Raw genomic sequence first — 69622 nt, 5'->3', positions numbered from 1 at the left:
GCCACCCAGGCGCCCCCTGATTTTTCTTTTAAAGAGAGAGGAGGCCGTGGGCTCACAGCTTGGGGCCCAGAAGCAGGAGAATTTAGTCACTGGGTTTTGTTTTCACTGTGGATCTCCGAATTGTTCTCCTTACAGCCGCCAGAGGGCGCCTGTGAGTCCTGTCCCGCCCTCCTCAGCCCACAGCCCTCCAGGGCTCCCACCTTCCTGGGGGAAGGGGGGAGGGGAAGGCCCAAGTCCACTCTGAGGCCCAGAAGCCCTTGTGTGACCTGCCCCCATTCCCTCTCTCCCCTCCCCTCCTCCCTCTCTCCCCCTCCATCTCTCCGCTCTAGCCACACACGTGCCTCCTCACCAGCCCCCCGACATGTTAGCAGGGTCCTGCCCCAGGACCTTTGCACTGGCTGTTCCTGCTGCTGGCAAGCTCTTCCTCCCTCTTTCACTTCCTTTGTGTTTTTTGCTCAAACGTCTCTGCAGTGAAACTCTCGCTTTTATCCTAATTAAAAATCGCAAACCCTGCCCTATACTCAGGATTTAGAGCCACGTTCTGTTCTATGCTCCAGATGAGAGCGTGGGGTTCCGAGTCTGGGACTCCCCGAACAGTGCTCCTAGGACGGGGGTCTAGAATGCCCCCGCCTGCCCACGACCTTGTCCTCAGCCTGGCCTGTCCCCAGCTCGCTCTGTCCCCTCCCTCCAGGAGCTCAGAAATTCACCCGGCACACAGATGCCAGACGGGAAAATTAATTGGGCCTCGCTAGGGCTGCTCTCCCCGCTCCCCGTCAATAACAGCCGTAAAGCGGGATTTATGCGGCGGTGCTGGCTCCGGATGGAAACTGGGAGGAGGGGCACCGTTCTAGAAAAGTCAGTCCCTTGCCATGAGAACAGGCAGCAGCTGGGACTCCAGGAGCAGAGCCATCTTCCTGTTGCCTTTCTAGAGGTCGGAACTTTCCCCGGGTTGGGTGGGTGGGCGGGCAGAAAGGAAGATGCCCCCGGGGTGGCCCAGTCCTTGGTCAGGAATCACTTATCTAATTATATTCCACATCGCTAAGCACCTACGGCGTGCCAGGCCGCGTCCAAAGTGGTTTTGGAACGTTAGCTGTTTCAATGGGGAGGCACGGATTTGTTTTCTATTTTAACCAACAGGGAAACTGCGGCCCAGAGAGGTTAGGCAACTTGCTTCAGGTTGCACAGCTCACACGCATCCCTGGCTTAGGGGTCCGTGGGGACTCGGATGTGACAGGGACGATGGAGGCAGTCGAAGAAGGTATGACTGGCCAGCGAGGGGACGCCAAGAGCATTCCATCTCCTAGGCGCCACATGGCCACAGACTGATTTAATTGAGGGCTGCTGGACACACCTGAAGCTGGTGAATGGCGCCCGCCTGAAGCCCTTGCGTATGCTGATCCCTCAACCTCCCTTGTCTTTCCTCCCCCCTCTCGTCTGGGCAGGAGCTGTTCCAGGCATCTTTGGGGAAGTGAGGTACGGTCTGGCCTCAAATCTTGGCTCTGCTGTGTGGCCGTGGGGATGTGTCTTCCCCTCTCTGGGCTCAGCTTCCTCATCTGAAAAACGGGGCTCACGGTAACCGTGGAGCTGTGCGGGCAGACAGGGGCGCATCTGGCTCTGACCGAGCGCTCAGCGAGCAGCCACCATTTTTACTATCGTTCTCACTGTTTTTCTGTCGCCCTCCAACCGCAGAGAGAGACGAGGCAGCTGCGTCTCCCCTTCCCCAGAGCCCCTCTTGCAATCCCCGGGCCAGATTCAGCGGCCTCCTTTTCCTGCAGGCACCGCGGGGACGGTTTTGATGGACATGTTTTTTGCACAGAAAAAAAGCTCGAGCAATTGTATTTTGCCAAAAGTGTCAGCCGGAGAGAAAATACTTCCCGCATCTCTGGCGAGTGTTGATGTGCGAGAGCTAGCACGTTGGTGGGGGACCGGCGGGGGGCTCCACACGACGGGGGCCAGCTGGCCCCACCCGGCCCAGCAGACTTTTCGGCCTCCAGCCTCCTCCCTCCCTTCACCAGGGCCCAGGCCCGGCTCCTCACCCCCCTCCTTGCCAGTCTCTACCTGGCCTCTCCCCTTGGACAGTCCCACATTCTCACCCCGACACCCTCCCCTTTCTCTCTCCCCTCGATGCGTGTGGAATGAGCAAATGTCATTGGAGCTGTGGTTTGCAGAATGAGGAGTTTGCCTGGAGAAGGGGGTGAGCGGCAAGAGAAATCCAGGCAGCGAGTACAGCTTGTGCAAATGCCCTGGGGCAGGACCGTGCCTGGCGTGATGGAGAAACCGCGAGGCCCATGTGGCTGGAGCAGAGTGAGGCAGCAGGGGAGAGGGGAGGAGACGGGGCAGGTCATGCAGGGCCTTTGGGGCCGCAGGGAAGATTTCAGGTTTTACTCCAGGGGCACTAGGGAGCCCTGGGAGGATTTGGAGCAGGGGAGGAGCACATGGAAGGAGCACCCTCACGTATATGGAGACAAGGGGAGATGTCAGTGGCATTCAGTGACACTCACAATAGACCAAACTCCGTCTCTACCCACCTTCTACAGACCTGTTCACCTTTGCTTCAGCATTGAAGTGCAAATATGTGGAAACCACCAGAAAGAAGCTCACCACCAGGGGTGGGCGGCCCCTGCCGCCCGTATGTGAGGGAACACGACGCAGGCAGGATACATGGTAAAGGTTGGGGTCGGCTTTGTGAGCCCTTGTGGACTGACCTCTGGGATACGTGGGCGGGGCAAGAGGAAGCTGCAGAACAATGACGGGGGAGGAGAAAGTTCTGGAAGCATTTGCACCAGACTACCAACGGGGTTCGCCCAAGGCAAGGGCGTTTTTGCCCAGGGTTTTATTTTGTTTTGTTTTACTGTTACTTTGTTTTAATCCAAGTGAAATTCACAAACGTAAGGCGAAATTCACCAGTCCAGTGGAGTACCTCCCAACGCAGCCCTGCTTCTCTCTAGTTCCAAAACACATCCGTCACCCCAAAAGAAGACTCAGCACCCCAAAATATTACTTCTTTGCGTGTTTTTATTTTTTATTTTTTAAGTAGGCTCCACGCCAGTGTGGAACCCAATACGGGGTTTGAACTCACAACCCTGAGACCGAGACTTGGATGCTTAACCAACTGAGCCAGCCAGGTGCCCCACTTTTTTACACTTTTTATTTTTATTTTTAAAAGTTTGTTTGTTTGTTTAGAGAGAGCACACATGAGCAAAATGGGGGCAGAGAGAGAATCCTAAGCAGAGTGCTGTCAGCACAGAGCCCGATGCGGGGCTCGAACCCACGAACCACGAGATCGTGACCTGAGCCGAAACCAAGAGTTGGACAGTCAACCCACTGAACCACCCAGGCGCCCCCCTTTTCACACTTTCAAATAAGTTTTTATTGTGTGAAATACACATACCATGAAATGTACCGTTAATGGCATTGAGCACACTCACACGTTGGGCAACCGCCACCTCTATCTAGTTCTAGAAGGCTCCATCACCCCAGGGTAAACCCTGGCCCCATCAGCAGTCACCTCCCATCCTTCCCCCAGCCCCCGCCCCCCACGAGCCTCCTTCCTGACCGAGGATGAGCCTGTTCCCGACGTTTCACACACGTGGACTCACACAGGTGTGGCCTGTCATGTCTGGTTCCCTCCCTGAGCGTCGTGTGTTCAGGGTCCGGCCGCGGGGCGGTGGGGGTGGGCGCCTCGCTCCTGCTCGCGGCTAAAGAATATTCCAGTGTGTGATGGGCCATGTTTTCTGCGTGTGCTCGTCAGTAGATGGACGTTCCGGTTGTTTCCATCTGTCAGCTGTTATAAATAACGCTGCCGTGAGCACCGGCGTGCGAGGTGGGGTGTATCCCCAGGAGCGGGATTGCTGGGTCATAGGGTAGTTTTATGGGTAACTTATCAAGGAGCCACCAAACTATTATTAACACTTTTACACCAGAGGAAGGTTCCCGAGTCAGCAGGTGGTGGTGATGACTGTCAGCCAGATGAGTGGCCTCCCTGGGGGACCGAGGCCCCTGCCTCAATTAAAGGGGTGGTACCTCTTGGCATCAGCCTGTTGCCACAAGAAAACGTAAGCCCGGCGTGCCCAGATTTCATCTTTTTTTTTTTTTTGAGAGAGAGAGAGAGAGACAGAGCATGAGTGGGGGAGGGGCAGAGAGAGAGGGAGACACAGAATCTGAAGCAGGCTCCAGGCTCCGAGCCGTCAGCACAGAGCCCGACGCAGGGCTCGAACTCATGAACCTCGAGATCACGGCCTGAGCCGAAGTCGGACGCTTAACCGACTGAGCCACCCAGGGGCCCCCGATGGCGCTCCTTCCAAATGGAGGCCACTGAAACCACCCGTACGAGCTCCCTGTGGCTGCTGTAACATGACCACAGATTTAGGGGCTTAAACAATACACATCTATTATCTTACGCTCCTGGAGGCCAGAAGTCCACGAGGGATTCCGTGGGCTAAAATCCCAGGCGTGGGCAGGGCTGGTTCCTCCCGGGAGATCCAGGGAGGGGGCCCGTCCCCCCGCTTTAGGCGCCGCATCCCTGGCCGGTGGCCCCTGCTCCAGCCTCAGGGCCAGCCGCACTGGGTCTGCCCGTGTCTCTGCCGGAGGTGATCACATGGGGCCCAATGGCTGATCGAAACTTCCTCATGTCGACATCCTTCCTCTAGTCACACTCGCAAATTTCCTTTCTCCTGGGGGCTGCCGTAACAAAGAACCACAAATGGATGGCTTAAAACAAGGAAGATTTATTCTCTGGAGCTGGCGGCCCCAGGTGTTCCTGGGCTTGTGGCGGCCACCGGCCATCTCTGCCTCCAGCTTCTCTCCTGGTCTCTGTGTCCTCTCCTCTTGTTGCCTGGACACCCACCGGTCATTGGATTTAAGGCTCACCCTGGATCCAGATGATTCCATGCCGAGATCCGCAACCGGTTACGTCTGCAGACGCTATTTGCGAATAAGGTGATATTCTGGGCTTCTGGGTGGGTCTGAACTTTGGGGGCAAACTGTTTACCCCACTGCACCACGTAAGGTGCCGTACTCACGGGTTCGAAGGGTTAGGGTGGAGACATCCTTTCGGGGATATTATCCTGTCTACCACATCATCCGTCATATTGTGTCCCCCCCCCTTGCTCAAAGCCCTCCCGTGGCTCCCCGTTGCCTTCCACTAAAACCAAAACTCCTCCCTGGGGCCCACAGGGCTCTGCGTGGTCCCGCTCTTGTCCCCACAGTCCAAGCTTGTTCCTGCCTCAGTGCCTTTGCTCTGGCCGTGACGTCTGCCTGGTGTGCCCTTTCTCACCCTAGATCTTTCCTGGGTGGCTTGCTTCTCACTCACCTCGAGTTCAAAGCGCACCTCTCTAGAGATTTCTTCCCAGACCACCTGTGCTAAATTTGCCCCCTCCCGCCCCATAGCGGCCACCAGAGGGTGCCCGTGAGCACTCGAGTCAGGTCCCCCCTCCTCTGCCAGCAGCCCTCCAGGGCTCCCACCTTCCTGGGGGGAAAGCCCGAGTTTTCCCTGCGGTCCCTGAGGCCCTACACGACCCGCTCCTGTCCCCTTCCTGTCCTCCCCTCCCCACTCTCTCCCCTTTACTCACGCTGCTTCAGCCACACTGGTCTCCTAGCTGTTTCTGGAGAACACCAGACCCACTCCTGCCCCAGGACCTTTGCATGGGCGGATCTTCTGCCTGCAATGCCCTTCCTCCAGCTACCTGGCTACTTTTCCGACCTCCCTGGGCTGTCTGCTCCGATGTCACCCCTTCAGTGAGGCCCGGTCCCCATCCCATCCCCCTCTCCCTGCTCCCTTTCCCCGTAGCACCAACACACCACACGATTATTTGTAGTGTTTATTGTTTGTTGTGCATCCTCCCCACTGGGCATGAGCCCCAGGAAGGCTCTTCTGCAGCCCCCCCGGCCCAGCAACCAGGGGGACTCCGACGAATACCCGTATGATCCAGGACGACTTACTTTCTGTCCTCGGAGCCTCAGTTTCCATAGCTGGCTAGCGAGGTCCCGATCTGCCCATCCTTGGGGTCGGTGAGAGTCCCCAGCTGTCCCCTGACAAACAGTACCTGCCCGACTCTCGCTCCCTCGGTCCATCGCTCAGACCCGGGAGCGGGAGGTGACGGCACTGCAGGTGCCACTGGCTCAGGCTGTACCATCGGGGCCAAGACCCTGTCACATTTGGTAAATTGCAGGCAGGCAGCTCCTGCGGCTGCAGGGCTGGGGACGGGCGAGGACTCGACCAGGCCTATGCGGAGCCCCACTTGAGACTGAGGGCTGGGCTCGGGGGTGGAGGCCTGGGAGCCCTCCCTGCCCCCTCCCTGGGCCTCAGTCTCCCCATCAGCAAAAAGAAGAGGCCTTGAGATTGCTGAGGCATCTTTGAGTTCCTTTGTCCACGTCCCGCACGGAGTCCCCGCGAGCCTCCATATATAAAGTGCAAGGGTGAAAAAAGAAGAGGTGAAGTCTGGACATGGGGAGGGGTGTAAGAGCTGGGGCCGTCTCCTTTGCTGTTCCATTTCCACCCCCGGGACAGGGCCCGGAGCTCAACAAACAGTAATCGTGCCTCCCTCGTGAGAGCCGCATCCATCGAACCTCAGATGTGTATATTTTGTGGCAGGCTGAGGACTTTATAGGGATTTTAGATCTAATTTGGGCCTCACAGCAGCCCTGCGACGTAGGGAACTGTCATCCCCCCATTTTGCAGATGGGGAAACCAAGCCTCAGAGAGGGGAAGGCACTGACTCAAGGTTACACAGCCGAGGAGGAGTCGAGGGGTCTCTCTGATCCTGTCCGCACTCGGTGCCCCAGTGATCGCCTGCCACGCGAAGAAATGCACGTTGACTGGCTCTTCGGGAAGGGGGAGGGGACTCCTGGCCATTTCCCCTAATGACCCAGGGCCCTCCGGTTTTCCCCAAGAGCAAGGTCATGGCCAAGAGGCCCTGCCACCTCTTCCAGTCTATGAGCACAGCTGGCGCCTTGCACAGAGCCAGCCAGGGGAACTGATCCCTTCCTTGAACCCTAGGAAGGCTCCCACCCCCTGGAGACCCCTCTGGGGGGAGGAAGGGAGGAAAGACACAGGAGAGAAGAGGGGAGGGGAGGGGAGTCTCCCCACGTGTCTACCTGCGGCCCCCTTTAAAGAAAAGCAAAAGAAAAACAGAAGAGAAAAAAACCAAGAGCCAGCCCGCTGGCTGCGTGTAAGCGTGTGCGTGTGTGCGCGCACACGCAGATCTATGAAATATTTAGGTGGTGCCCAGTGTGTTTGTGGCTGTAATTAATCTTGCGTCTCGTTGGCAGAGAGCAGCGCGTTAAGAAATTACTTTCGGCGGCGGCCCCGGGCGGGGGAAGCGCAGGCTGGCGAGGCCCAGGCTCCTTCTCCGGGCGGAGGGCGTGCAGAGGGGGAGGACTGCGGGCAAGCTCGTGACCCTGGACGAGCTTCCCCTGGGATGCCCCGCCCCCCACTCCCAGGCCCCTTCACTGTTAGGGCCACGGAGTCTCCAACCCGGCCGGAACCCCCTGCACCCTGGGTGCTGAGCGAAGTGAATGTTTCGTAGTTGTCTCACTTTGTTTTTACAGCTTTGGGGGGGAGGCGGGGCTGGCAGGCAAAAACCTGCAAATATTGGACGGGCGCAGTTGGACGTATTCTCTCGCACGTGAGCACTCGCGGGCGCGCGCATGCGCGCGTGTGCACGGCTCCCTGCCGCGCGTAAAACCAGCGGGGCGGTGATCGCGCGCGTCCTTCACGCCTTCACCCCAAAGGTCCTCCATCCCTGCGTCCCCCCCAATATCCTCCGTGCCCCCACCCCTTCCTAGGCAACCACCGATCTGCTTGAAGTCCTTATAAATTAGTTTGCATTTTCTAGCTGTTCTATAGAATGCACCTTTTGAGCGCGGCTCCTGTGGCCCAGCTTCATGGCTTTGAGGTTCCTCTGGGTTGTTGTGTGTCTCCGGGCTCTGTTTCTTTTTCTGGCTGAGGAATGTTCCATGGTTGGCATGAATCGCTGCTTCCTCATTCACTCACCTGTCGGTGGACGTTTGGGTGGCTTCCGGGTTGGGCTGTTGGGGATACTGCCGCGCTTGGGGCGCCTGGGTGGAGGGTGGGGGGGCTCAGTGGGTTGAGCGCCGGGCTTCCGCTCGGGTCATGATCTCACGGTTCGTAGGTTCGAGCCCTGCATCAATCAGGCTTTGCACCCACAGCCTGCTTTGGATTCTCTGTCTCCCTCACTCTCTGCCTCTCACCCGCTGAGGCTCGCTTTCTCGCTCGGCGTCTCTCTCTCTCTCTCGCACTCTCAAAAATTAAAAAAAAAAAAAACATTAAAAAAAAAAAAAGAAACCCCTACTTTAAAACAACAAAAAACTGGGAATACTACCGCCCTGAACAGGAGGGTACATGTCTTTGTGTGGATGGGGGCTCCCGTCTCTCCTGGGTAAACCCCAGCAGTGGGATTCCTGGGTCGTATGGTTGGGGCGTGGTCCACTTTTCAAGATTAGGGTTATGCGTTTGAAATTTGATGGCCGTGCATGTGAAAGTCTAGGCGTAGGTCTGGTTCCATCCGTGAGGCGACTCCGTGACAAGAAGGGGGGCCTCAGGACGGTGGCAGAGCTGGGACTCAAACCCCCACGCCAAGCTGTGAATGGAAGCTCGTGGGCGTACCCAGTATCTCCCTTTCTCTCAACTTGGCCACGAGCAAGTCTCATTCCGCACGGTGTTGTCCCCCGAGGCCCTGGTTTCTGGTAGGTGCTCAGTACATGTACACAGAAGCCCGGACGGCGAGAGCCAGAAGTCTGGCTGCAAATCAGATTCACTCCCCCTCTGCCTGAAACCCTCAGTGGCTCCCTAGTGCCTTTGGGAGAAAACGGAAACCCCTTTAATGCAACCAAAGCTGGGTCTGAATTCTGGCCCTGCTCCTTCTGTTCCAGCCACACTGGCCTCCTCCTTATTCACGCTGTCTCCAAACATGGGCCTGCCTCAGGGCCTTCGCACCTGCTGTGCCCGCTGCTTGGACCGCTGACCTCCCTGACTTCCCCATCCAAGTCAGCCCCACCCAGGCCTCTCTGTGGCGTTATTTCCTCTCCCTAGGCCTCTTTGCTCCTTGACATTCTGTTATATATTTATTTACTGTCTGTCAGGCACTGTTCCAGGCACGCATTTAACCTCTGGCAGCTCCTTTCAACTCCCCCCCCCCCCCCCCCACAACTCCCTGCGTTAGTTAGGAACTGTCGTTATCTCCGCTTCCGGACAAGGACACTAAGACACAGAGGGATCCGGGCCGCACAGCCAGGGGGTCTGTGCTCACGGTCTGCCGCCCCGTGGGACCCGTCTGACGGCTGTGGTCCCAGCACAGGGTCCCGCTCAGTGTGGTGGGCACACGGCCCCCTTGGTACAGGTGTGGCAGCAGAAAGCCCCCGGGGTTGGGGGCGGCGACCTCCCCAGGGGCGGGGCTGGATTTGAATCCACATCCTGGGCCGCGTTGCCTCCCGTCCCCAGAGCCGCAGCCAGGGCCCCCGAACTGGAAGCTCGGAGCCTCCGAGTGGCCTCGGCGGGTGCTGGCTCAGACGGCGAACAGATGCTCGCTATTTTAAACCCACTGTTTAACTCATTAAGACAGCTGTTTCCCATCCCCAAAGTCGGCGGAATTAGAATTAAATTCATTCCAGAATTAAATACACACATACACACGCACACACCCCACCACCATTTGGAGGCAAAACTTGTTAGCATTTAGGCAAGCTGTGCCTTCGAGCCTGGGGACGAGGCTTTGCTTCTGCCTGACGAGTTACATCACGGCCCAGTGGTTGCCAGCTGGGCCTGTGGCCAGCGGGCCCCGCGGGCCCAGATTCCTGTGTCTACCCCGGCCTCTGCCATTGGAGTCCGGCTGCCCCCTGGGTTTTCCCCTGACCTTCAGGCCCAGCAGGGCCCAGACGGAACTCCGTGTCCGTCTCTGAAGTGGCTTCCTCTCCCGGGTCCCCGTCCTGGGGACGGCCATCCTGTTTCCACCTGGGGCTCACAGCAGGGGCCAGACTCACCTCCCCTTCCTCCTCTTACCTTCAGATGGTCACGCGGCTCCCCCCACCCCCCCCCCCCCCCACGCCGCGATGCTGCTCTGACAAGCTTTGCCCCACCCCTGCCTGCTACTGCACTGGTCTGAGCCTCTGTTACATCCACCCCGATTGCTTCCTCCCTAGGCTCCCGGTTTCCGTTTTTAACCCCAACCGGCTGCTTTTCCTCAGCAGCCAGCAGGGTTTTCCTCGACCCTCTATCGGGTTGTGTCCCTCCCTCGCTTAAAATGCTTCAGCGCAGGACTGCCCAGTAGAATGTTTCGTTGAGGATGGAATGTTCTAGACCTGTGCAGCCCAATACCGTCACCGCCCCTGTGTGCTCCCTGTGGAGCACTTGGATCGTGGCACGTGTGAACGAGGAACTGAGTTCAATGTTGCTTCACTGAAATGGACTGAAATAGCCACGCATAGCTAGCGGCTGCTGTATCGGTCAGTGCGAGGGTAAAGGCCCTGTGGCTGATGCCGTCGATGGCCTTCCCGGGTCCCCTGGTCCCCCACCACCTCCCCATGCTGCTGGCTGGCATCCCAGCTCTGACCCTCCGCCTGAACCTGCTTTGCCCACGCCCGTGCAGGCTAGAAGTGTTGCAGAATCCTGTCACTCCGTCTCGTAGCCTCCGGCCGGTGGCTGGAACATAAATACCCCAGCTCCCTCCTCCCTCTGCGCTGTCTCCCAGAAGTCCCGGATGGGACTGACCCCCTCTGCCTACCACGGTCACCTGCTCATGAGTGCCGCCTTCCCCCCACCCCCATTTCTGGCTCCTTCCCCTCCCTCTCTCGCTATCCCACGGCCTTCCTGGGCTCCCTGGAATCACTTACCCCGTCAACTGCTTGTACCCGAATCCTTGTCTCAGGGGAACCCAGATCCACAGGCTTTGTGTTGCGCTTATAGTAAAAGACAAAATGCCCATTTCTATCCGCAAGACCCTCTGGGATCAAGGCAGTTACCCACACCAGCCACACTGTTCTTCACGTTTCTTCAGACACACTGACCCCTCCTGCCACAGGACCTTTGCCCGTGTGCTGTTTCTGCTCCTTGGAGCTCTGGTCTTCCCCACCCCGTCTGCTTCTGCCAACTCCTCCTCACCCTTCAGGTCTTGGCTTACATGACAACCCACTCGGAGAGGACTTCCCTGACCACCTTCTATGCCAGCCACCATCTCCTTCTGAGACTTTCTCCTCCTCTCCTCCGCCCGCCTCTTCCTCCTCCCTTCTTCCTTAAAAAAATTTTTTTTAATGTTTATTTATTTTTGGGAGTGAGAGAGACAGAGCATGAGCGGGGGAGGGGAAGGGAGAGAGGGAGACACAGGACCCGAAGCAGGCTCCAGGCTCTGAGCCGTCAGCCCAGAGCCCGACGCGGGGCTCGAACTCACAAACCGCGAGATGACCTGAGCCGAAGTCAGATGCTCAACCGACTGAGCCCCGCAGGCGCCCCTCCTTCCTTCTTCTTCTTTTCCTTAAGGCTGTTTGGGTTTTTTGAATGTTTTGCTTTGAAATAATCATGGACTCACAGAAGAACGGGGTCACCACACGCTGCAGACAGTACAGGTTCCTGGACACCCTCCACCCAGCTCTCCCGAGGGATGACATTTTACATCCACCCGGTAGGATGGGCAAAACCCGGAAATTAACGCGGGTACAACGTTGCTAACAAACTTACCTCATCCGGGGTTTCACCGGCCCAGGACCCCGGCCAGAGCCGCTCACTGTATTTTGTTGTCACATGTCCGCGGTCTCCCATCTTCCACGACCTTGACCTTTGGAAGAGTTTGGGGGACCGCCCCTCCGTTCGGGTCTGTCTGATATCGGCTCAGGACGAGCCTGGGCTGGGCAGTGTGGCCCGGGGCCCACGGAGGGGACGCTGCGTCCTCCTCAGGGCGGGAGGCCAGGAGTCGCCCGAAGCCGACGCGTCTCATCCCCCGGTGATGTTAACCTTGATCCCGTGGTTACCGCGGTGTCTGCCAGGATCCCCCCAGTGGAAAGTTACCATTTTCCTTTTCAAATTAGCGAAGTCTCTTGGGAGAGCTACCCCGCTGGTCCCCACACTTGGGCCCACGAGTTCCGCCCGGCTCGTCGGGGTTGACCTTGACTCCTCAGACACTTGGGCTTGTCTCTTTGTTGTCTGACTCCCGTCACGGGACTGATCGCCACGTGAGATATGCCCGTTCCCTTGTGGGTCGCTTTCCTCCTCCACTGGACAGAGCCCCTGGACGGTGGGGACTGGGTTGGTGCCAGTCACTTCCGTGTCCCCAGCGCCCAGCCCAGGGTCTCGCACACAGTGGGTGCCCAGCACATATCTGATGAACAAATGCACCAAACGAGATGACGCCAGCCAGCACATCCCAGGTCGGCTTGCGGGAGTGTGATTTGGTGGCACCCCAAGAATGTTCTAGAAGCAAAGGTCGTTCCTCTCTCCGGGCTCCCATTCGAATGCGCCTGCCTTGGGGAGACCTTCCTCGAACCGCCCCACCTCATGCTGCCCCCGCTTTCGTTTCCTTCGCTGCGTTTCACACCCTGAAATTGCTTCACCTGACGGCTGGTTTATTCATGGAGTTAATTCGCTGTCTGGCTGACTTCCCTCTTCTCGGCTGGAACAGAATCTCCGTAAGGTCGGGGGTTTTGTCTCCGTCACGGCTGTATATCCGGCACCCAGCGCGTCGAAAGGAGCCAGGGACGCAGCGGCACAAAGGGAGACCCACACAGAGACAGAGACACAGGCAGAGACAGAGGGCAGAGTCGGGCAGCGGAGGTACCGACACAGAGACGAAGGAGGAGGCAGAGGGGTGAGACAAAAAGAGCCGCCCCCTGGCTGGCGCAGAAACGGAAAGATGGAGAGGGAGGGAGGGGGACAGGAAAGGGAGGGCATCTGATAAAGGAAGCACCTTGGCAAGCACGTTGGCGGGGTCCAGGAGGTGATGCGGGATGCGCACCCCAGAGCCCTGGCATCTGAGAAGGGGGAGAGACGGGGTGTTTGGTCCTGGGTCCCCGGCCGCGTTCCAGGCCACCTGCCCGTGAGCCAAGAGGGTTCCAGAAGCCAGAGGAGCCTCCAGAAGGAGGGCCACGCGGCCGAGCCTTTGATCTTGGACTTCGGGTCTCCAGAACTTCGAAAACATTAATCCCCGATGTCCTCGGCCGCCCAGATCGCGGTACTTTGTCACGGCAGGCCCGAGGGAGCCGAGATGCCCCGTCGTCACCCACCGCGGTCTTTGGCGAACCGCTTTCTCCGTCTCCCCCCCATCCTCGTCCGTCCGCTCCTTTATGTTACCAAAACGTTCCCTAAATATCGGCTCTCCTGTCATCTTTCTCTCCAAACTCCGTGAGAGTCACAGAATGCGCAAATATCTTGCCACGGAGAGATGGGGTTTGCAAAATACAAAGACTCAGAAAACCAGATGAGGTTTTAAAATCCCAGCGGGGGCAAGGACCCGTCCCTTAGGGAAATCAGTTGCTCGAATGACGTGAAAGGCGGGGGCACCAAGGGACTTCGGGGAGGAATCCCAGGGGGAAGGGCTTCGGCAGGGGTAACGTCACTCAGCCCCAAGCACCTGCTGTCCTCTTCCTCACTCAGGGCTACTGTCCCCTCTGAGTCCCTTCCCTGAGTGTCCGTCCCCTCCGTGGCTTCCCAGCCTCCCTGTCCCTCTCCAGCCAGCAGCCAGAGGCCTCTTAACACAAATTGCTTTTTATTTCAGGAGCAATCAGTGAATTCGTTCCCATCGCACAAGAGCCAAGCAGTGCAGAAATCTAGAGAGTGGAAATGGAAAAGGCAGTGTGGTCCTGCCCTCCCTCTCAGCCTTTCTGTGGCTCCCATCGTCCTCCGTGGCCTTGCCCACCCTCTCCTGTCCTTGGGTCAGACCCTCTTTCCAGACACGCAGCTCCCCTTCCCTCCCCCCGCCCCCCCCGGTCCCTCCCTCCCTCTCCTTCCCTCCCTCCCTCTCCCCCACTCTCTCCCTCCTCTCAAGACCTTCTTACTCTCTTTGCATTCCCAGCATGCTGTTCCCTGCCCTCTGACACCAAGTTCATCCTTACTCACCCTCCATTCTCCACGTGGTGACACCTCGCCTTGTCGGGGACAAGGATTCCAGGGGCTATTCCTGCCCTAGGGCCACTGTAACCTGTGCCACCCCCTGGGGCGGGGCTGGGGGAGGGTCCTCCAACAGCAGAAACCCGTCCTCAACCCACGTCGGTGTCAGCAGAGCGGGCTCCTTCCCAGGGCTCACAGGGAGACTCTGTCCCCTGTCCTCCCCCCCCCGCCACCCGGCTTCTGCCGTGGCCACCACGTCACTCCGGTGTCTGCTTCTGTTGCCACATGGCCTTCTGCCCGTGTGTCCCTGTCTCCTCCATTGCCGGCTGAGGGCCGTCCTGGGAGGCACGGGGCCGCCGAGAAATCCCACAGAGCAAGTACTCAGGCTGGCAGAGTGCCACGAGGGGACAGAATGCCCTTCCGGGCACCACAAGCAGCATTTGCAAGGCCCCAGAGGTCAAGGAATCACGATGCATTCGGAGCGTTGAAAAGCATCGGGCTTAAGAGATTGGCAGGGTCCTGACCACCGTGAGTGGCCGGGGGGCGGCGGGGGGGGGGGGGTGGGGGGACTTGTGGGCCACACAGAGGAGCCTGGGCTTTGCCTGGAGGGCACTGGGGGGCCACGGGGAGACCAGAGGCTGGGAGTTTAGACAGATCCCTGACTAGAAGGATTTCAAAGCAGAGGCAGGTCAGGTCCGGGAGAGGGAGGACGTGAGACCCAGAGCCGAGCGCTGATCGTGCTTTGTTTCCTTCACCGCTCACACCGTCCGTCTTACAGGATGGGTTCCTCATCATTGTGCTGTTTCCAGACCTGGAACCGGGGGCCCAGAGAGGTCGAGTGATCTCCCTGGTGCCATACAGCTTGTGAACGGCAGAACCAGCAATCCAGACCTGAGCAGGCTAGCCTAGCCCAGGAGGAGGCAGACTCGGGGTGGGGGGTTTGGGGGAGAAGGGGTGGGGAGGCCGGGAGGCTGTCACCCAGGGCTCTGGCGGAGGATGGGGACACAGCTGGGGACCAGGCTGGGGAAGAGGCACCGAGGTGGGAGAATAAAGCTGGTGCAGGATTGAAGGCGTACCAGGCAGTGGGTGAGGGACCTCCCCTTTCCTGCCAGCCCCCCCCCCCTGCCCCTGGCACCCTTCTCCCCCACCTCCTCAATCAAATCTAGTTAAACTCTAAGGACCTATGAACTCAGACCTAAGTCCTGAGAAAGAGCCAGCCCCGGAGAAAGGGCCCTCTAGGCAGAGAGCACAGCCTGTGCAAAGGCCCTGGGGCAGGACCAGGCCTGGCGTGTTGTGGCGACAGTGAGGGGGCGCCTGTGGCTGGAGCAGAGGGAATAGGGGGGAGAGAGGGAGGAAGTTGGGAATTTGGGTTTTAAGAACCGACCTCGTGGGGGGAGGGTGTCGTGAACAAGTCTGGGTCCTTCTGGGTATCTGAAAAGGGGGCACCTTCCTGGGTGGGTCTCTGGGAGGCTGGGGAGATGATGCTGTAGAGGACGAGTGTGAGTGCCGGGTCCGGGCCATCGGGGGCCACTCTGTGGCACCCCTGAGCCTTATGGACTCCAGGAACTGAGCATGCTCTGAACCTCCCACAGGTTTCCTCAGAGGCTGCTCGGGCCACTGGCTCTGAGACCCAGGAGTTCTGTCCCGGCCACAGCCCTAGGCAACCTGGGGACAGGATGTAACAGGACGATGTCACAGAGGCCAGCGGCACCTGGAACCCTGGGGCCCCCTGGCCTGGGTGCCATCCTCCAGCAAGGCCTCCCGGGCGGGTCGACCGCTCCTGAGACCGGCCTTCACAGACACGCCCGATGCACGCTGGGTGCCACCAGGAGCAATTTCTGCCTGGGGCTGCCCGGGGCCTGGCTGCCCCGCTCACCCACCTCTGAGCACCCCCTCCGAGCTCGCCTCCCTTCCACCCGGGCCACGGGCGCCCTGGGAGGCCCTGGAGATGCCCGCAGGCCTCCCGTCTGCGGTCCCCGGCGGGACCTAGCTGCGCACAGCGGCCGGAGGAGGCGGAGGGGGGGCGGCCATGGGGTGGCGGTCGCCCTGATCCTGCTGGCCCTGCTGGCGCCCTCGGGGGCGGTGGTGCGGGCCGTGCGGGACGGCAACGCCAGCAGCCTGGACTTCGCGGACCCGCCGGCCCTGTTCGGGGTGCCCCTGGCCCCCGAGGGCGTGCGGGGCTACCTGACGGAGGCCGAGCCGGCTGACGCGTGCCGCCCCATCGAGGGCCCGCGGCCGGGCAACGGCTCGCTGGGCGCCATCGTGCTGATCCGCCCATACGACTGCACGTTCGACCTCAAGGCGCTGCACGCGCAGCGGGCCGGCTTCGAGGCGGCCGTCGTGCGCGACGACGCGCGCTCCGACGAGCTGGAGCGCACGGCGCCCGGGTTCGAGGAGCCGCGACGCCAGATCGCCATCCCCTCGGTGTTCGTGGGCGAGGCCGCCTCGCGGGACCTGCGGCTCATCGTGCGCTGCGACAGGTCGGCCCACGTCCTCCGGCTGCCCGACTACCCGCCGTGCCCCAACCCGGACCGCCACCCCGTGCCGGCCGCGTCCTGGGGGCTGGGCCGCGCCCTGGCCCTGCTCACGTCCGCCGTCTTCGTCCTGCGACGGCTGTGGGCCTGGCTGGGGGCCCGGGGGCCCCGGGGGCCGGCGGCCCAGACGCAGGCCCGCGGGAAGGCCCGGGTCCGCACCTTCACGCGGAGGAACGACCTGTGTGCCATCTGCCTGGACGAGTACGAGGAGGGCGACCGGCTCAAGATCCTGCCCTGCTCCCACACCTATCACTGCAAGTGCATCGACCCCTGGTTCGCCCAGGCCGCCCGCCGCTCCTGCCCCGTGTGCCAGCAGTCGCTGGCCGGCACGGAGGACGGCTCCGACTCCACCGTCGAGAGCTTGGGCGACGAGGACCCCTCGCTGCCCGGCCACCGGCCCCCGCTCTGGGCCGTCCAGGCCCGGCTGCGCTCGCGGAGGCTGCGGCTGCTGGCCCGAGCCAGCTCGCACGGCCGCGCCGAGGCCACTGTGTCCCCGGAGAGGCCCCCAGAGCCGCCGTGAGGCCCCGCGGCCCCTGGCCGACCCAGATCGGGGCAGGGAGGGTGGAAATGCGGAGTGCTTCTAGTCTAGAGAGAATAAAGTGGGTCTGAAAGCAGATTCTCGCCCTGGCTGCTGTGAGACCACCGGCTTCCGGCCCCTCCTGCTGCCCATGTGGCGGATCCCGACCGAGCCTGAGGCTGGATCCTGGGGGCGGGGTGGGGGGAGTCGCCGTGCGGTCACCGACGGTGGCCCTGGGACGCCCCGCACCTCCGGTCCAATCCCGGGCACGTGGGCTGCTGACCCCCGGTTGGCTTCTTCGTTCCGCATTTCAACGTTGTGTGTGTGTGTGTGTGTGTGTGTGTGTGTGTGTGTTTCAAAATGTTTTACTTCGCACTGATTTTAGGTTTCCGGAAGAGTGGCAGAGATACTCCAGAGGGCTCCCACGTACCCCTCACACCTCTCACGTGGCCCGAGGAAGCACCGTGGGCACGTTGTGGTGAACTCACGTCCAGCTTTTATCCGAATTTCCCCACCATTTGCAAAATTTCATGGTGGAGAATGTCAAACGCACCCAAATAGAGAGGACGGAATAATGAACCCCCCCCCCCCGCAAAGTCCTGCCACAAACCCATTACTCAGATTCAGCCAGTGTCTATCTAGGGCCACTCTCAACTCCTGCGCCCTTCCACTCACCCCCTCCCTTGTCATTTTGATGCTGGGATCGAGCCCTGTGTCCAGCTCTGGGCTTAAGGTTCTCTCTCTCTCTCCCTCCCTCTGCCCCTGTCTCCTGCTCGCGCACACTCTCCCTCTAAACTACTACTACTAATAATAATAAACCCCACGGACTTCAGTATCGTGTTCAAAATAATGATTCCCTAACAGCCTCAGACATCCATCCAGGAGACACACGGAAATGCGGACCCCGTGATGTGTGTTTCTTTGGGCTGTCTGGCTCAGGATCTACGTAAAATCTAGAGTCGTCGGTGGTCTCCTAGGTCGTTTTTTTTGTTTTTTTTTTTTTTTTAATTTTATTTTTAAGCGGTCTCTACCCCCCACGTGGGGCTCGAACTCACAATCCCGAGATCGAGTCCCCGGCTCCACCAACAGAGCCCCGGTGCTGTCCTAAGTCTTAACGGACGGCTCCTCCCATTCTCACCCCCCCCCCTTACTTTTGCTTTGTGATGTATTCGTTGAAGCCCTATGGGTCAAGCCTGTCCCTGGGGTGCCATTTAGCAGGTTTCTCTGTCCCTTGTCTCCCGGGACTTTGCAGCTGGATTCAGAGATCAGCTCAGATGTGGTTTAATTTTCTGGCAAGCAGATAAGGGGCTCCCACACCCCTTGAGAAGGGCTGGGCCATATTAAGGGGCCTTCGGGGCAATGAGTGCGGGACAGTTGTATGGCCCCGTGCCAAGCACGATCAGGAAGGTCAGGGAGGGACCATTCGATCTGACGCTGCTGACACGAATGGTGGGGAGGAGGTGCGTGTGCAGGAAGAGTAGTCCAGGCAGAGTGCACGGCCCATGCAAAGGCCCTGGGGCAGGGCCAGACCTGGCGTGTTGGAGGAGCTGTAGCAAGGAGGCCCGTGTGGCTGGAGCAGGGGGAGCGAGGGGGAGCGAGGGAGGAGGGGAGGGAGGGAGGGGGCGGCTTGTGCAGGATCTTGTAGATTTGGGGAGGGAATTCAGTTTTGACTCTGAGGCGCTGAGTAAGACCGCTGGACGGGTTTTAAGTAGCTCCGAGAAAATCCTGGGCGCCACTGCTAGGTCCCCATCTTCCAGACGAGGCAGCCGTGGCCCGGAGAGGCCGAGTGGCTTGCTTGGGGTCACGCGGTGTAGGAGTGATGGTGGGGTCTGGACCCGGCGGTCTGGCCCCCACAGGCGAACGTGTGTGAGCGGAGTCAGAGGTTTCCCGCGCGACGGGCCCTTAAGTGTTTTCCGCTCGTGCCTTGCTGTCCGCCCTGCACGACGAAGCTGGGGGCCTCCGAGGCGGTTTGAGGGAAAGGGTCTCCCTTCCTGGATCGAGGAGGGCAAAAAACAGGGTGTTGGCCGTGGCGTGTGCGTGCGTGCGCAGAGGTGGGCTGAGGCCCTTGCACGGGGTCTCTGGGGAGCCACAGCTCTGTGACAAGGACCTCACACCCGCCCTGCTCCCGGCCCTAAGGCTACACATGCAGAGGCTACACTACTGGCCTCCACTGTGAACTCTCTCTGAGCCTCAGTCTCCCCATCCGTAAAGTGGGGACAGCGGTAGCAACGGCCCCGCGGGGCTCCCCGGGTGTGGACGACGCTAAGCACGGTACCCGGCCCTGCGCGTTCCATCTGTGTGTGGCAGTCGGCCAGGCGACCTGCCCGCAGCCCAGCCGTAATACTGGGTGAGCAGCCATGTGCTGGGGAAACTCGGGCGCTGTGTGAGCCCAAAGGGAGGTGCTCGGCCCAACCCGGAGAACGCAGGAGGCTTCCTGGCGGTGGCGTCTTCTAGACTGAGAGCAGGAAGCAGGACTCGGCGCCGTGCAAAGGGCAAGTGACCCCGGCAGCCAGAACAGCGGGGGCAAAGGCCTGGTCTGGCATCTAGCAGGTGCCTAATAAGTGGACATGGAGCCCCTGCCCCACATCGGAACCTGCCTCCTCTGAGAAGCGGCCTCGGCTTCGTCCGAGCCTCTTCACTTCCCCCGACAGCCAGGCCTGGGCCCTTCTCCAGCCGCCTTCAGGGGGGCCGAGAACTGCCAAGGACCGCCAGCTTAGCGAGGCCAGCCTGCGCCAGCCCCATCGGCCCCGCCTTGGCTGCTGCTCTAAGTAGGCACCAGGAGAGGCCTCCTCCTGCTCGCGCGGACAGTGTTCCATCTGTGTTGTCCGGGGCGACGGGGGGTGGAGTGTGGCCAAATGGGGAAACTGAGGCTCAGAGAGGCTTAAGCGACTTGCCGCGGGGCACACGGCTCAGAAGGGACAAAGCTGGGTTTGGTTTTGAACCGCGGAAGCCCGTCTTTGGAGGCCGCGTGCGTCGCCTCTCTTCCATCCTCGCGGAGAGCGGGTGAAATGAAGGAGTGAACGGTGGCAGGAGGGGCAGACTGACTGACCCATTTCTCCCAGGCCGGGTTTCTCAGGGCATCCTGCACCCCGGGCCTCTGGCCCAGGGTCTCCTCCCGACCTCCGTTGGCGGGTGCCCATCCGCTCCAGTGGGAGCTGAGGACCGCGTGTTCTTTCACCTCCACTACTCCACTCCCTCTGCTCCTCGTGATGCAACCGGCAAGAAGCAGATTCCAAGGAACTTATTGCCCCCCTCCCCGCGGCTCCCGGAGGCAACTGCGAAATGGTGGAGGCCGCGAGGAGGCGGAGTGCCAAGACCTCACCCCAGCGGCATCTGGAAGAGGGGTGAGAAGCCTGTGATTCATCACCTGGCCCTCCTTCCTTCCTCTTCCTCTGTCCCCGCCTCTTCTCCACGCCCTGTCCTCTTCCCTGCCCACCCCTCCCAGCCTCCCAGCCGGGCCCAGGAGGGGAGGACGTTTTTAGGAACAGATGGCTGCCTTCCTCGCCCAGCATTCTGTCAGTTAATTAACGCCGCCTGTAATTAAACTTCCCACAAATTAGCTGTCAGCTACGCTAAAGGGAACCGTCCCTCTCAAATGCCACCTTGACTTGCTGAATTGTGAGCCTTGTCGACAAAATAATTAAAGGCAGAGGGAGGCAACCAAAATTTGGAGCCTTTCCCCCCCCCTAATATCTCTATCTGTGTCCACGGCTAAATGCTCCCATCTAGGACTTGGGAACACAACCAGGCTGTGTTCTGAGCTTCTGTGAATTCATGCCTTCCGTTGCGGAAGGAATTTTTACGGAGCCCTTGCTGTGTGCCAGGCACTGGGCTAGTAGCTGGGGACCCAACGGTCACAGAGATAAACCCAAGTCACTGCTGTCTCGAAGCTGATGTCCTTGACATACATTTTTTTTTTTAATTTTTTTTTTCAACATTTATTTATTTTTGGGACAGAGAGAGACAGAGCATGAACGGGGGAGGGGCAGAGAGAGAGGGAGACACAGAATCGGAAACAGGCTCCAGGCTCTGAGCCATCAGCCCAGAGCCTGACGCGGGGCTCGAACTCACAGACCGCGAGATCGTGACCTGGCTGAAGTCGGACGCTTAACCGACTGCGCCACCCAGGCGCCCCGACATACATTTTTTAAAGCAAAGGAAATAAATGGAGATATGAGAGCAGGGGGAAGAATACGCAGGGAGTGGGAAGGACCAGTGCAAAGGCCCTGAGGCAGGACTAGTCACGATGGAGGCTGGACCAGGTGGGGACTGAGGCACGGGGAGGGGGGGGGGCGGATAAGAAGGCAGATTTAGGATAAATTTTGCAGGCAGAGGCAACAGGATTGGCTGTCGTGTGGAGGAGGGGGAGGGTAAGAGAAAAGGAAAAAAAAGGGGGATTCAGATCTCCAGCCCAGGAAGCAGAAGAATTGAATAGATGATCCACAGAGTTGCCATATTTCCAGAGCGAAGGCTTTTCCCCAAAGAAAAGTCTTCAGCCTCAGGCCAAACGTCAAGGCCAGGGGAGAGTGGTTGGATAGGGTGAGGCCCCCAGCCCCAGCCTCCCCTGGCGGGGGGTCTCCCTGGCATCCTGGATGGGGGTGAACACTGCCCACACCTCTTGGAACATAATGAGGTCCAAACAGCTTAGAGCTGAGCCCCGAGGAGACCCCACAGGAGACCAGTGATGTGCCTGCTGGACGCCCACGGGCTGCAGAATCCCGCGCCCCATCTCTCTGGGCTCAGAGGAGGGTTTGGGGGGCCTTGCCTGGTGGCCAGAAAAACAGTCACGGGCCTCGGGCCTCGGTGTTCTTGCCTTTCCCGGGATAGTTTGCATCCCCAAAGGACAGCTTTCAGGCCCTTAAATACAGGCAATAGCTGGGATACCCTGTCCTACATCCCTCACCAGTCCCCCCCACCCCCTGCCTCTTTTTTTTTTTTTTTTTTTCAACGTTTATTTATTTTTGGGACAGAGAGAGACAGAGCATGAACGGGGGAGGGGCAGAGAGAGAGGGAGACACAGAATCGGAAACAGGCTCCAGGCTCTGAGCCATCAGCCCAGAGCCCGACGCGGGGCTCGAACTCACGGACCGCGAGATCGTGACCTGGCTGAAGTCGGACGCTTAACCGACTGCGCCACCCAGGCGCCCCACCCTGCCTCTTTTTTCATGTTTATTTTGAGAGAGAGAGAGAGACAGAGTGAGCAGGGGAGGGGCAGAGAGAGAGAAGCCCAAGCAGGCTCCGTGCTGTCTGCCGGATGTGAGATCACGACCTGAGCCGAATTCTAATTAGGATACTTAACCACCCAGGTGCCCCCCCCCTTCACTACCCCTTTCTTAACCTTCAGGTCTTTGCTCGGGTAACACCTCCTCCAGGAAGCCTCCCCGATACCTCGGCCCGACTCCCCAGAGCCCTCACCAGGTCGTGTTGCCTCCACTGCGGACCTAGTTACCCATGTTGTAACTGCCTGCTATGGTGTCTGCCTTCTTCCCCCACTGGCCTGTGAACCCAGCGGGGGCGGGGTCTGCTTTGGTCCCTGCGGTGTCCCCACTGTCTGGGACGGTCGGCATGCAAGTAGGCGCAATATAGGTTATTTAATAGTAACTAATCATAGAGCTTATCGGAAACCCTTGGGACCAGATATGTTTTGGAATTCAGAATGTCCTAGATTTTAGGACAGTGACACCAGACACGTAAGACATCTTGTGTGAGACCCTAAGACCCCCGGTTGGGCCTGGGCGGTCCACTCACCGTCCCCGTGAAACACGTGGCAACATAATGGGAATTTTCACAATAAATGAGATAAGGAAAGCTGATTAATAGCTAAGGCTATTAACTTTTTAAAAAATGTTTATTTATTTGAGAGAGAGAGAGAGAGAGAGAGAGAGAGAGACAGAGCGTGAGCAGGGGAGGAGCAGAGAGAGAGGGAGACACAGAATCGGAAGCAGGCTCCAGGCTCCGAGCCGTCAGCACAGAGCCCGACGCGGGGCTCGAACTCACAAACCGCGAGATCATGACCTGAGCCGAAGTCGGACGCTTCACCGACCGAGCCACCCAGGCGCCCCAAGACTATTAACTCTTGATGTTCAATGAGTTTTAAAGCCATGCTGATGAAAAACCTCTATTGTTAGAGCTTTTTATTATTGTATTTTATTTTATCTTCTATTTTATTTTATTCCATTATTTTTTCAAGTGGGCCCCATGCCCAGCACGGAGCTCAGGGCAGGGCTTGAACTCGCGGCTGTGAGATCAAGACGCGATCTGAGATGGAGTCCGACGCTCAACCAACTGAGCCGCCCAGGCAGTCCTGTTTCTGGAGCTTTTTCGATGTTGGGATGGTGGGTGAGGGATTGTGGGCCTGTGGCCAATGTCTATGGAGTGCTGTCACGGGCCCGGGAGCCAGGAGGAGATGCCTGCGGAGGCCCAGAGCACGGGGAGCACAGGGCTTGGTTCCCATCCCAGCCCTGCCCGCTTTGGGACTTTGGCCGAGGGCCGGAGACATGGCCTTTGAGTACCTCAGTCTTCCCGTCTGTGAAATGGGGATGGTAAAGCATAACTTCGTTGATGTTTAATGTATATAAAGTGCTCGGCCTATCGCCTGGTCACAGGAAGTACTCACTCACTATTTGTCAAATCTTAAAAGTAAGAATTAAATAGACCGGAGACCACTCATGAGAATTCACATTAGGGCCCCCCCTCCGCCCCCCACTCTCTGAGAAAGCCGGGCAAAGAGGTTCATTTGGAGACACGCGGAGGGAACTTGAAGACGAAGCACGAAACGCGGGAAAACAAGAGACGAAGCCAGGTCTCTGTTCTTCTCTGGCCCTCGCTTTGCAGATTACAAACACAAGTCTCAGGGAGCTTTCTGGGGCGCTTAGACGCTGTCCATCCGCACAGCGTGTAGATTTGTCAAAACTTACGGGAGCTGTCTGATTACCCCTCAGGAAAGGCTCAAAAGCACGAAGCCCCCCCCCAGGGGGCGCCGGGGTGGCTCAGTCGGCTAAGCGTCTGGCTCCTGATTCCCACTCAGGTCACGATCTCGCGGTTCGTGAGTTCGAGCCCTGCATCCGGCTCTGTGCCAACAGCAGGGAGCCGGCTTGGGATTCTCTCCCTTCTGTCTGCTCTTCCCCCGGCTCGCCCGCTCTCTCTCTCCAAATAAATAAATAAACGTTAAGAAAAAGTAAAAAACAAACAAACAAACAAATGCCCCAAACCCAGGCTTGCAGCTGCCCCCCACCCCCACCCCCTCCGGCCGCCGGTGGGAAGGCGAAATGCTACAGCCGCTCGGAAAGACCGGGTGGCAGTTTCTTCCAAAGTTAAACACACACCTACCATATGACCCAGCCATCCTACTCCTGCATGTTTGCCCAAGAGAAATGAAAACATATGTCCCCAAGGAGACGTGTGTGACAATGTTCGTAGCAGCTTTATTCGGAACAGCCAAACACAGGAAACAACCCAAATGCCCAGGAGCCGGTGGCTAGATCAACACACCAGCTCTGTCCACACACTGCAGTGACAGCCCCGGAAGGGAATGAGCTACTCAGACGTGTGGCAACTTTGCAGGCACCTCCAGAGCATGACATGGAGCGAAAGGAACCGGGTTCCAAAGACTGTGCCCTGTGTGATTCTGTTTAGATGCATTTCCAGAATAATCTGTGATGACGAAGCCAGAGCTACCTGGCAGGAGTGGGGGGGGCGGGTGGGCAGGGCAGGGGGGTGGGGTGGGGTAGCCCCCACCTCCCACGCCAAGTCTTCTGGAATGTTCTATACAGGGTCAGAACTAGGGTATGGTGGGGGGAGGCACGGTTCTCAGTGACCAAATTCAAGGAAGCACCATAGAACCCAGCAGTCAAGGTAAGTAATGTTTCACTGCAAATATCTTAAAAAAATTTTTTTAATGTTATTTATTTTTAGAGGAGAGAGAGAGAGAGACAGCGTGTGAGCGGGGTAAGGGCAGAGAGAATAGGAGACACAGAATCCGAAGCAGGCTCCAGGCCCCAGGCTGTCAGCACAGAGCCCGACGTGGGGCTCGAACTCACAAACCGCTCGAACTCATGACCTGAGCCGGAAGTCAGACGCTTAACTGAACTACCCAGGCGTCCCCTCCTTTTTTTTTTTTTTTAAGACTGCAGATATTTTTGAAAATAAAAATTAATGCAAAAAAAAAAATCCAGGATGAACAAAATGTCATAATTCCAAATAGTAACGGGTCGACCTTGCACTTGCAAAACTCACCTCCCCCACCCGGGCGCTGGCCTTGGGTCCCCTGCTTAGGTAAAAAGGCATGCATCTGTACACTTAACGATGTGTGTGTTTGTGGCATGGAGGGGTTACACCTCAGTAAGAAAGTTAAGAAAAAAGGCCGCTGAAATCTACACTTGAAAATCTACCCGCCTATGGGGCGCCTGGGTGGCTCAGTCGGTTAAGCCTCCGACTTCGGGTCAGGTCAAGATCTCGCAGTTCGCGCGCGTTCCAGCCCCAGCTGGGCTCTGTGCTGACAGCTCGGCGGAGCCTGGAGCCTGCTTCGGATTCTGTGACTCCCTCTCTCTCTCTCTCTCTCTCTCTCTGCCCCTCCCCTGCGCACACTCTCTCTCTCTCTGTCTCTCAAAAAATAAATAAAGGTTAAAAAAATAAAAATCTTCACGCCTACAATTAAAAAAAAAAAAAAGCGATTAGCCTGTTTCAGAAGGCAGGGGGAGAAAGGAGGAAGAAAAGTATACAAAAGAACCAGTGGGCTGTGTGTGCGCGCGCGTGTGTATATGTGTGCGTGTGTGTGTGTGTGTGTGTGTGTGTGTGCTGTGGGGGGTGGGGAGCCAGATAAAAAATGTTTGTTGAATGTTTGCAGCGAACAAAAAGGCGCAGCCCCCCCCCCCCCCCCCCAACGCGCGGGAGCTCCCAGTGAATAAACGAGTGAACGAGATAATTAAGAGGAGAGCCCCTCCTGCCTCCCCCTCCGCCCGCCTCCGCCCTCCCTGCCTCGGCCGCCGCGGACCGCGCGGCCCAGCTGCGGGGACACCGCGGCCGCTGCCTACCCTTCCCACCCTCGGTCCGCAGCCGCACCGGCGACTGTGGTGTCGTGTCCCTCTTCCCCAGGGTTCTGTGAAGCCCCGGAGGACGGGGACCCGGGTGCGACTTCGTCAGCACTCTATCCCCCAGGGGGCCCCGGGCTGGCATACGGTGGACACTGAACTCATGTGCAATTATCCAGAAAGGTCGGTCAAAACTTCTGGGGTCCTTTGATCGCCGGAGGCTGGGGTGGGGTCCTTCCGTGCGCCCAGCATTCCCGCTCAGACGGGAGGACTGGGGCGCCCCTGTGGCCAGGAGCTGGCGCGCAGGGGTCTCTAGGCCCAGCATGAGCCTTGAGAAGGGCAGGGGCAGGCAGGTGTCCCACAGGAGAGGGTGCAGGTGCCCAGGTACCCCCGGGAGGTGCGCGTGGCTGCAGGGACCCCTTCCCGCGCCCCGCACGCGGCGCGGGGAGCTCGGCCTCCAGCCCAGCCAATGGGAAGGCGGAGGGGGCGCATTACTTCATCAGCCAGCACGGCCATTGGCTGAGGGCTCCCGGTGGGCGGGCTCCGGGCTCAGCTCTCAGCGACCTGCGGGAGGCTGCTGGGGCCCTCGGGGAGGGACCGAGGAGGGGAGAGGCGAGGGGAGGAGAGCGGGGGAGCGCGGGGGTGAGGAATTTGCCGTTTGCGCCGGGCTGTGAGTGCGTCTTTCTGACAAGCGCTTTGCCATTTACTCGGTGTCGCCCCTCGCCTGGCCATCCCAAGGCCGGTTTTTAGGGAGAAAGCAGGAAGGGGGGACGACAGGGTCCTCTCCACTAAATTAGGAGCCCCCTCCTCCGTACGCACCCACATTGTCCCCATGGCGGCGTGCGCTGCGCCCCCGCCCCCGGTCAAACAGAACCTCGGTTTGCTCATCTGCGCCGGAGACACCACCCCTGTTCCCAAGAATTCCCGGCGTAGCCTCCAGCCCTGGGCAGCCTGGGAGCACCCACAGGTCGCAGGCTGCCCCTCTCGGAACCTCAGGTCCCCACTGTGTGAAGTGGGGTTGACAAAAGTCCCCACAACCTAGGGAGGTGCTGTAGAGATTCATCCAGTCGGCCACCAAACACGTATTGGCTACTTACTGTGTGCCGAGACCACAGCGGTCCTCAGTTCAGTTCCCTGGACCTTAAGTGACGGAAACAAAGGTCAACAGGTACGCCTTCATTTCTGAGAACTGTAGCGCTGCGAGGGACATAAAAGCAAGGGAGAAATGGAAGGAGAGACTGGGATGCTACGTTAGCCCAACAGTCAAGAAGGGCTCACCTGAAGAGGTGATGCTCAGGCTGAATAAAAAGAAGCTGCGAGAAGATCTGGAGGAATGGCGTTCCAGGCAGAGGCGAACCAGCCTGTGCAAAGGCCCTGAGGCAGGACGGAGCCTGGCATGTTGCCAGAACAGCGAAGGGGCCCGTGTGGCTGGAGCAGAGCGAGCGGAGGGGAGAGGGGGAGGAGGGGATGGCGGGGAGGGGACCGTCGCAGGTCATTCAGGGCCTTGGGAGCCACAGGCAGCACTTGGGCTTTCTCTTGTGGGAGCTGGGAGCCCTGGAGGGCTGTGGACAGAGGAGGGCGGGACCTGACCCAGGTGTTCACAGCGGCCCTCTGGTGGCCGCTGCGGGGAGGGCATCCTGGGAGGGGGGGCCAGGTTGGAAGGAGGGTGGAGGGGACTGCGCCTGTCCCAGGCATAAGTGAACCCAGGAGATTTCATTCCAGAGGTGTTGGGTTGCAGGGAGGCAGAAATTTGGTTCCTGCACACGACTCGGCACAGTAGGTACTCAGTGAGCAGGAGCAGTGAGCAGTGGCTGGATGATGGGGTGGCCTCCCCACCCCCCCACTTCCCCTAGGCCTCCACAGCCCAGACCAAATGAATGAGTGAGTCACCCTTGAGAGTGGCGGGGAGAGGTATACACTGGGCACTGACTCAAGCCTCCCGCCCAGGTGTCTTTGACTCATTCACACCCCCCACTCCTCACTGGTGTGCCCCCCCAAGTGAGACGAGTAACACATTGCACCCCTGCCTGCAGGGTCCTCCCACCCTCCTGGCTGAGAATCCGAATGCGGCAAATTCCAGCCTCCATGACCCCCACCATGTACCCCTGGGGGGTTACCTGGCTTTTTCTTGCACGCCTTTGGGACTGAGAAGCTCACTCTTTTTTTTTTTTTTTAAGTTTATTTATTTTGAGAGACAGCGAGAGAGAGAATGGGGGAGGGGCAGAGAGAGAGAGAGAGAGAGAGAATCCCATGTAGGCCGTCAGCGCAGAGCCCAATGCAGGGCTCAATCTCACAAACAAACCGGGAGATCGGGACCCGAGCCAAAATCAAGAGTCGGACGCTTAACCGACTGAGCCACTCAGGCGCCCCGAGCTCGCTCTCTTTGAGTAAGTCAAAGATCTTAGGACCCACCCCACCCCCCCCCGAATCTGCCTCCATCCGCAGAGACATCTAAAAATATCGATCTGCACTTGACCCCATCACCGTGGGAACAACAAGGTCTTTTCGGGATGCCAGAAAAGGCCCTGTGTGGTGTGGCTTCTGCAGCTCACGCTTAACGTTGTCTGTGTGTTTCCTTCTCAACCTTTACACAAGCTGTTCGCTCTACTTGGAAGGCCCTTCTCCCTTCCTTTTTCCCTTGCCTGCCTCATTTTAGCATAGTTTAGGCAGCCCTGCTCCAGGAAGCCTTCCCCCACCCCCGGGGGGGGGGGAAGTTAAAGACTTAACTCTGATCCCTCCGGTGGGGGGGGCAGGGTACAGTGGATCTCCCCCAACCCAGCCTCGCGGATGAGACTCCTGCTCGCCCAGGCCGACCAGACCTCCAGGCTGGGAGCTCCCTGCAAGGCTCTGAATCTCCCCAGCCAAGAAACTGGTTCTCCCCCGACTTGCCCCTCAGGCTCTCCCTGAGGCCCTCGCTTGTTTAAAACCCTCTCCTCCGTTCTGCCACCCCCCCACCCCAGCCGCAGCCACCTCGGAGCCCCTTTTGAAGAGTGATTGACTAACAGCCATTACATTAATGGGCTAGGCGCGTTTTCATTTCTGCTGCATCTACAAACTGAATGTTCCCGTGTAATTACAATTAAGGACATGTTGGCGTGTGTGTGTGTGTGTGTGTGTGTGTGTGTGTGTGTGACAGCTCCTGGCTTCCCGGGCCACCCTCCCCCTCTCTCAGGCCTTTTGCCTATTTCCTTCTCTTTTTGTCCTTGGCTTTGGCCCTTCTCTCTCTGTTTTCTTCCCCACTTCCTCCTTCTTCCCACCTTTCTGCCCTGAAACCTTGATTCTCCTCTCCCCCCCCCACCCCTCTTTTTCTTCGTGTAGGTCTCTCTCACTTCCTGGTTCTGTCTCTCTCCCGTCTGTCTCTGTTTCTCAATTCCCTCAGACTTTCTGTTCTGTTTCGATTTGTTTCCATCTCTTACCGTCTTCACCTGTCTCGCTGTGTCTGTCTCTGGGTCTCTCAGCTGTTTGCTTTCCTTCGCTGTCTGTCTTGGCCCATCTCTCCGAGTGCTTTTCCCTCCTTTTTATCCGTGCCCAACATACCCGGAGTCTTAAGCGTGCGGCCTGAGGCATCATTCCTCAGGTAGAGACTTGTGTGGACACCACTAGATCAAGATGTGGAATATTCTAGCCTTCTGAATCCACTTTGCAACCTTGAGGGTAATTGTATTTTGTCTTTTCCTTTTGCTTTTCCTACCCCGATCCTGGTTACCGAGTAGCTTTGCATGCCCCCTCCCCTCCCCAGGTGGCCGTCCCACGCAGGGCCAGGCAAGGGACCATGGGCCCGGGATCCGAAGAGGCCCCCTGTGGATGAAGCAACCCTTCCGAGAAGCCACGTGCGGCCCGCCAAAACCCTTGAGGGACGTGGACCCAGGAGAGCGGAGGTCCCTATGTAGTCAGGACACCTTTTGTCCTAAAACTCTCCGATTCCGGTCCAACAATCCCGCATTCTTGCTCACCAGGCTCTTATGAAGACACAGGCCCCCGGGCCAGACCTCCAGATGAGCCTCTCAGCACAGGGCACCTCGAAGGACCCTTGAGAGGCCTTTGCTTATTCCTCCTGCTGGACAAATGGCAAAACCCGAGGCCCAGCCTAGAAGCCTCCTCTAGGTCAGAAAGTGCAGCCTATCTAGGAGCCAGGTCTCCTGGGGAAGCTGTCAGTTCTGAGGCCTCAGGATGGCCCTTTCTTTTCCCCGATTTCTGTTTGCCCATCTGTGAAATGGGAGGCTGAGGGCTGAGCTAGCCAGGCAGGCCTGCAGGCTGTGGATGTCAAGGCCCTGCCCCCCACTCAGGTGCGTAATACTATGGGCAGAAGGAGCTTTCTTCCCCGCTCGTGAGGCCCAAGGCCAGAGGTGGGCGTCCCAGGACAGAGGACAGGTTATGGCACTGCCTCCCATTGGCGCGCTGGCATCATGGCCGTGTCTGTGCTTGGCCACAGAACACAGGATGGTGACTCTTGATAGAGACGGGGGTGGGGCTTCTGGAAAGGAATCTAATGCTGTCCGATCGTGTCTGTATCTACCCTTCTCCCCGACCTGTCTGGCCCCAAACCTGTTCAGCGTCCTGTCCCCAGGACCTTCCGATTTTGGTTGAACTTCCACGCGCCTTTGTTTAAGCCAGGCCACCCCACCCCCGCCCTCCCATCCTCCCTTTCCTTCCCTGCCCCCACCCAAAGCCTCCCAGCCTTTGAAATCAGGGCTCAAGCCTGGCAGTCCTCGCACAGGCCCGCGCCTCTAGTCGGAAAGTAACGTCAGTCACTGACAACCGTCTTCTGCCGCATCGTCATCATCATCGTCCTTGCACTTACTGAACATTCAGAATGTTCCAGGCATTGCGCACAGGGCCTGACCTGAATCTTCTGTGGTGGTCCATTATTCACCCGCTGCCCTCGGAGGCCAGCACGACTGTCCCCATTTCACAGACGCGGACACCGAGGCACAGAGAGCGTGTGCTACTCTTGGCTCGAGGTCACATCACCAGCGAGTGGCAAAGCTGGGACTGGGACCCTGGTCTGGGTGACCCCAGGTCCCGCGCCCCACCCCGCCCCCACCGGAAGCGAACGTCAGAGTCTAACCCAACTTCTCCACACCCCTCCTTGCCGCTGAAACTGGGTTCGCAGACAATGAACGCCGGCTGTCAGCAGCAACTCTGGCCTCTGATAAATCGAGAGAATTAAAATCCATTTAGAGGGAAATCTCTAAATAGGTCTGTGTTGTGTTTTGTGTGTGTGTGTGTGTGTGTGTGTGTGTGTGTGTTTTCCTGTCTTTTTTTTTTCCCCCTGCTGTCTCCAGCTGGGTAATGTATTCCAAGAGCAGAACTGAATCTGACTTAATTGAATTTAAAAGCAGGTATTACATCTGTACCTTGTAAGTGAAGGTGGGTGGAGAGAGATTGAGTTTCTACCCGGCATCTCTGGTTTGGGCACCCAAGCAGTGGCGTTCATCCTCGTCTGGGGTTCCTTGCATGGGGGCTCCCCGGGCTGGGCCATAGAGGGTGAACTTTGGAGGGGAGAGGCCAGGGCACTTGCAGGGAAGGTGGGTGCCTGGGCCCCCAGAGAATGGGAACCGGGAGCCCCACTGCCTGCAAAGGCCACCTTTGGAGGTGGGGCCACAAGGAAGCTGGCATCGCACCTCCTCCTGGCCTCCTGTCAGCCCCAACTGCCAGAACACACCCCCAGCCGCCCACTTCTCACCCTCTCCCGGGTCTCCACTCTGCTCTGGCTTGTAACCCCTGCGGATCCATCCCGGATCTCCCGCGGCAGCCAAAATGCCTCCCCCCCCCGCCCTTCTTCTTCTTTTTTAATTGTAGCTCTTTTTTAAAAAAAAATGTGGTAATATATACATAACATAAAACTCAACTGTCTTCACCATCTCTAAGTGTACAATTCGGTGGCATTAAGTACATTTACAATGTTGTATAACCATCCCCACTAGTTCCAAAAAAAAATTATCACCCCAAACAGACACTCTGTTTATTCGACTCCTTGCTTTCAATTCTTTTGGGGATATGCCTAAGAGCAGAATTGCTAAGTCCTAGGATAATTCTATGCCAAGATGATTTTTAACAAATGTCACTCACTCCCCTGTTCTAGATTCTTCCACGGCTCCCTACTGTTTCCGGGGGAAATCCAGACGCCCTCCCATGGCCTTCAAGGGGCTGCCAATATCTCACTCCTCATTTCTCACTATTTGCCCCACCCTCCAGCCACACCAAATGACCCTCACTTGCCCCGGGGCCTTTGCACACGCTGTTGGCCCTCCCCGAAGCCCTCTTCCCTTTTCATATTTTGGTTTGACATCTAACTCCTCCTCTGTCTTTCACTCTCTCTCTTTTTTTTTGGGGGGGGGGGGGGCTCTAGGAAGCCCTCCCTGATCTCCCAGGCTGGATCAGGCACCCACTCTGTGCCGCCAGAGCTGCCTGAGCAGTACTCTCCATCATGGCCCTGATCGCGGGTCACAGGTGACCTGTCTGTCTCCCCCATTAGGAGGGCAGGGTGGTCACCGCTGTGTCCCCAGCACCCAGCCGGGGATGCAACACCCAGTAGGTGCCAGGTCATGCTCGCTGAATGTTGCCACGATTCCTTCTCTTCTCCCGCAGCCCCCACGCCCTTGAGAAATGAGACACAGCCCCTTCCAACTTCTTCCAACTAACAGCAGATTTCAAACAGTATCTTAGGCTGTCGATTAGAAATAGATCCAATCAATGTGCTTGTTTTTCATTCCGCGGTGCGTCTGTGATGGATGGGCGGGATGGGTGGGAGTGCTATTAAGCTGCGAGAATTTTCTATATGTTCCAGGCTCTGGGCAGATTTTCTTCAGAAAGCTATCTGGCCCGATCTCAAAATGAGAAAGTCATTAAGCACAGGCGCGCGCGCGCGCACACACACACACACACACACACACACACGTTGCAGGAGAGCATCTCGTTCTCGGGGGGAAAAAAAAAACAACCCGCAATTAATACACAACTACAAATGTCGCAGTCTGTGTGTGCAGACAGCAAAGTCCACGGCTGACAGGGAGCAGTGTTTTTGTTGTTCTGTGCCGCCCCCCCCACCCCAAAGCACGTCAAAGTTCTCCCGGCAAGTGCTGGCAAGTGAGCTGGAGCTGAGAGATTTTCTCTGCACCACGAGGCTGGGCTGCCAGAAAGCAGGTCCCGAGAGGAGGGTCTGGGGGCAGAGAGGACACGCGGGAGGCGGTCCCAGGAGGCGCCAGGAGGGGCCTCGAGCAGGCAGAGAAGGCAGGGAAGGAGATAACCGGGGCTCAACTGGGACTCAGTGCCCCTGGGAACGCCTGGGAGACAGTGAAGTGTGCTCGAGCTGTCCCCCCCACCCCCACCCTCACCCTCACCCCCAGGGGGTGTTTACCCCCCAGCACCTGTCCGTCACTGGCCTGGGGCTGCCTCTTGAGGCGGATGCTCCCTGCCTGCCAGGCACCCCGGTTGAGAAAGCCTCCATGGCAGGTGGCCGCAGGAAGATGCCGTCGGCAGGGACCCCAGTGTGAGTGCTGTGGGCGCACCCACAGCATCTGCTGCGCGCGGTGGCATTCCTTCTTTCCAATCGCCAGTCATTCCTTCCGGAAGATTTATCAAGCCTCTACTGGGTGCCAGGGGCTGTGCTGGGGACCGGCGACAGTGGTGAACGGGACAGCCCTTGTCTCCTGGAACTCAAGGACACACACACCCAGGCAGTGGCGGGCCCCAGGATGGGAAAAGCTCATGCTGCTGCGGCAGGCCCCCCAGCATTGGTAGGGGGTCAGGGGACGCTTTCTGGAGGGATGACTTTTAAAGATGAGTAAGATGAGTAAGATGAGTAAGGGCGGGGCAAGCAAGAGCGGAGTAGCTAGGCTAGGAGGCATTTTACAAAATGACCCAGATTTGTTCTTGAGGACACAGGGGAGCCATGGAGAGCTATGGAGGAGAAGAGGGGAAGGGGCAGGAAGAGGGGTGGATGCATTGGCGATCGGGTAGGTTGTACCTTGGGCCCACCCAAGAGAAGGCTGGCTCTGTGGCCGTATCTGGCCGGAGACAGAGGGCAGGGCATCGTCGGGGCGGTTAGAGCTGCAGAAACACGTTTCTCAATTTGGACCAGTCAGAAAGAAGGCCAGAGCACTAAAAAATAGTAACCCATCATTAATAATAATAGTAATAGTAATAGTAATAATAATAATAATAATAATAAGTGAAGTTCTTTTTTTCTTTCCCAGTAGCAAAGATCGGAGGCCCCCCGTTCTCTGGCTTCGCGCACTGGCCCCAGCAGCCCGCGAGCCCCAACGTGGGGCTCCCTGGAAACCATCCAAGCTCGCCTTCGGCCACGTGACCACGGCTCACCCAATCACGAGGCCAGTAGGAACAGGAGTCGGTGATTGGCCGAAGTCACGGAAGCCCCACCTCTAGCTGGGGGTGGGGCCCACGAGACCCAGGCTTGGAGAGCGGGAAAGACGCCGCTTGGCTGCGGTAAGACTCGCGGCTGTGACACTAGGACAAGGCGGCAGACCCCAGCCACGTGACCCCGCAGACGTGTGCTGCGCACGTGAGGTGCAAACAGGTGTTCCTGCTTAGCAAGCTGCCCCCCCCACCCCACCCCAGGACCGGAAGTGGCTGACTCCTCACTCCCCGCCCCCCGCCGCGTCCCATTGGCTCAGTTCAGTCACGTGTCTGCCCCAACTGCAAGGGGTGCTGGGAAGGCGCTCTTGGCTGCCCGCGGGTTCGGCAGAGGCTCTCGCGGCCCGTAACACGGGGTGGCGCCCCCAGGCGGCAGCAAAACCGAGGCGCTGCTGCCTCCCTGAACGTGGGGAGAAGGCGGCAGGTGGGGAAGGGCCACATATGGCCACCGGGATGACCCTGGCCACGGGACTGTCTAGCGAAATGCCCTAACCCACCTCCTGGAGTTCCTCAAGGGGTAGAAAACGTCGTCACGAGTTGAGAAGCGCCTGTTGGGTAAGAATGTGATTTGTCTTGGTCACGATTGTGGCTCCATAGCCTAGAACAGTGCCTGGTATGCAGTAGGTGCTGGATAAATACTTCCCGAGGGGCCGAGCGGGAGGATGGGTAGATAAATGGGTGGGTAGAGGGCGAATGGGTACCGGATGGGTGGGTGTAAGGTGGATGGGTGGGTGGATGGATGGGGGATGGGTGGATGGGTGGAAAAATGGATGAGTGGGGGCTCCTGGGTGGCTCAGGCGGTTGGGCGTTGGACTTCAGCCCAGGTCATGATTTTCACGGTTTGTGGGTTTGAGCCCCACGTCGGGCTCTGTGCTGACAGCTGGGAGCCTGGAGCCTGCTTGCGATTCTGTGTTTCCCTCGTTCTCTGCCTCTCCCCTGCTTGCCCTCTCTCTCTCTCTCGAGAACAAATAAGCATTAAAAAAATTAAAGAAAGAAAAAAAAATGGATGAGTGCGTGGATGTGGATGCTAATAGTGTGAACCTCCAAAGAGGATCCTGGCCATTATTCTAGAATTCTCAGGTATCAGGACCATTGTCTGTCTTGGAGGTGGACACCAGCCTGGTGACCGTGAGATGGTTTTAGGTGACAGTAAAACCACTTTAAATGCCCTGACTCCCACGGGGAAGAAGAATGTCCTCACTGGGTGCTAATCAGTCTTTAACACCTCTCCGACACCTGGTTCTCTCCCTTTTTGGACAAAGAGAGCGCAAAGCCCAGCTCGGGACCTCGGAGACAACCATGTCTCCGTCAGAAACGAATAATATGATTTTGTTTTTATTGAGTTAGCTTCTACTTACGGCCATCGATGCCGGTTTTTCATTTATAGTCATGATAAACCATTTCTTTTTACCTAGATTCCAGATTTGGAGAAGCGGGTCCATTTGAAAGAAAACATTCGGGAAACATTAGCAGAGGTGGCAGAAAGGTGGGGTGATCGGAGGCTTGGATAGTCTCGCAGTCGCTGTGTGGCCTGGAGACAATCGCTGCACCTCTCTGATGCTGTTTTCTCACCTGAAAATGCTTTCAGTCCTCATGTCAGGGGATAGTGTTGTCTGCCCGCCTCAGAATGAAAGCGGGGGAAGGACATTTTCTCCTAAGTGAAAGAGGGTATGGTTGGATAGGAGAAGAGTCTCACATACACGTCCAGGCCCTTGGGAGACTTGGGGGTGTCTTTGGTTGTGGGGGATACTCTGTTTTTAAAGTCTTCTCGGGAAAGCTGGTGTGGCTTGTCACCTGTGCTGGTTTTCTGCTCCCGGACGGTAGGATGGCTTCGCGCCCTGGACAAAGTGTCTACCTGCTGGGCACCGCGTACCTGGGGACGCACTTAGAGAGCTGGGGGGGGGGAGGGGTCTGGCCGGGATGGGATAACCCGTCTGATAACTAGGGCCCCCAGCCTCGACCTTTCTCCTGAGTCCCGGCTGCGTCCCCTCCTCCCGTCCCCCGCCCTCCCCGCCCCAGACCGGTGTGTTTTTCCCTCGATGACATTTGGAATCTTTTAATAGTTGTCACATTAGCATACATTTGCATACCTTATGCTAATCAGGCGATTTATTTTTGAAAAAGCACTTTGACTTGTGGGACCCTTTCTCACCGGGTATCTCACCGCGTTTTTCCTTTTCCTCGGGACAGGCTGCTGCTTCCCCCAGGGGTGGGGGTGGGGGAGCTGTACCCGCCTCCCCCCCAGCCAAAGCAGGGGCCCTCACCTCCCGGTTGCACTTTGGGGACAGGGGCACCTGGCCGGGCCGGCCAGTGCCGGGACCGGCGCCCGGGCGGAGGCGCTACTCTCCTGCCCATTTTGCGGACAGGACTGCAGAGGTGGGATGGACGCGGCATCGGGGTCACCAGGCGCCACTCAAGGATGGGATTCCAGAAACAGCGCCGGGTCCTACAGTGCCTCTGACTCCTCTAACTCTGCGGGGCGGGGCGGCTAACTCTGCGGGGCGGGGCCCCTCCCACTACCGCGCATAACTCCTTGAAAAAGAGTCGGTCTACACTCGCTGTCCCCACCTCTTTCTCTCTCTCACCTCTACTCCACCCGCTTCTCACACCTTCCCAGCTCCCATCCCTGAAATGCCTCTCATCAAGGTCAGTGGTGGCTGCGTCCCCACCCCCTCGGTCAGAGTCTTGACCTCTTACCCTGCACTTGCCAGCCCCTCCCACACCCCACGCTCCCCTCCAGCGTGGTCCACTCTCGGGGCTCTAATCCCCCGACGCCCCAACAATGGCTACAGTCCTGTGTCCAGCCCCGGCCTCCCGTGAGGTCCAGGCAGTATCTGGAGCTGCGTCTCCACGTGGGGGGGTCCCGGGAGTCCTGTACTCAACAGGCTACACTGGGCTCGACCGGGCCCCCAGACCCGCTCTTCCGACACCCCCCTTCTTAGCCGAAGGCAGCCCCGTCCGTGTAGCTGCTCAGCCAGGATCCTGGAGACACCCTCCCGCCCGCCCCACCATCTCCAGCAAACCTTGGCCACCTTCAGGAATTACATTTTCACTCGTTCCCCCCTGATTCTGCCCCACTTGCTCCTTTCTGACCTCCTTGTCCTCATCTCTCACCCCAACACCCCTGCCTGTCCTCTGCTCCAGCCTCCCTGTTCCTCCAATGTGCCAGGCACCGTCCTGCCTCGGGGCCTTTGCACACGCTGTGCTCTTGCCCTGGAGTGATCCTCGTGTAAGTCTGTTTCGTTTCTTGTTGGATCCCCAGTGCCCAAAACAGGGCCCGGCACACAGTGAGAACTCCATAAACATCTGGCTCGTGAGTGAATGTATATGCCTAGAGAGACAGCTCCGGACGGACATAACCCCCAACTTTGGAGGTGGTCATCTTGGAGACGGCTGGCGATGTCAGTGTTTTCAGATGTTCCCCACCGGGAATGTAACGCCACTGGCGCCCATACGAAATTTCTCAGGGCAGTTTTGTCGCAGAGCCCTAACAGCTGCGTGGCATCCTTCCTGGACCTCAGTTTGCTCATCCGGAAAACGCGGATGATCCTAGCACCATCCCCAGAACAATCCCTTGAGAACCAGCCCTCTGAGTCTGGAATCTCGAAGAAAGAGTTAAATCCACTCCGGGGCGGTGACATTTGCAATGCATGAAGTTTAAACATTTTCAATAAAGAAAAACAAATCCAGGCCAAAGCTCTCTCTGATTTATAATAATTGCAAAGCAGCAGTGGTGAATATAATTGTCCAGTGGAGGGATGGCAGTGGGGGACTCCACACGGGGTCCAATCAGCCCCGGGTGGGATGTGGCCCCAGTCAGGTTAAGCAAACGCATTACTTTAATAACCTGGGGAGGCGGCTGGAGCCATTAGTGAGAGGGGAGAATAAATATTATCCCAAGAAGCTCCAGAATCGGCGGTTTTATCACTGAGAATTGTCCCCGTGCTATTTACTTTCAATTTAGATTTTCGGGAAAGTGGCTCTTGGCAAATTTTATGTATGAAGGAGAATGACTGAATTGAAAAATGATCTGATTTTGCCATCCGGGAGGAAAGGAGCCATGGTATTTCAGAGTCCTGCTCTGTCCCACTAAGTCACATTTCCTCCCAAGCACAGTTGAAACCTGAGCACTGGGTCCCAGGCTCAGACGCATTCTGGAGGCGCTGGAGTTTGCCCTGGGTTGGCTTCAGAGGCCGGGGGAGCCTGGAGTCAAATATCGGGGGACGAGGCCTCATTTAATTACAACTGACTTTATCTGTCCTCTGGTCTGGTCCGCTTGTTGACTGAAGGGGGAAACTGAGGCCCAGAGCGAGGCTGCCATGAGCTACGTGACTCACTTCTGTCCTCTTCCCTTCTATACCTCCCCTCACGCAAGCACTCCCTTTGGCATAACACACCCTCAGAATATAATTCAAAACGGATCATAGAGCACATGTAAAATGTAAACCCATTAAAAGTTGAGAAGAGAACAAGAGAAAATCTTCAGCACCTGGGCTTAGGGAACGATCACAGGCATGACACCAAAGGATGATCTCTAAAGGAAAACATTGATGTTAGGCCCCATCAAAATTAATAGCCTTTGCTCTGAGAAAGAGCCCGTGGAAAGGACACAAAGATAAGCTGCAGGGTGGGAGAAAACGCCTGCAAATATCCACCAAAGGATATGTAGCTAAAAGATGGGAAGGACCCTCCAAACTCCACAGTAAGAAAAGCAACAACCCGGCTAAGAAATGGACAGCGACAGGAACAGGCATTTGCACTGCAGGAGATAAGCCGATGGCGAATAACTGTATGAAAAGATGTTGAACACCGATAGCCATTAGGGAAATGGAAATTAAAACGGCCATTGGCATGTCACTACACGCCTGTCAAAATGGGTAAAATAAACAGTAGTGATAACGCGGAATGCTGGTGAAGATGTGGGGAAACCGCGTCACTGACAAGAATGTGAAACGTTACTCTGGAGAACAGACTGGCAGAGTTCTGTTTTGTTTCACAAGACTAAACGCGTGCCTGCCGTCTGGCCCAACGATTGCCCTCTTAGGCCTTTAGCCCAGAGAAGTGAAAATTTGTGTTGGTACAAAAAACTGTCCAAGAATGTTCGGTGTAGCTTCGTTTGAAATAGCCCAACCCTGGGGGGGGGGGGGGGTAGAAAACGGATGTCCTTCAATAGGTGAATGGCAAAACCAACAGGGGTCCAGTGTGATGATTTGGGCGGATCTCAAGGGAATCATGCTGAGTGAAAGGATCCAGGGTCACAAGGTTATATACCGTAGAGATCATTTATACAGCGTTCTTGAAATAACAAAATCATAACATGGAGAACGCACAAGTCGCCCCCAGCGGGGAGGAAGGGAGGAGTCTTTGGCTACAGAAGCGTAGCATGAAAGAACCTTGTAATTGAATCTGTTCTGTCTTGACTGTGATGCCGGTCATATGAGTCTACACACACGATGACATTTAATGTTTATTTATTTTGAGAGAGAGAGCGCGCGCGCACACACCATCTGGGGAGGGCAGAGAGAGTGGGAGAGAGAGAGAATCCCAAGCAGGCTCCACGCTGTCAGCGAAGAGCCCTACGCGGGCCTCGAACTCACAAATGGTGAGATCATGACCTGAGTCGAAATCAAGAGTCAGACGCTTAACGGACTGAGCCACCCAGGCGCCCCTTTATTCTTTAATGTAATCTCTACCCCAAAAGTGGGGCTCAAACTCACAACCCGACCCAGAGATCAAGAGTCGCGTGTCTGCCCACTGAGCCAGCCAGGCGGCCCTTGATGGATTGTATTAATGTTAGTTTCCTGTTTATGACGTTGTAAGATGCTACCACTGGGGGCAAGTGAGTGAAATAAATATGAGATCTTACAGTATTCATTTTTTTCTTTTTAAAATAGTTTTATTGGTGGGGCGCCTGAGTGGCTCAGTCGGTTGAGCGTTCGACTTTGGCTCAGGCCATGATCTCATGGTTCATGGGTTCGAGCCCCACATCGGGCTGTGTGCTGACAGCTCAGAGCCTGGAGTCTGCTTTGGATTCTGGGTCTCCCTCTCTCTCTGCCCCTCCCCTGCCAGTGCTCTGTCTCTCTCTCTCTTTCTCTCTCTCTCTCTCAAATAAATAAATAAATGTTTAAAAAAATTTTAAATAGTTTTATTGAGGGGCTCCTGGGTGGCTCAGTCAGTTGAGCATCCAACTTCGGCTCAGGTCACGATCTCATGGTTCGTGGGTTCGAGCCCCACATCGGGCTCTGTGTTGACAGCTCAGATTCTGTGTCTCCCTCTCTCTCTGTCCCTCCTCCGCTTGTGCTCTGTCTCTCTCTGCCTCTCATAAATAAAGAAACGTAATAAAATTTTTTAAAAATAGTTTTATTGAGATAATTCACACACCACACAATTTACCCACTTGAAGCGTGCAAGTGAGTGGTTTTTCAGTATATTCACAGTTACATGACCACCATCATAACATAATTGCAGAACATTTTTGTCACATCCTCCCAAAAAGAAACCCATTAGCATCATTCCCCATTTCCCCTTTGCCCCTGCTCCTGGCAACCATAACCAACTCCCTGTCTCTGGATTTGCCTCTTCTGGACATTTCTGTGCATGAAATGATACACCACGTGGTCTGGCTTTTTCCCTGAATATAGTGTTTTCAAGGTTCGTCCACGCTATAAAACGTATCCGTGCTTCGTTCTGTTTTATGGCCACATAAAATTCCATTGTACGATGTACCACACGTTATTTATCCATTTACCTATTGATGGACTTCAGGGTTCTTTCCATGTTTTGGCATTATGAATAACGCCGCTATGAGCATTTGCGGGTGAGAATTCGCATGGATGTACACTTTTATTTCTCTTGGATTTTTAGATCATAAGGTAACTCTTGGTTTAGCATTTTGAGAAAGTGCCAGACTGTTCTCTGAAATGGCGGCCCCAGTTCGGAACGCCACCAGCGTCCGTAGTGGGTGAGGGTCCCCATTTCCCCCTATCCCCATTAACACTTGTTATTGTCTATCTTTTTTTTTAAGTTTATTTATTTATTTTGAGAGGGAGGGAGAGAGAGAGAGGAGAGAGGGGAGGGGCAGACGGGGGGTGGGGAGGGGAGAGAGAATCCCAAGCAGGCTCTGTGCTGTCAGTGCAAACCCCAACGTGGGGCTCGATCCCAGGAAGTGTGAGATCACGACCGGAACCAAAATCGGGAGTCAGACGCTGAACCGACTGAGCCATGCAGGTGCCCCACTCTCATTTATTTATTTTTTTAAAGCAATCTTAGGAGGTACAAAGTGGTCTTACTGCGGTTTTGGCTTGTATTTCCCTAGTGACTAATACTTCCTATCATCTCTGCATGTACTCTTTGGTCATTTGTACGTTTTCCTTGAAGAAATGTTTATTCAAATGCTTTGCTCATTTAAAAAGTTGGGTTATCGGGGCGCCTGGGTGGCTCAGTCAGTTAAGCGTCGACTTCAGCTCAGGTCATGATCTCACGGTTTGTGGGTTCGAGCCCCGCGTCAGGCTCTGTGCTGACAGCTCAGAGCCTGGAGCCTGCTTCAGATTCTGTGTCTCCTTCTCTCTCTCTCTCTCTCTCTCTCTCTCTCTCTGTCTCTCTCTCTCTCTGCCCCTCCCCTGCTAGTGCTCTCTCTCTCTCTCTCTCTCAAATAAATAAATAAATAAATAAATAAATAAATATTTTTTAAAAATTTTAAATAGTTTTATTGAGGGGCGCCTAGGTGGCTCAGTCAGTTGAGCGTCCAACTTTGGCTCAGGTCATGATCTCATGCTCCGTGGGCTCGGGCCCCGCGTCGGGCTCTGTGCTGGCAGCTCAGAGCCTGGAGCCTGTTTCAGATTCTGTGTCTCCGTCTCTCTCTGACCCTCCCCCGTTCATGTTCTGTCTCTCTCTGCCTCAAAAATAAATAAAAACATTAAAAAAATTTTTTTTTAAGTTGGGTTATTGTTTTGTTTTTGAATTTTAAGAGTGCCTTATGTATTCTGGATATAAGTCCCCTATTTTCTCCCATTCTATAAGTTGTTCTTGTCCTTTCTTGGTGGCAAAATTTGCAGCACAAAAATTTTAATTTGGGATGTGATCCAATTCGTCTCTCTTCTCCTCTCCCCCCCCCTTCGGTCGCTGTGCTTTGAGGATCCTATCACTGCCTCACCCAAAGTCATGAATATTTGCTCCCCTGTGTTCCTGTGTTATCTGCCTGTTGTACGATTTTCTCAGAATAAAAAGGAAAAATGGAGGGGGTTGGCGAGCGACTTGAACTCTTCACCAAAGGATATATAGATTGCAAATAAAAACATGACGAAAGCGTTCAACGTCATTAGCCATTGGGGAAATTCGAACGAAAGCCTTCATGAGATACCACTGCACTCATATCAGCGTATTCGAGCGGTAGATAAGAAACGTTGGCAATACTAAGTGTTGGCAAGGATTGGAAGCCACCAGGGCTCGCGCGACGCTGGCCGTGACAGGAAGTGGCTCGGCCACTCTGGAAAACCACTTGACGGTCTCTTATACAGGTGAACATACATCTACCGTGGGGCCCTGACGTGGCATTTCAGCACGAAACGGATTACCCAGGGGAAATGGAAACTTTTGTCCGTACAAAGACCTGTACGTGGATGTTTATAGCATCTTTATTCACAACTGCCCCAAACCGGAAACAACCACAATGTTCTTCAGAGGATCAATGCATACACAAGGTGTGGCCCAGCCCACGATGGAATGGTTCTCAGTTATGGAAAGGAACAGTGATTCGAGCGACAACTCGGGTGACTCTCAGAGACACTGTGCCAAGTGCAGGAAGTCGGGCGCAAAACACGACATATTGGTTTTCCCCATAGATGCAGCTGTGGGAGGCCCAGTAATGGTGTCCCCAAGGATATCCAGGTCCCAATCCCTGGAGCCCGTAGATGTTGCCTCCTATGGCACAAAGGGGGTCTTTGCAGATGGGATTAAATGAAGGCTTTTGAGCTCAGGAGATGATCCTGGAATCCGGGTAGCTCCGAAGGCACTCCCACGAGCCTGTATTAGAGGGAAGCAGAGAGAGATTTGGCTATATGTGTGACCATCAAGGCAGCGATCGGAGCGATGTGGCCACGAGCCAAGGGATGCTGGCAGCCGTAGAAGCCGGAAGAGGTAAGGAACGTGTACTAGTTTGCTCACAGTGCTGCAACAAACCACACACTGAGTGACTTAAGCCACAGACGTGCATCCTCTCACAGCTTGGAGGCCGGCAGCCTCAGATCAAGGCGTGTGTGGACAGGCATGGTTTCTTCGGAGTCCTCTCCCCTTGGCTTGTAGGTGGCTGTGTTCGCTCGTGTCCTCCCGTGGTCTTTTCCCTGCCTGTCAGTGTCCTAATTTCCTCTCATAAGGACACCAGCCTGCCTATACGACCTCATTTTGCCTTAATCGCCTCTTTAGAATCCCGACCCCAATCTTGAGGTGCTGGGGTTAAGACCTCTCTGCAGGGGTGCCCAGTGGCTCAGTCAGTTGAGCGTCCGACTTCGGCTCAGATCTCGCGGTTCAGGAGTTCAAGCCCCGAGTTGGGCTCTGTGCTGACAGCTCAGAGCCTGGAGCCTGCTTCGGATTCTGTCTCTTTCTGTCCCTCCCCCATTTGTACTCTGTCTCTCTCAAAAATGAATACACATTAACTTTTTTTTTTAATTGAAAAAAAAAAAACTTCATCATGCGAATCTTGGAGGGGACATAATTCAGCCCATAACAGAACAGCATGTTCCCCAGGTGAGCTGGAAGGGAGTGCAGCCTTCCCAACCCCTCCATTTGGGCCTGGTTCGCCTGCTTTCAGACTTCCGGCTTCCAGAACTGTTAAGAGACTAAGCGTGGGCTGTGTGGAGCCACCACATTTGCGGTCGTTTGTTACAGCAGCTGTAGGAAACCAATACGATGACGTTTTCAAAGACACCCAACAGCAGTGATGGCAAACAAGAACTAGGGTTGGGGGGAGGCATGAGGGCAAGCAAGGGGGCCACGTGCGGGGGGCTGGGGGAAGAAGTTTTGCTCTGTATCCGAACCAGCTGACTGAATATGTGTGTGTGTGAAACTTCATACAACTCAATATAGCATATCGATTGAATAGAAGACAGAAACCACGCTGTCACCTCAACAGGTGCGGAAAGAGCATTTGACAAAACCCACCACCTTTTCATGAGGCAAACGCTCAAAAAATAGAAGGGAATAGAAAGGAACTTCCTAAACCCGAAAGAGAGCATCTATTTAAAAAAAAAAAAAACTCACAGCTAACATCGTATTTGATGAATGCTTTCCCACCAGGCTCACGAGCCAGACAAGGATGTCCACTCTCACTACTCCTATTCCACCTTGTACTGAAGGTTCTATCCAGGGCAGTTGGGGAAGGGCGAGAACGAAAAGCTATTCAGGGTGAAAGGAAGAAGTACAACGATCTCTGTTTGCAGGCGGCATGGTCTTATATAGAGGGAACCCTAAAGGACACACATGCACGCACACAAATCCGAGAGATAATAAGTGAACTCAGCAAACCCGCAGGTTGCAAAGTCACTACCCAAGCGTCAATTAGATTTATATGTAAGTCAGGAGTGACTATTCTGAAAATAAAATTAAGAAAGCGATTTTCTTTCAAAGAGTAAAATTCTTAGGAGTAAATTCTTAGAGCAAAACTTCTACTCTGAGAACTACAAAATATTGTGGAGAAAAAATGAAAGGCCAGGGACGCTCGGAGGGCTCAGTCGGTTAAGCATCCGGCTCTTGATTTTTGGCTCAGGTCATGACCTCACAGTTGTGAGAGCAAGGCTGGTGATGGGCTCGGCATTGGGCGTGGCGCCTCGTTAAGATTCTCTCCCCCCGCCCCGCCCCTGCCCCACTCGCGCAGGCGCGCGTGTGTGTATGTGTATGCACTCGCTCTTTAGCTCTCTCTACAAAAAGAAAGAAAGAAAAGATTTGAATGAAGTTATTCCGTGTTCAGTACCACAAGATGTACTATTGTTTTTTTTAAGATGTACTGTTCTTAATACTTTCAAATTCATCTATAGATTCAACATAGCCCCTATCAAATCTCAGCTAACATATATATATATTTATTTACTAAATCTCAGCTATATGTATATATATAGAGAGAGAGACAGAGACAGAGACAGAGAGAGATTGACAAGCTAATCCCCCCAAAATCATATGGAAATCCCACTGTCTGTGTGTCCAGCAAATCTGGAGTAATAAAGACGATCTCCTCCCGGCAGAAGGATAGGCATACAGATCAAGGGTAGCAAACAGGGAATATTGACCACATTTGTGGTCGATTGATTGTCAAAGAGGACCAAACAACTCAGCGGAGGAAAGAGTAATCTTTTCAGCAAATGGAGTTGAGACCCTGGACATCCACGCGCAGAAAAAGAATGACGCTGGGCCCCTACCTCACACCACACACAAAAAATTAACTCAAAATAGATCATAGACTCGAATGTGAAAGCTAAAACTATAAAAACATGGGGGGGGGGACGCATGGGGGGGCTCATTCAGTTTAGCATCTGACTCTTGATTTCGGCTCAGGTCATGATCTCACAGTTTGTGAGATTGAGCGCCAAATCTGGGTCCGTGCTGACAGTGCAGAGCCTGCGTGGGATTCTCTTTCTCTCCTCTCTCTCTGCCCCTCCCCCACTTGCATGTGCGTGCACGCGCGCTCTCTCTTTCTCAACAAATAAACTTTTTTAAAAAGGTGAAAAAGACAATGTACAGAATGGAAGAAAATATTTGCAAATTATGTACCTGGTAAGGGACTTGTATCTAGAATATGCAGGGACTCATAACTCAGTAATAAGACAACCCAACTTAAAAATAGGCAGGGGATCCGAATAGACCTTTCCCCGGAGAAGGCACACAAATGGCAAATAAACACATGAAAGATACACAGTGTCATTAGTCATCAGAGACTTAAAAATCAAAAGCACAATGAGAAATCACTCTACGCCCAGCATCATGGCTAGCATAAAAAAAGACAGACAATAACAAGTGTTGACAAGGATGTGGAGAAGTTGGAAGTCATATGCATTGCTGGTGGGATTTGTGACTTTCTCTCTCGTGAGGCTGTCTTCTCCCAGGCTTCAGAGGTCACCTCCTGCAGCTCATCGATGGGAATGACAGCATAGAAAAGAAATACTCGCTTCTTAAAGTACTCTGGCCGGCTGCGTAGTGGCCCCTCAAGACTGTCCATGTCCTAAGCCCCGGAACCTGTGAATATGTTATGTTAGATGGCAAGGAGACCCTGCAGATGTGATTAAATTAAGGGTCTTGTGATGCGGAGATGATCTGGGTAAATTCGATGTCATCACAAGCGTCCTTATGAGAACCTGGAAAGTCAGAGGGCAAAGTCAGGAGTAGAGGTGGGAGTGATGCAGGACCCTGAGCCAGGAATGTGAGTAGCCTCTGAAGCTGGAAAAGGCAAGGAAACAGACTGTCCCCTACGGCCTTCAGAAAGAATGCATTCCTTCGGATGCATTTTATATTTCTAACCTCCAGAATTCTCAGATAGTAATTTGGGTCGTTGTAAGCCACTAGGTTTGCGGTCATTTGCCACAGCAGCAGAAGAAACGGGGTCAGGAATAGGGTTCACCACTTCTACGTCCCATTGGCCAGAACATGTCACGTGACCACACCACAGCTAAGATGTCTGGGAAGTGTAGTCCGTGGCTTGGCAGCCTTTTCCCTGGGGAGCTCCAACCTATGGGAGATGGGGCGTGGGTGGTTGTGTGTGTGTGTGTGTGTGTGTGTGTGTGTGTGTGTGTGTGTGTGGATTAGACCCTCTCTGCAATGCGGCCCATTATCTGAGAATGTTACGGTCCAAATTCTTCCAAGGGACCCATCCTCCTGCACTTCTGTGGTTTCCAGGCTTCTAACTCCACTGGAACTTCCACTGTCTGGAACTTTGCCGAGGCTGGGGTCCCAAGATTCCAATTGTACCGGAGGGAAGGGAGGGGAAGGGAGCATTGCTTAATAATGTCTAATAACTCTATGGCTTGTCATGCAGTGCTTGAACCTGACAGAAAAGGGCCAAGACACTGACGGTAACTGAATCATTCACAGTCCTGGAGAAAATGGACAGTCACTCAAACAGGGCCCCTAGGGACACATTGAATAAAGAACGTTTTTCTTTTTCTTTTTCTTTCTTCTTTTTTTTTTTTTTTTACAGAGGTGCGGGCAGGTCATGGCATAGCGCAGCACCTGGGGGCTGCAGCCACGGCGGAGGGGGGTCTGCATGGGCGCACGGGGAATGTGACCGGCACAACGCGGTGGGAGCCCACACTTGGAAGGGGCTCAGCCGCTCAGCAGTCGCGCCCCAGAGGAGTCGGGGGAATAACTACATCCGTCTCTTCTCTCGCGAGCGGATCTCCTAATGCTGCTTCCCATTGGTTGAGCGCAACAGGAATGCTGCTTCCCATTGGTTGAGCGCAACAGGAATTGGCCAGTGGCAAGCTGTGGGCTTTTGTCTATGCAGATGAGCCTCTCCTGGGGCAGAGGCCGGGGTGGGGACCGATTTCAGTGCGGATCCGGGGAGGGGGATGGGCAAATGGAAAGTCTCCACCGCCAGGGCTCCGTCGTCTCGAGGTCTGCCGTCTGAGCTCCCGAAGAGTCTGGCCGCTCACTGCTGGGCGAAGTGCGGGCTTCTCTGTCCCTTGCTTTGGGGCTCCTTCTGAGACGTGGAAGGAGCCAGATCAGAGCAGGCCCGGTGACTGCGGCTAGGATTGGGCTGCTCCAGGATGGAGCCCAAATTACCGATCCTGATCGCCAACACCCTCTGCAGCCCAGCTCCTAGCCTTTCTTCCCGGCATCTTCTCCCCCAGCTTGGTCCTCCCAAACCCAGCCGCCTCTCCACCTGCACATCCTTACGTTCAGCCGATTCCATCTCCGCTCTCTTGGCACCAAGCCTTGGCCCACACGGACTCTCTGCCGAGCGCAGCCTCCCGCTGCACACCCCCCTCCAGATCCCACTACTGGGCGATCCAGGGGGCGGCATGTGAGCTGAGGCTTAAAGGAGGAGAAGGAGTTCATCACAGGAAGAGCTGGGGCGGAGCATGCTGGGAGGAGGGCACTGCAAGTGCAAAGGCCCTGAGGTTGGAATGTGTTTGTGTGTTGGAGGAGCAGCAGGGAGGCCAGTGTGATTGGAGCAGAGTGGAGGGCAGGGCGGAAAGTGAGGGCAGCAGAGTCACAGAGGGGCTGGATTGGGGGGGGGTGTCTTTTAGACCATCATGGGGAGTTTGAACTTCATTTAAGTGCAATGAAGGACCCTCAGAGAGTCTCATAGTCTGCTCTGGCGGCCCTAACAAAACACCACGGAGTGGTGACAGCAGACGTTTTTGGAGACTGGGAAGTCTAAGGTCAAGGTGCCAGCAGATTTGGTTCCCAGTGAGGACCCTCTTCCTGGCTTGTGACAACTTCTTAACCGCGTCCTCGCATGGAGGAAAGAGCCGTGTCTTTCTTACAAGAGCACTAATCCTATTATTTGGGCTTTATTCTCAAGATCTCCTCTATTCCTGATTAGCCCCCCGAAAGCCTCCCCGACCAAGTGCCCCTTGGGGATTGGGGCTTCAACATACGAATTTGGTAGGTGGCGTGGGAGCGTAAACATTCCGTCCCTAACAGACGGTTTACATGTGCAAGCGAGTAAATGCTTGGATGAAACGGATGAGTGAGAACAAGAAGGTGAAGCTAATTCACAGCTACAGTCTTGGTCACCTAGAGCCCATGGGCCACCAGCGGCACGTGGTCCCCTCACCGTCGCTTGAGACTGCCTTCTTCCCTCAGCTGCCGCTGGGTACCTCCCTGGGGACATGTCACCTTGGCCGATTCCGAGATGCTGCCGTGGCCCATCCCTGGCTGTATCTTAATGACACCCAAACAGCTCCATAAAACCAAACAGCTCATCACAATTATTATAAAATATTAAAATGACTCACAAGATAAATTATTCACACACCTCATGTTCGGCTTCCAGGTGTTTGGGGACTGAGATTTTTTTTTTTTAGGCAGGCGGCAGGGAGTGGCCCTTGGGAATCAGGGAGGTGCTAAAAACCCATCTACCAATCATGTCACTGTACAGACGGGGAGCCTGCGAGTTGGGGGTCACAGGGGGAGGGGCAGAGGCAGAGCTGGGCAGGACATGGTGACCCTCTATGCACTTTTGCTTGGAATGGCAGGTGTGAAGGCAGGGTGAGACGCTACGGTCTTCACTTTGCCCCCATGTCGAGTGGCCGGAGAGAGGTGGGTCCCTTGCGGGAGGCACGAAAGCTTAGAACTTTCAGGGTGGTGGCTGGGAGGAGAGAACGAGACGGGAAGAGACAGCGAGACAGAAAGAGAAATAGAGACGGAGAGACACAGAGAGAGACAGAGTCACCAAAAGATACAGAGAGGGATATGGAGAGACGAGAGATAAAGACAGAGAGAGACAGAGACACAAAGACAGAGAGGCCGGATGGACCCGTCACCCTTATCATTGACGCCACCTGGGATTCTCCCTCGGGTCGACGCCACCAGGCTCGCGCCAGGACCGGGCTGGAGAGCTCAGGGTCCCCCGGAAGGGAGGCTCTTCCCACCGGGAGCCGCCAAGACTGGGTCTCGGGAGGGAGTCCTGTGAAGGAACTGGGTGGGCTCCTGAAAACCCAGATCCCACCGCCCGGCCTGTGTCCAGCGTGGACTTCCTCCTCCCAAGGAGCTGTAACAAGCCGGGCGCGGGGGTGGTCTCGCCGCAGCCCTTCAGCACCACAGACAGCGACACATCCCCGGGCGAGCAGGACACGCCCGGGGGCGGTGGCCCCGGCCCTGGGCGTTGGTTCGCACACACCCGGGCGGCGGTCCCTGTGTGGCGGGGTAGCTGCCCCTTGAGTGGAGGGTGGGCTGAGGCTCAGAGCCGGGAAGGCACAGATTCGAGGCCCCAGCTCGCCCCCAGGGGGCTCCCGTGAACATCCGCCGGGGGCCTGACCGAGTGCCGGGGACGCGGCAGTGGCCCAAGCAGACGAGCGCCCCTCCGTGGGCGCCTCGGTATAGTTCAGCCGGTTAAGCGTCCGACTCTTGGTTTCCGCTCAGGTCACGATCGCACGGTCCGTGGGTTCGAGCCCCGCGTCAGGCTCAGCGCAGAGCCTGCTTGGGATTCTCTCTCTCTCCTCTCTGTCTGCCCGCCCCTCCCTGGCTCGTGCTTTTTTTCCTCTCTCTCTCTCTCTCTCTCAAGATAGATAAATAAATTTTGAAGAAAGAACCAGAAAGTTCCTGCCTTTATGGAGCGCACACGTGATAAAAAGTTTTTTAAAGAAAATTTCTGAAATAAATTCTTTCTGATAAAATTCTAATTTTTTTTAACTGTTTACCTATTTTTCAGAGAGAGAGAGAGAGAGAGAGAGAGAGAGAGAGAGCACAAGCAGGGGAGGGGCGGAGAGAGAGGGAGACACAGGATCTGAAGCAGGCTCCAGGCTGCCGGATGTCAGCACAGAGCTGGACGCGGGGCTCGAACCCACGAACCGTGAGATCGTGACTTGAGCCGAAGTTGGACGCTTAACTGACTGAGCCACCCAGGAATCCATGATAAAGATTCTAAAGAAAACAAAATGACATGATGTACTGGGGTGGGGGGTGACTTCAGTTAGGGAAGGGGGAATCAGGAGGGCCTTTCTGAGGAGGTGACATTCGAGCAAGCGAGGGAGCAAGCCACGGGGAGGGCGCTCCAGGAAGAGGGCACAGCAAGTGCAAAGGCCCTGAGGTTGGAGAAAGCTTGGTGAATTCAAGGAACGGAAAGAAAGCAAACAGAATGTGAGGCAATTTTCAAACAAGTGGGTTCTAAAGAAGCAAAGGGAAAAGAGAGACAGAGGGAGAAACCAAGAAACAGACTCTTGACTACAGAGAACAAACTGCTGGTCCCTGGGGGGGGGGGGATGGGTGAAACTGGGTGATGGGGACTTGTGATGAGCACTGGGTTGTGTTGTACGGAGATACTGAATCGCTGACACCACACCGTACATGAACACACTGGGGTTTAAGTAAAACTTACAAACAAACCAGGGCGTCCTGCAGCCACGCACCTCGGAGGGTCGTGATCCAAAGCGCTTAGTCCCACAGCGAGTCTGGGCGAGGGGTCGGTTGGCCATCGTTGAGAGCGAGGGGTTGGACCCGTCTCTGCGGAGCCCCGCTGTTCACGGTCCAGTTGACCCTCTCCTACCGTGTGGCCTTGCTAAGGGATCGCCCTCCTGGTTAGCTTCTCCCGGGGAAAAGTGGCTCCCAGACTCAGCGGCTCGAGACACCGTGCGTTCGCGCTCTGAGGCGCTGCGGGCCGGGAGCCCGGGCGTGGCTCAACAGGGTCGTGTGCGGTGGGCTGGTGGCAGGGTGTCAGCCGCAGGTGGACGGTGGTGAGAAGCGGTGACTGGGGCGGGACCGCTGCCAGCCAGCCCTGTTCACTGCCACCCGCTGTGCCTGCCCCGTTCTACTCCCTAGAGGCAGGGGAGGGGCTGACACAGGGCTCCATGGGACATCTTTGTAGGGGTGCCCTCTCTGAGCCTCAGGTTCCTCACCCGGAAGAAGGACAGTGAGTCCCTACTTCCCCGGGGGCGGTGGCCGCGGAGGATGTCTTGGGGCAGAAGAGGGGCCCGGGGAACCACGGGGCACCTTGGGCTCTTTCCTCCCGGAGACACCAGCTAGGGATTCGGCCCCCTGGCTTGGGTGTTCCCAGCATCGCGCGGCTCCGGTCAGAGGCGAGGCGGGCAGACGTTGAGCTTGGCAAACACAATTCCCGACTTCCCCAGGGCCGTCATTTGTTCACTCGTTGGCCCGTCCCCTGTGTTAGTTTCCAGCGGTTGCCGTGACAAAGGACCGTAAGCCGGATGGCTTACACAGCAGAAAGTTACTGTCTCGCTTTTCTGGAAGCTGTGAGTCCACGACCGAGGCGTTGGTAGGGCTGGTCTCGTGTGACGACCGTATTCCGTGGCTCGTGGATGGCCGTCTCCACGGTCACCGGGCAGTCTCCCCATACACGTGCTGCGTCTCGATTTCCCCCTTTTGTAGGGACACCAGTCATATCGGATCGGGGACCCGTCCTCCTCCAGCGTGACCTCCCCTGAATTGCACTGATTACATCTGCAACGACCCTATTCCCAAAGGAGGTCACGTTCTAGAGTCTCGGGGGTCAGGACTTCAGCGTATGAATTTGGGGGACACACCATGCAACCCATAGCACCCAGCAGTGAAGGAGTCTTAGTGTGTGCCGCTCTCCCTCTCTCCAAGCTCACCCCTACCCCAGGACCCTTGTAGGTGCTGGTCCCCTCCGCCCGGAAATCCCTGGCTCTTGTGGGTCGGGTCTCCTTCTCAGCTCAGATAGCGGCTTCTCAGCGGGAAGTTCTTCAATGTCCCTCCCCTCCAACCCTCCTCTATCATCTCCTCGCTCTGCTTCAAACACACCAGGCTCGTTCCCGCCCCAGGGCCTTTGCCCCTGCTGTTGCCTCTGCCTGGAACCTCCTGCGCTCCCCTGGTTCCTTCCTTCATCGTCTTGGGTTTTGGCTCACGTGAGACCTTATTGGCTAGACTCTCCCTCCGGCCCGGCAGTCAGTCCCAGACCGCTCCTCCCTACTCATTTCCCCTTGCCAGTCTCCCTGCTGGGAGACCCCCCACTGCTTTGACTGTTTCTTGCCTCCTCCACCCCAGACTGTCAGTCCCACGGGGCAGGTATTGTTGTCTTGGTCCCTGCTGTGTCCCCAGCTCCTAGAACGGGACCTAGCTCACAGCAGCACCTGGTGAATAAACGTTTGTGCCATCGGTGAATCATGACTAATCAGAAGATCTCGGAATGACGGCCGAGACCTCCAGCGTGCAGGCTTGGCATCTCAGCATCGGCACCACATTTTAGAGTCAGAAGGAAGGGAGTTTTGGAATTTTCCGACTCCAGTCCCCCCCCCCCCGCCCTCACACACACACACACACACACACACACACAGCCTCCTGGGCACGGTTCAACAGCTCGCCTTGGTTACCTCCCGTGATGGGGACCTCATTACAGCCCAAGGCGGACCAGTCAGGTTCGGGGCAGGTGCACAGGTGCGAGAATCCCTCCTTGAGAGCCAAGCCCACGGTTTTTTTTCCCCTGGCGACTCCCTGCGGTCTCGGAACCGCCCCTCGCCTGCGGGAGGGGATCTCAGGGCAAGAGCCCCGCTGTCTGAGGCGCAAGGTCCTTTTCTGAGAAAGGCGATGGCCGAGGGGTGAGCCACTAACCACAGAGCTGACGGCGAAAAGGTTAACCGATAAGGGACGCGGCTGGCTGATAAGGGAACTGTTGGCAGATACCCAGCGGTAGGTAAGAACCAAAGTGCTCTGGCCGATGACTCCTTCCCCCCTCCCTCTCCCCGTTCCTCCTCCAACCCGGCGCTGGGAGTGACAGTTATAAACATCGATCAGATGCAGTCGCTCCTTCAGGACACGGGCTGACGCATCTGAGATCTAAGCTCCCTTGGAAACCCCCAGAACCAGCTAAATCGCTCCGACAGCAAAGGCTCGGAGCTGGGATGGCGGGCGGCAGCCAGCGGGGGGGGGGGGGGGGGGGGGGGGGGGGGGGGGACGCGCCCCGCAGCTCCTGCCTGTTGGTGGCTCAAGTGAACCCCCGAGTCCCTCCCTGCTGCTGGCACTTCTGGGCCGGCGCCTGTCTCTCCTGCGTGGGTGGCGAGCGACTTCATCTGGCCCCCGTGGCTGTCACTCAGCCCCAGTCACACTGGAGACAACGCGGTTGCCATGGAAACGAACACGCTTCCCCCTGGGGGGGCGGGTGAGCCAAGGGAGCCAGAAACCGTGTGTGGATGTGTGAATTCGGCACAAAGTGACCCAGGCCTGGTGACTCAAGTGGTGGGGGTGGGGCGGGGGGGGGGAGGTTTAACTCCTCCGCTGCTCGCCCCTCCTCTCTGGGTCCTCCCACAGTCTGGGGCCTCCGGGGAGCCGGGGTTCAGCCTCAGAGTTAAGCGTTAGTCCCCGAGTGCCTCGGGCCTGGCTCTCACTCCAGGCAAGATGACCTCTTTGTGCCTCAGCGTCCTCACCCAGAAAGTGGGTACGAGAAGGTGCACTGTGGAATGCACACTTGTTGACTGGATGTCTGTCACGCTCTGGGCACTGTCCTAGTTCCTCCTTCGGGGCTCCCAGACCGTGGGGGAGAGTCAGACAACAAAGAAACAAGGGAATTAAAGAAAAATCAGAAAGCGTCAGGCAGGGAAGGCAAAGTGGAGGGATGATGTGATAATGAAGGGGGGAGCATCTAGCGGGGGTCCGGGGGGGACAGGGAGGAGGTCCGACACGTGACATTGGAGCTGAGACCTGAAGGATGAGAAGAAACCAGGCATGGGGACATCTGGGAAGGGCGCTGTCCAGGTGGAGGGTGTGGCTGTGCAAAGGCCCTGGGGCAGGACCGGGCCGGGTGTGATGAGAGAACGGAGAGGAGGCCCATGCGGCTGGAGCACAGTGAGCCACTGGGTGAGAGGGAGGAGGACAGGCAGAGAGGGGACAGGAGCAGGTCCTGCCGGGCCTAGGGGGGGCGCGGGGAGGACTTGGGCTTCTACCCCGGGGTGGGGGGGAGCCCTGGAGGGCTGTGGGCAGAGGGGGGCGGGAGCTGACTCGGGTGCTCACGGGCGCCCTCTGGTGGCCGCTGCGGGAATGACAGCCGTGGGGGGAAGGGAGGGACTGGAGACCAGCGTCGGGGCAACCGCCCTGGTCCAGGAAAGAAACACGAAGGTGAGCCAGGCGGGGGCTACCTCGGCCGGCCTTGCGGTGGCTTTTGTCACCATTGTGCTGGCGCATTTACAGGTTGAAATACACAGAACTTTATACCAAAGGGTGTTCTTTTTATTTCTCCCTTATATGATAAGGAGCAAGTCAGGGTTTTTGAAATGGCCTGTGTAGGTGGGTTATGTTGCCTATGAATTTTTTCTCTCGAATGGGCCGCGACTCCCAGCCCTGCGGCGGCCCCTGCTGTGTATCTGTGTGGCGCATAATAAACGCTCAGCGATCCGGCCCGTGGTTCATGGGGCCACGGAACAGAAGCAGGAGGGAGGCGGCGTCCTCCCCAGGCTCCTGGGCGCCCCAGACACGGTGCAGTTCCATGTGCCAAGGGACCCATCGCAGTCACCCACCGATCTCTTTTTGTGGATGGAGAAACAGCCTTCCAGAGAAGGCAAGCCATTTTCCTAGGGTTGCACAGCCCATTATGGCGAGCCTAAGTTTTAAACCCTAGCTGTTCGGGCCAGTCCAGGCGCCTGGGGGTGACAAATGTTGGCTCTGCCTTTGGGGACATCCCTGCTCCCCCGCTCACAGCCTGACCCCACACCCTCATCCTTCTGACTCTGGGCCGACCCTAAGCAGGTTAGCGGGGGAAACCTCACATCCCTCGGCCCCAGCGATTGGTTCAGGGCCAGCCATGTGACCCGAGTCCAGCCAATCAGAATCAGCCATGGGTTTTGCTGGGACCAAGAGGAGGGTTTCCGTTTCTGCTCGGGGGTGTTGACTGGAAAGAGAGAAAAAAGCTTGGAGCCTGGGGTCTCTGTTTATTCCGTGAATGGGATGCCTGACCTGTGAATGAAGCCCCCTCAGAGGAAAAGTCAAGCTGAGACACAGGAAGTGACCGGCTTCCAATGACAACACCATCTCAACTCGCGGATCCAGGCTTTGCCTGAAATTGGGAACCTTTGCCGTCGCTGGAACCCGTTCACATGCTGGTTTTGCTTAGACGTGTTTAAGCCCATTTGCTCACAACCAAACAGAGCCCTGACCAAGCCACCCGGTTTCATGCTCTCCAAGTACATGTCCTGCTATGGTTTCTTCATGTGCTGGAAAGGTATTATAAAGGGGGCATCAGGAGAGTTTGGGGGGTGCTGTACTCATCTCGATTTGGGTGATGGTTTCACGCAAATACACACGTGTCAAAACATACATACATTTTTGCAAATTTATATGTCAACAGTAAAGGCACGTGTGTTTAAAGTAGCATCGATAGGGGCGCCTGGGTGGCGCAGTCGGTTAAGCGTCCGACTTCAGCCAGGTCACGATCTCGCGGTCCGTGAGTTCGAGCCCCGCGTCGGGCTCTGGGCTGATGGCTCAGAGCCTGGAGCCTGTTTCCGATTCTGTGTCTCCCTCTCTCTCTGCCCCTCCCCCGTTCATGCTCTGTCTCTCTCTGTCCCAAAAATAAATAAATGTCGAAAAAAAAAAAATAAAATAAAGTAGCATCGATAGCATCATTCCAGCTCCTGGATCCAGCCATGCCTGAAAGCAGACAGTTTGGACTTTCCATAAAAAAAGCCAATAAATGTGCTTTGGTAGGAATAATAATTGTGACTGTTAATTTTTATTTCATTGTTAGTTTTCTTGGCCTTTCTCTGTCTCATGTTGCAGTCTGGATACAAGAGGAGACCAAGAGAGGGCAGTGGTATGATGAGAGGCCTCCAAAATTGTGTCCAGGAAACTGCTGTGGATAAAGAGTTTATGTTCACGCTCATCTGGGAAATTGTTCAACAGGTATCTCTTCTGCAGAACTTGTCAGAGCCTTTAATATACGAATGGGCCAACTCTGAGGCTTGCTCTACACAGGCTACCAGAGGTCCCCAAAATGTCAGCCCCGGATGCCCACAACAGCCACCTGGTCATCAGTGCCCCCCTATTGGCTCCTTACGCTGCCAATCTCCACCTCCCCCCACTTTTTCCTGCTTCCTGGAATCACCTTCCAGAGAAACACTTTCAGCTCCCAGAAAGCTCCACCCCTTAGTGGAGCCCCAGGACGCCCTCCCGCTTGAACCTTGGAAAGTTCATGTGCTTTTTTCCCCTCCCCTGTTGGAAAACACCAGAAAGACCAGGAGGCCCTGTGTCTTCTGGCCTGGGGACAAAGCCTCTCCGGGCTGCCCCCCCTCCTCTTGCAGCCCCGCCCCGAGGCTTTGCTTATACTGTGCCCTCTGCCCAGATGCCTATCCTTTCCACCTAACCACATCCTCTGGTGGGTCAGATCCCCCTGGATGCTGGGGCCCACAGGGACTCTGGATTACTTAATAAACCGCATAATTCCCGTTCCCAGCCCTCTTTGACTCCCTCTGATGATGGACAGGAGGGAGCCTCCCCCGGGGACTGATTTAACCCTTTCCGGCCTCCCCCTCGCCCCCTCAAAAGCAAAGTGCCGGCGGCGGCGGCTGCGCAGACGCCTCGCTGGATGAAACGACCACGTTTTGTTTCCATCCCGCGTGTTTTGGGCCGCCCACCTGCTATTTGTGACAGGTGCGAGCCGCTCTCCATTTTCAGGAGGGAGGCGGAGACTGTGTTTTTAAAGACACGGACTCGAGAGGACGTGAGGCAGCTGGAAGGCAAACACCAAACAAACCGCGGAACAGGTGGGGCCGAAGTTGGGGAAACGCCCACCTCTTTCGGGAAGCCCTCCCGGATTGCCCGGGCCAAGCCCCGGAGGTCTCCGCGTGGCCTCCTGAGGCCCCGCCCCTTCCCGTGATCCCCGCCCCCGCCCCCCACCCCCCCACGTGGGCAAGCGCTCGGTGCCGCTTCCAAATCGGGTGGGCGACGGGGGCAGATGAGTGGCGTCTCTGGGCCTGCGTCTCACCGTCTGCGCTCCAGGGGCCGTGGCGGCGCTGGGATCCGGGGTGCGGGCGCCTCCGTGCCGGCTGGGCTGGCCTCCCGCCGCTGTTGGCGTTGCCACGGTTACCGAGCAAGCCCTCCCCGACACCCCCCTACCCCCCCCCCCCAAAACCCTCACCCTCGGACCGGGCCCTTCAAGGGACTCGGGCTCCTGGGTGTCATGGAAACAGTTTCCAGGCCCCCAAGCACGTGGAGTTAGACGTGCGGGTGGAATCTTGGCTTGTAACTCCTGGGGCAGCTGACAGTGTCCACGAACCCCCGGGTGGGGCCGGAACCTTTAGCCGCTAACCCCTAACCCCCCCCCACACCATGCCCCCCCACCCATCTCTGTTTTAAGTTAAATGCCCTGGGCTCGCTCTGTAAACGTGGAGCTGAGAGGAACCACCAGGCAGCCTCTCCCTCTCCTTCTGGAACCTTCTCCCAACAGTGATGGCTGCCACAGAGCAGGGGCTGGAGGCCATGACCCTGTACTCTGGAGCAGGTGAGAACAGGCTGGCCCCGGGCCCCGGGCCCCGGGGAGGGGGGGGGGGTCTGAAAACAGCAGAGCTGCTAATACTCCCTGGGAGGTTCCCATGTGTGGGCCCTATTTTCCACACCAACGCAGAGTAAGTCCTTACATCCTTAGGACAAGGTTAAAGGTACCATAGCCCCATTTTAGAGATGGGGAAACCAAGGCCCAGAGGGGTCAAGTGCTTTGCCCGAGATCACACAGAATGACTGCGAGTGGCAGCCTGGGATTTGAACTCGGGCCCGGTGGCTCCGGGGTCAACAATTTTCACCACTAGGCTCCTCGGGTGCTTCTGATCACGTGATTGAGTGTCCCAAGGTGACATCTGCCATTGGAAATGGGCACGGGGGTCTGGGGCTGAGCAGGAGCTGCCAGGAGGGGCTGGGACACTGGGCAGCCAGAGGGAGAGACGGGTGCTGCCACGGGGTGGCCTGGGGGCTCCGGACCCTTCTACGATGTCCGTCAGGGAGCGTGGAACCATCCAGAGAAACTGACAGGCCACATTGAAGAGGTGAGCCCACCGTGCAAGCCCGGCTTCGAGATGGTCCCCTCCGACCCCCAGCCACTCTGTTCCTTCCAAACAGACAGCTGCGGCCGAGCTGCCTCCGAGGCTTGGAGATTCTGGAAGGAAACGCGGGCTGGGGAGGAGGAACGAGTTCTGGCAGAGCGGGCACGTTTGATGACAGCCGCTCGTGTGTGGAGAGCTGTCCCAGGGGCCTGGGGACGCGGAGGCTCAGCCGGACAGAAACCCGCTCAGGTCCTTGGGGTCAGGGGTAATCCAGAGAGGAAATCAGGAGGCCGGGCTAAGTGGGGAGATTGGAAGAAGGGACATTCAAAACGGGGCTCTTTGGGGCGCCTGGGTGGCTCGGTCGGTTAAGCGGCTGACTTCGGCTCAGGTCATGATCTCGCGGTCCGTGGGTTCGAGCCCCGCGTCGGGCTCTGTGCTGACAGCTCGGAGCCTGGAGCCTGTTTTGGATTCTGCGTCTCCCTCTCTCTCTCTGCCCCACCCCCACTCACACTCTGTCTTTTTCTCCAGAAATAAGTCAACATTAAAAAAATTAATTAAACGGGGTAAGAGGAGGAGTAGGAGCCTGCCAGGCACAAGGTAGGAGGCAAAGGGAGCTGCCGGGTAGAGCAAAGGCCGGGCGCCCGGATGGTGTCTTGCAAGGTGACCGGTGTGGCTGGGGCAGAGGGTGACATGGGGCAGGGAGGACGTGGACATTGCTGTAGACTGAATGTTGTGCAGTCAGTAGACTGAAATCGACTCCCCAGTGTGATGGTATCGGGGGGGGGGGCCCGCTGGGAGCCCCCCATGAATGCAGCCAAGTCCCCTTCTGAAGGAGACTCCGGAGAGCTCCCTCACCCCTTCCTCCGGGTGAGCACACAGTGAGGAGACCGCCGTCCCTCCAAACCGGGAGCAGGTCCTCACCAGACATTGAACCTGCTAGCGCCTTGATCTCGGACTTCCAGCCTTCGAAACCGAGAAGCAAATGTGTGTTTATAAGCCACTTGGTCTGTGGAATTCTGTTATAAGGGCCCTGATAGACTAAGAGATTAACGATGCCAGGGAGGTCCGGAGGGCTTCTGGGAGGAGGTGACATTTGAACAGAGACTTGGAGGAGGAGCTGGCCGTGGGGGAGGTGTGGGGAGAAGAGCATTCCAGGCAGAGGGAACAGCGTGGGCAAAGGCCCTGGGGCAGGACGGTGGCTGGTGTGTTCAAAGAACAGCAGAGAGGCCGGTGTGGCAGAGGCAGGCTGAGTGAGGGGGGTGGGGGGCAGGGAGGCCGCTGGGACCAAACCCAAGGAGCCCTCTTACACCAGTCCAGGCGAGCGATGCTGGAGGCCCGGCCCGGCGGTGGCGGTGGAGGGGGGCCAAGTGCTTGGATTCAGAGTATAATTTGGAGATAAAGCCCCGGGTCTGGGAGGGGTGAGGAGGGAGGGAGACGGAGGAACCAGGGGTGCCGGGCGGGTTTGGGGCCCTCTCCTCCTTGGCCCAGAGGAATCCAGAGGCAAGCTTTGGCCGCGGACAGATGGTGGGACCGGAGGGGACTCAGGGCCACCCAACCTCCTGGAGACGTCAGCGCGTTCGCAGCCTCCCGGTTCCCACCAGCTGCCGGCGACATGCGGCCCAGATGTTTCATCCCATCTGTGCCGGGCCTCCCCGGGCACCAGGCGGGTCTCGTCTGCTGCGGCGACATCTGGGGCGCCTCGGAAGCGGAGGCGGTGGGGCGGGGCGGGGCCCGAGACGGGGCGGGGCCCGAGACGGGGCCCCTCGTTCTTGGCCGGAAGGCCGTCTGCGGCTCCCAACAGGGGCAGGGCGCGTGGGGGCCCAGCGTGGCGCTGGCCGTGGAGTCACCAGGTGTGACCCCTCCCCAGAAGGGGAGGAAGCTGGGGGCCCTACACCAGGGGCTTGGGGTCATAGTTTCCAAGCACAGATCCCCGCGTTGGAGCCTTTGCCCCTTCCCGGGGTGGGCTTCTCATGCCTCCTTTTACTCCTTTCCTCGACAGGGATGGATTGAGCACCTACTGTGTACCAAGCACTGCCCCCCCCCCCAAGATAGCAGTGACCGAACCAGACCGAGAAACCCGCCGGAAAGCAAAACCCAGAAAACTCTCGGGCCTCGGTGGCCTCAGGCTTCATGTCAAATTAACACGTGGGTAAATAAGATACTTTCCAAGCAGGTAAGTGCCGGCAAGGCACCAGAACGTGAGGGAACGTGAAGGGAAGGACCGGGAAGCTTCTTGGGGGGGGGGGGGGGGGTCGGGGAGGGGAGGGACTTTCAGAGGGCGTGGCATCGGAGCCCAGAGCTCAGGCCGGAAGAAGCGCCAGCTGTAGGGAGAATGGGGGGGGGAAGGACATTCCAGAGAGCGGAAGCAGCAAGTGCAAAGGCCCTGAGGCAGGAGGGTGCCCGGCAGACGAGTGGAGCGGCTCCAGCGGTTGGACCCGTGTGAGCGACGGAGACTAGGAGGGAACAGCAGCCACGGTGGTGTTGGCGGTTGGGCACAGGGGACCCCGAGAGGGTGTGGATTTAGCCACGTGTGCGCAGGGCTCTCTGCCCCGAAAGCGCCTCGGCGGGGCTGGGGGGGGGGGGGGTGGGGGGAACAGACGCGAACGGGGTCTTTTTCAACTAGACCTCCGAGAGGGCGGGCCATGTGCCCGCGGACACACCGCGATACCAGGCACCGACCTGGCCCCCCTTTCCCCGCAGCCTCGAGGTTCGGGGACCCCAGACCCACCGAGACTTTTCTCTGAGGCAAGACCAACGTTTGCGCGGCCAGCTCCAGAGGGGATCTCCCGGCCGTCTGGGGGAGAGGTGGCAGAGCGAGAAGAGGGAGGGGGGGAGGGGGGAGGGGGAGAAGTGCCATATTTCTATTGTCCTTATCCAAATAAATTGAGATGTATTTGTGCAAGTGTCAAGGAAACCTCCAGGAGCGAAACTATAAAATCACGCAGCTGCTCTGAGGGCCCGTGACAGACAGCTCAGATTAATGTAGCTGTATTTTTATGGTCTGTTAACAACTGATATGGGTTTTAAATATATTATCTTCCATTGTATTGTCTGTCATTTTAAAAACTGCTCATGTCTCCTGTGTTTGCTTTTAAAAGGTTCTTATAGAACATTCCGCTGCTGAGCTCCCGCATCTTCTTTTCTGTCCCCCTCCCGGAGATATATCACTGCGGATCTTCTCCCCCCGCCGCCGCCCCGAGCTAGGTTTTCCCTGGTAGTTTCATGGCTAATTGAGCACAGAACCTATTGGAACCCCTCGAGTTTCTTAATTCAGGAAGCAGCTGCAGGAGGCCGGCGCCCGTCTAGTTGGAGATTTCCGGTGGGGCCGCGTGGGGCTCCTCCGGATGGGACAGGTGTGTGGGGCGCGACGGGGCTCAGCTTCCACGGCGGCCGGCAGGAGCCTGACCCCGGAGCGTCCTGACCCTGTTGACGGAGCCTTGTAGCAGTCAGCTACGGCTGCGATGATGCCACGTAACGAGTCCCCCCCGCGGCTCGGTGGCTGATATAGCAACCAACGCGGGCCTCTTGCTTCTGGGTCTCTGCTCACTCTCTCTGTCTCTCTCTCTCTTGGCGAACTCGTCCTAAATCTCTCCCGACGTTCCCCCCCACCCCCGCCCTAATTCCACACCCCAGCCAGACTACTTCAGCAACTCTCAGCCCCCCGCCCCGCGCCGTGCAGATGCCCAGCTCTTTGCAACACCCACGCCTACGTGCGTGCTGTTTCTTCTGCTCAGAATTCCCTTCTGCCTCACAAACTCCTATGCGTCCTGCACGACCCATCCTCTAGGGCCCCTCCTCCAGCAGAGGGCACCCTTGCTCCGCGCCGCCGCTCTACACCGAGGCTCTGCGGCTCCCACAAACGTGACGGGAACCCCGCTTTCGCCTGTTGCCCTCTCAACTGGACGGCGACCCCCCTGTGGGCAGGGGTTCCGCTTTCCTCCTCTGAGCACTGCCAGCCCCCACCCCAGGGACGCGTGTGGCTCTAACCACACAGAGCAGGGAGGACGCCCTAGTGCAGGCGTTGATTACGGCGTCCCGACAATTGGAAGCGAGGCCGGCAGCCTAGAGAAGAGCGGGCAACCACAGAGCCATATATAACGAGGTACTAATTGTGCAGAGAAGACAATTAGGGAGGCTTTGAGTCACCGGTTCCGCGGTCTGGACAATTAGACATCGGGCCGTATATAAAGGATGTGCTAATCGCGTGCTTTGGACAATTAACAGGGCGCCCGGGAAATCATAAAGCAAAATGCCACCGTGCGTCCCAGGCTCAGAGCCAGGAGGCGCGGCCTTGGGGACCGGAGTCCGGCTGCGTGGACTTGGATCTCCCTGCGGGGCTGAAGACCCTCTCCGAGCCTCGTCTTTTCTCATCTGTCAAATGGGGGCGTCCGTGGCGCCTGCCGCAGCGGGTGGACAGGGGCCGGGGGGACAAAGGCCGGCACCCAAGGCCGTTGGCACGACAAACGGCGGCAGGGCAGCCTGCCGGGAGGCGCTCACCGCCGAGTCCCGGAGGGTGCGAGGTGCCAGGCCCCCAGCCCAGGCGTGGCGAGCGTGGGACGGCGTGGATGACGAAGAGATCATCAGAAGAGGACGCACGAGGTGAGAGGACCTAATGAGGGGAGCGTTACTGACTCCGAACAATGCGGGGGAGGCCGGTGGGATGTCCCAACCCAGCCCTTATAACCCCCCAGGTGGGGATCTGCCCTCAAGCATGTGCCCTGCAACCCGTGGGGCAGACGTGGAGCTGGGGGGGGCTGTCGGCCGCGGCCCGTGCCAAGGCCCTGAGGCAGGGCCGTGTGTTTAAAGAACGGTGAGGCCGTATACCCCCAGATAACCGAAAGCAGGAACTCAAACAGATGCTTGTCTGTCGAGGGCGGCCACCGGGCCCTAAGTGGGAGTGCTCCGGGTGAGCAAAGAAAGGAGTTCTGGGAAAACTGTATTCGAAGGTCTGGAAGCCGGGGCAAAGACGGATACGGAGGGTGATTCAGGAGGGGTGGAGCTAAGTCCCGCAGGGCATCGTGGGCTGCAGGGGAAGGGGTACGGTTGGCTCCAGAGGGCAGCGGGAGCCAAAGAAGGTTGTAGAGCCCCAGAAGGGCTGCCTCTCCCACCGGGGCTTGCTGTGAGCTTCCTTCCTTCGTCCTGGGCGGGAATGCCTCAGGTCACTTTTGCTGTCGTGCAGTTTGGAAGCAGCCTGGGGCCTCCCCTCCCCCACCCAGCCCGTGAAAGCCAGGATGTCCCCGAAACCGGGGAAGGTCTGGGCGAAACCGGACGAGCCCGCCACCCTCTCCGACGGCACAAAAGCTGAAGATCAAAGCGCAGGCTTTTTCCCACCCGGTCGCCCACACGCCAGGGACCCCGGAGAGGAGTCGCTTAGGGATTAGGGAAGCAGCCGGGCCAAGTGCGGCTCTTTTGCGGAGCACTTGTTTCGAAGTTTCGGGTCCTGCCCTCCTCCGCCCACAGCCCTCCAGGGCTCCCAGCTCCCTCAGGAGAAAAGCCCACGTCCTCCCAGCAGCCCCCAAGGCCCTGCACCATCTGCCCTGTCCCCTCCCTGCCCTCCCCTCCTCCCTCTCTCCCCGCCTCGCTCGCTCTGCTCCAGCCACGCAGGCCTCCTCGCTGTCCCTGCCACACACCAGGTGGGGTCCCGCCCCAGGACCTTTGCAGGGACTATTCTGCCTGCTCGGGACACCCCTCCTCCATGGGTTCCCATGGCTGTCTCCTCATTGCTTAGGTCTCAGCTCAGATGTCCCCAGGTCAGAGAGGCCCTCCCTGTCCGTCAGGCTAAAGTTGCATCCCCTCCACCCCACCCCCCCCCCCCAATCAGATTGCTTCTCTTCTGCCCATCGCTTATCACTGTTTGAAATCGCCATTCTGAGACCGCCTGGGGGGGCTCAGTCGGTTAAGTATCGAACTCTGGCTCAGGTCATGGGCATGCTCTCGCGGTCCGTGGGTTCGAGCCCCGCGTCGGGCTCTGTGCTGACGGCTCGGAGCCCGGAGCCTGCTTCCGATTCTGTGTCTCCCTCTCTCTCGGCCCCTCCCCCGCTCACGCTCCGTCTCTCTCGGTCTCTCAAAAATAGATAAACGTTAAAAAAAAAAAAATGGAAATGACCATTTTGAGCATTTGTCCCCTTGGATATTTCTGTGTCTCCCCAGCTCCCCGCCGCTCCAGGAGGGCGGGAATATCACCCGGCCTGTGCTCCGCGGGCTCTCTGACGTCTGCAACAGGGTTGGCACACGGTGGTCAGCACGTGCCCGTCGAGGGAATAAAGGGACAGACGGGGCGGAGAGGGTAAGAACACCGACGAGAACATCAGAGAACTCGCGTTGAGTTCCCCATTCTGCCGTAGGCTGGCTGTGTGACCTCGGGCCAGTGGCTTAACCTCTCTGTGCCCCCGTGTCCCCATCGGTCAAATGGGGGAGTCTGATGGGAGAATTCGCACAGCACGCCTTACCCAGCGCCCCACAGCTGCTCAGTCCTCCTGAGCTCTGCTTGCCGGACAGCCTCCCACTCTCAGAAGCCGATAACCCGTGTCCCAGAGGCCCCCCCCCCGCCCCGGGCTTCCTACTTAACGGCCACCTATGTTTCCCTAAGGTGCACATTCCCTGCTTTATGCCCCGTGGTCCCCCCTGAGGGTCACGTGCCCCCAGCAACCCCGCAGGCACAGCCTGGGACACACCGGTGGGCACACCCGTGTAGCCTCTCCGCTGGGGTTGCGATCGAGGACGGGAGTCACCCGGCGGCGTTGGTAGACAAGGCCCGCGAGGCCCAGGGATGGGGGGGATGGGCTGTGGCCAGGTGTGAATGGGGCGCGAACGGCCGTCCCTCTTCCGGGATTCAGTCACTCATTCATTCAACCAGCTCTTATTGAGCTGATTTGCAGCAGTGGGTAAATCCCGGTGGGGTTGCTAACAACTCTGATGGGGACTCAAGGCAATGATCGATGTGGAAAATAGCAAATGCTTTGGAGAGGGCAATGGAGAAAAGTGAAGCCAGGAGAGAGACTCGGGAGGGTCTCTGGAGGGGGAAGCACTCCGGGCAGAAAAAGGAGTCCGTGCAAAGGTCCTGGGGCAGGACCGCACCTGGCATGTTAGAGTAACAGGGAGGAGGCCCACGTGGCTGGAGGAGAGTGAATGAGGGGGAGAGGGGAGGAGGGGAGGACAGGGAGAGGATGGGGATTGGGGGGGGGGGATGCCGGGTGGTATAGCGGTTAGGCCTCGGGCGCTAGACCGGCAGGAGTTCAAATCCTGGGTCTGCTCCCCCGTAGCTGGGTAACACAGGGACCCAGGCCCAGAAAGGCCCAGACAGGGGCCCATGCCTCAGTTCCCTCATTTGCCAAGCGAGCCCATGCCACCCTATCTGCCTCAGTGAATGGAAAAAGATCCAAGCAAGGAGGGGAGAGGCTTCATTGGTGACTTCTGGGTCTGCCGGGCACAGAGACGGGCGGCCAGGAGGCCAGAGGAGGAGTGGCCTCTAGACAAGAGGTGACAGCTTCCCGCGACGGCTAGGCTGGACCCTCACCGCCAACCCATGCGGCCTTACAAGCCTTCTCCCCATTTTACAGGTGAGAAAACCAAGGTCCCCCCTTAGTAGTGTCACAGTAACAATGGAGTGAGGCTCATGCCTCAACTCGCCCCCAACTTTCTTGGGGTTCCCCCCCCCCCGTTCCCCTCTTTCCTCTTTAAGAAAACACGACCTCACTGGTGGTGTTCGACCACAGACGGAAATCTGCCCGCTGCAGAAAATTCAGAAGATCCCCGCGAGCTAAAAAGAAGGAAGAGAACTCGGCTGTCATCTGCCCCCGGAGTGCCAACGTCTAGGTCCGCTTCCTTCTGGTCAGTTTTCGATGTGATTATACACAGTGCAATTTATCTGACGGTCACACACTGGTTTTTATTTTTTATTTTTATTTTTATTTTTTTTAATTTTTTTTTCAACGTTTATTTATTTTTGGGACAGAGAGAGACACAGCATGAACGGGGGAGGGGCAGAGAGAGAGGGAGACACAGAATCGGAAACAGGCTCCAGGCTCTGAGCCATCAGCCCAGAGCCCGACGCGGGGCTCGAACTCACAGACCGCGAGATCGTGACCTGGCTGAAGTCGGATGCTTAACCGACTGCGCCACCCAGGCGCCCCCACACACTGGTTTTTTAAATTGATCTTCTATTGTTAAGCGTTTAGGGGGTGTCTGATGTGTTGCCATTACAGGCCAGGAAATAACACCCTGGCAGCTTCATACGTGTTCACGTCTACAGACGTTTCCTGGGGGAAAACGTCCTGCAATGATTTATTAGATGACGATAGCGGAGTTCTTTCTTCTCCGCCTGCGCCGCCTTCTCCTCCTTCGTTAATTTGAAACGACTTTATCGGAAATTTTTACGTAAACCTCTCGGCGTCGAGGAAATTTGCACACACGCGAAAACGGAACAGTGACGGATGGCGGCCTACATCCTTTTATTTATTTTAACGTGTATTTACTTTTTTTTTTTAAATTTTTTTTAAACGTTTATTTATTTTTGAGACAGAGAGAGACAGAGCATGAACGGGGGAGGGTCAGAGAGAGAGGGAGACACAGAATCGGAAGCAGGCTCCAGGCTCCGAGCTGTCAGCACAGAGCCCGACGCGGGGCTCGAACCCACGAACCGTGAGATCATGACCTGAGCCGAAGTCGGCCGCTCAACCGACTGAGCCACCCAGGCGCCCCGATGTGTATTTACTTTTGAGAGAGAATGAATTGGGGCCGGTGGGGGGGGGGGGACAGGGAGAGAGAGGGGAACAAGGGATCCGTTCTGACAGCAGAGATCCGGACGTGAGGCTTGAACCCACGAACTGTGAGATCGTGACCGGACCCGAAGTCGGACATTAACCGACTGAGCCGCCCGGGCGCTCCGGGATCTGCTTCTGATGCGGATCACCACTCCTTGGACATCTGCTTCTGATGCGGATCACCCACTCCTTGGACATCCGCCCCCCCCCCCCCCGTCCCCCATAACCACGGTTCCCGCTTCCACCGGTTTCCTTCCTGTCTTCTCTCAGTGCCTGTGGACACGTGCTCTCTCTGCACCTGCTTCCTTCTGGTCCTCGCCGCAGATTCAATTGGACGAATCCCTCAACTGAGGGCCAGGGTTTTTCTGTCTCGGTCACCACGCTGTCCCTGGCGCTCAGCGCAGCCTGGCACACAGTAGGCGTTCAGAAGGTACCCGTCGGGCTCGTTCACGAGCAGTGTATCAAGACTTGCTGAATTTCTCAACCCAGGGGCGCCTGGGGGGCTCCTTGGGTTAAGGGTCTGACTCTCCATCTCAGCCCAGGTCTTGAGCTCGGTGTTGTGAGTTCGAGCCCCGAGTTGGGCTCCGTGCTAAGTGTGAACCCTACTTAAAAAAAAAAAAATTTATTTTATTTTTTTTCCCCAACCCAGCGTGTTGACGTTGCAAGACCTTTTTCGCCGATGCCTGAGTTGGGTGTGAGATGATCGGGACAGGCCTGAGGACAGGTGTGCCTTGGATGCAAACGGAGCTTTAAGGGCTGCCCCCCCCCCCCCCAACAAAAATGTCTCCAGCTGTCACATCTAGCTTGGTGGAAAGTCAAGATGCACCAAACAGCCCTCCGGGACCACCTGGCCTCCTCCTCTCCGTTACAACTGGCAAATCAGGGGCCTAGAAGGGGTAAATAGCTTGCTTCACGGGGCACCACAAAAGGAGAAGAATTCCTTTTGTCCTCGAAGGGGACGGACTTGGCTGGGTGACATTTCACAGGGACTTTGCAGTTTGCAATCATGTGGTTTCCGTGGCTCATCCGTCCTCGGCTTGTGCCTGTTCTGCGGCTGGTGGGTCCTCCGGTCCCCCAGGATCAAGGATAATAATATTGTTTGGGGGGGGGGGTGGGGTCTGGGTGGCTCAGTCGGCTGAGCATCCGACTTCGGCTCAGGTCATGATCTCAGGGTGTGTGGGTTCAAGCCCCGCGTCGGGCTCTGTGCTGACAGCTCGGAGCCTGGAGCCTGTTTCACATTCTGTGTCTCCCTCTCTCTCTGCCCCCCCCCACCCCCCCATGCTCACGCTCTGTCTCTCTCTGTCTCTTAATAATAAATGTTAAAAACAAGTTTTAAGAATAATAGCAATAATATTGTTTGCGGAGCATTTATTGAGCGCCTACTATGTACCAGGCACTGTGCCTCATGTACGTTATTTCTTTAACTGTCACACTGTGAGCTCAGCACTGTTGTTCCGTGTTCGTTTCCCAGGAAAACGGAGTCCCAGAGAGGGGAAGGGATCCACCCAAAGCGGGGGGAAGAAAGAGAGGGCCGTCAGGCGGGGGACACAGCTCACGCAGAGGCTCGAAGGCGGGCCCAGAAGAAGGTGCACGCATCCAGCCAGAGCCCCATCCTCCGGGAGATGACCCCGTGCCAAGCCCGGGACCGAATGCTGCCACACGTGGCCCTGATGATGGACAAAGGGCCCAGGATGTCACTTTGACAGATGAGGGGAC

General features: G+C 57.0%; 1 protein-coding gene and 3 long non-coding RNA genes across 4 annotated transcripts in view; 3 read left to right on the top strand and 1 right to left on the bottom strand.

The window, feature by feature from the left end:
* ZNRF4 (zinc and ring finger 4) overlaps window positions 1-17197 on the top strand; it is a 23996-nt gene extending 6799 nt beyond the window's left edge. Inside the window, exons 2-4 of the mRNA XM_045491040.1 lie at window positions 14829-14914; window positions 15643-15720; window positions 16045-17197. Coding sequence (XP_045346996.1) covers window positions 14829-14914; window positions 15643-15720; window positions 16045-17104 — 1224 coding nt within the window. The 3' untranslated portion in view covers window positions 17105-17197. The remainder of the gene's footprint in view (window positions 1-14828; window positions 14915-15642; window positions 15721-16044) is intronic.
* A 17619-nt stretch (window positions 17198-34816) lies between these two features.
* Window positions 34817-36287, top strand: LOC123607551. Its single transcript, XR_006716780.1, has 2 exons — window positions 34817-35061; window positions 35922-36287. It is a non-coding gene; the product is annotated as an uncharacterized LOC123607551 (long non-coding RNA).
* A 20536-nt stretch (window positions 36288-56823) lies between these two features.
* Window positions 56824-58191, bottom strand: LOC123607550. Its single transcript, XR_006716779.1, has 3 exons — window positions 58094-58191; window positions 57705-57838; window positions 56824-57040 (listed from the first exon to the last, which is right to left on the bottom strand). It is a non-coding gene; the product is annotated as an uncharacterized LOC123607550 (long non-coding RNA).
* Window positions 58192-58276: 85 nt separating this feature from the next.
* LOC123607547 lies at window positions 58277-61950 on the top strand. Its single transcript, XR_006716778.1, has 3 exons — window positions 58277-58609; window positions 61144-61317; window positions 61845-61950. It is a non-coding gene; the product is annotated as an uncharacterized LOC123607547 (long non-coding RNA).
* Window positions 61951-69622: the final 7672 nt, after the last annotated feature.

The sequence above is a fragment of the Leopardus geoffroyi genome, chromosome A2 (genome assembly GCF_018350155.1).
Source record: "Leopardus geoffroyi isolate Oge1 chromosome A2, O.geoffroyi_Oge1_pat1.0, whole genome shotgun sequence".
Taxonomy (NCBI): Eukaryota; Metazoa; Chordata; class Mammalia; order Carnivora; family Felidae; genus Leopardus; species Leopardus geoffroyi.
Note: the sequence above shows the minus strand (reverse complement) of the source record. Positions and strands in the feature narration are given on the sequence as shown.